This window comes from Phyllobates terribilis, unplaced genomic scaffold (assembly GCF_046119375.1).
Source record: "Phyllobates terribilis strain yellow unplaced genomic scaffold, ASM4611937v1 Scaffold_5__5_contigs__length_657084704, whole genome shotgun sequence".
NCBI lineage: Eukaryota > Metazoa > Chordata > Amphibia > Anura > Dendrobatidae > Phyllobates > Phyllobates terribilis.
Genome location: NW_027362765.1, coordinates 40,110,539 through 40,182,627, shown reverse-complemented (window position 1 = coordinate 40,182,627; position 72,089 = coordinate 40,110,539). Strand labels below are relative to the sequence as shown.

Genomic DNA, 72,089 nt, shown 5'->3' with positions numbered 1-72,089 from the left:
AGGAAAAGCGACTTTCTCCAATACGCGTACCATATATTGCCAACTAATTCTGTCAAATGCCTTTTCGGCATCAGTAGACAGAAGGGCAAGACTGGTATTGGAGCGTCTCGCGAATGAGATAGCTTGTAGAATTTGTGTTGAGTTCTGTTTGCCCTCTCTGCCTCTCACAAAACCCACTTGGTCCGGGTGAATTAGCCCCCCCAGAACCTTCCCAATTCTGGTTGCCAGAATTTTGGCCCAGAGCTTCATATCTACATTGAGTAATGAAATGGGTCTATAGTTGCTACATAGGTTGCTGTCCTTTCCCTCCTTCGGGATGATAGCTATATGGGCCTCTAGAGCTTGATATGGTGGTGTCTCTCCTGCCAGGAATGCGTTGTATAGTTTCGTCATCTGTGGAAGGAGGAGGTCTAAAAATTTTTTATAGTATCCAATGGAAAAACCATCTGGACCTGGTGTTTTCCCTGTGGGTGAAGTTTGTATGGCCTCTATAATTTCTGCTGGGGAGATCTTAGAAAGAAGCATATTAGCCTCAGATGGGGACAATGTTGGAAGGGAGAGCTGATTGAGAAAACCTTGGATTAAGATAGTGGCTTCTATTGGGTTCTTTATGTTCTCTGGCGTGGGAAGATTGTAAAGAGATTCGTAGTATTGACGAAATGCCTCAGCTATCCCCTCGGTCCCCACGACCTCTCCACCAGCCTCTGTAGTAATTTGTTTTATAAAAGTTTTTTCTTTTTGTTTTTTTAAGTAAGGAAGAGGTTAGTTTCCCAGCCTTATTTCCATGCATATAGATGCGTTGCCTGCATCGCATGAACTGTTTAGCCGATTGTGCATTTAGTAAATTTTTAAGGCTGTTTCGTAGAGTCGTGAGTTCCAGGTGGGACCCCGAGGCCCCGACACTTTTGCTTAATCTCTCCATCACATAAATTTGATGGAGTATCGAAGATATCTCTTTTTCTTTCTGTTTTTTGATGTAAGAGCTCAAAGCAATGATTTCCCCTCTAAGAACTGCCTTATGTGTTTCCCATATCAGTGGCTCAGGCATTCCGGGCGTAGAGTTTTCCGTAAAATAATGTGATATAATATCACGTAATTTATCTACATTTTGTGAATGATCTAATAGGGTTTCGTTTAGTCACCAGGTCATGGCGGATTTTGGTAACGAGGTGATGAGTATGTCTATGAACACTGGGGCGTGGTCGGAGATTGTGATTAAATCTATGCTGGCAGATGTAACCAATGGGAGAGCTCTGGCTGATAGTAAAAAGAGATCTATCCGATGGTACGAGTCATGTGGTAGGGAGTAGTATGAGAAATCTTTTGTTGTGGGGTGTAAGGAACGCCAGGCGTCTGTTAATGATAGTGAGTGGAGTTTGTCTAATAAGCGTTTCCTCAGTTTTTGAGAAATTGGGGATTGGCCGCTGGTCGAGTCTAGTAAGGGGTTCAATGTCATATTGAAGTCTCCCTCTAGCACTAGTAGGCCGTGTTTAAATAAATTCAAAGTGTCTAGCATTGTGAGTAACCACTGGACCTGGCGTGTATTTGGTGCGTATATATTGGCAAAAGTTACTGCCATGTTTGCTATATGGCCTTTCACAAAGATATATCTACCTACGGTATCACTCAAACTATCTTGGAAGGAGAAAGGGAGGCCTTTTTTGAAGGCTATACTTACTCCCTTTGATGCCGAAGTGCTACAACTGTGGTACCAAGTGGGGAAGGATGTGTATGATAGGTTGGGGGGTTCTATCCTGTTTAAAATGGGTTTCCTGTAAGAAAGCTACCTTAGTCTTGTGTTTCTTAAGACTATTAAGGGTCTGGTGTTTCTTCGCTGGGGAGTTTAATCCCTTGACATTGAAGGATGCCACGGTGATCGTGGAGGGGTTCAGGCTATCTGTCATGGTCGGTTCGTCCCGTTGCGCTCGCCTTCACACTGTTAGGGTCAGGGAGGGGATAGGAGATAGACAGCAATACAAACATGTTAAACCAAGTATAACAATAACTTTGTACAAATAAGACTTCGCCTATAGCAGGGGGGGGGGTTATGTCCCCACATAGGCGAGGAGGTTCAGGTAGTGTCTTTGTGACTTAAGCTCAAACTCAAAGCAGACAGTTTTAACTCTAGTAACTTCATATTCCTTGCGTTATGTCAGTATGGAATATATTAGTTTGTACATTCTGGAGTGTCATCACAGAGTCTCAAACCTGTTTGGGATCTAAGGAGGGAGGACAGGATTATCAATGTAACAAGGTAGAAGTCGAGAATGTCTTTCTCTTCTTCAGGTTAGATGACTTCTGGATCCATGTTTCTTTTGTTTAATTGAGGCGTGATTCCTCTTGACTGGGGTCCAGTCTGGTGGTTTGGATGGCAGGGGGAAGTTCCAGCCCGTGTCTACTGGTGTTCAGGAGGGGATGGAGATTGGTGCTATGTCTAGCGTCTCCCAGATCTTGCTCAGGTCGTCTGGAAGCGAATAACGATGTGTTGGTCCTTTGCAGTGACCGCCAAGCCAAAAGGGAAGAGCCATTTGTAGCTATATCCTTTGTCTTTAAGAGCCAGTAGAAGCGGTCTAAGGGTTCTCCTCTTCGCAAGGGTAGAAGGAGCAAGGTCTTGAAATAGTTGAAGCGGTGCTTCTCTGTAGGTGATATCTTTCAACTCTCTGGCCCTTGAGAGGACGGCAGAGGTATCCACATAGCTGAGTAATCCGCATACTACGTCCCTAGGGGGCTCATTCTGCTTCGGCCTTGGCTTTAGGGCGCGGTGTACTCTCTCAATAACTATAGATTCCGCCCTCTCCTCTCCCAAGAGATTCGCGAAATTTCTTTAGTGACCTTCTCTAGTGTCTCATTAGCAAATGATTCAGGGATTCCTCGTAGGCGGATATTTTTCCTCCTACTTCTGTTTTCCTGATCTTCAGTTGCGAGGAGGGCCATGTTCATTAAATGTTGTTGCTGTATAACTTGCGTCCGTAAGCATCTGGCCGACTCAATTAGCTTCTCATCAGTGGATTCTAGGGCTTCAACTCTTTGGCCTATTTGTTGTAGATCGGACCGTAGTCCCGAGATTTCCTCCATTAGTGGTTTCATTGTGTCCGCCATTAACTGTTTCATAAAGTCCTTAGTTATCGGAGTGTAGTCTTCCCTTGCCGAATCTCCCTCTGACTCCTTTCCGCTAGTATCTGAGACCGGCAGTTGCTCTGACAAGATGTTCTGTTTTGGTGGGCGTATCTTAGGGGTACGCGTAGTGTCCTGTTATGTCTTCAAGTATCTGCCGATGTCTCCTTGTGACAGAGGTTGTTGACCTCCGGAAGGGGTCTTTTGTCGGCTTTTTGCACATTCTTTATTTGTTTTCACCATTTTAGAGTTCCTAATAACATGCAGCTTTTTTACACTACCTGAACGTGTTGCTTTATTTAGATGTTCATTGCGATTTCAGTTCTAATAATGTCTTATTTTTGAGAATTTTGCGCTCAATTGTATGGCCTAGGGTCAGGAGCTCATCCAACAAGTGCAATTTTCAGAAAGGACAGTAGGTGGCAGTAGCACAATGCAGCATCCAGATCCTATGCCTGGCCCACGTCTCCGAGACTTCTTCTTTTTAATGTTGTGAATAGAGATGAGCGGTGTTCGACTAGAACTGTTCGCCAATCTCAAATTCGAGCTGTTTTGGGCGGTGTTCGAGTTGTTCGACGAACCCGAACGATTTGCAAAAAATTCGGCTGTTCGAGGTTATGTTCGATAACTGTTCGTGCACCAAAAGCGTGTCCTGCATGTCTGGCGCTATTTAGAGCACCAATCATGCAGGGATTGTCTGCCACTCACTGTAATGCCACAGCCATGGTGGTTGTGGCATTACAGTGATTGCCCAAATCGATGGGAACAGTGCCAACAGTGAAACATGAAAAGCCGGCAATTCAGCAGCGGCATACACCTGTACCCGACAATTTAGAACCGAAAGAATAGAGCTTCACACATAGATTAGATAGATATAAACATGTCAGCCACATATATACGAAGTACAGTGAAAGTGTTGCTTACTGTACTTGTCATTTAGCGTAAAGGATTTATCAAAAAAAATAATAGTGTTTTCATGCACCGTCTCTTTAAAAAAGCCGGCCGGCAATTCAGCAGCGGTACCCGACAATTTATAACAGACAGAATAGAGCTTCACACATAGATTAGATAGATAGAAACATGTCAGCCACATATATACGAAGTACAGTGACAGTGTTGCTTACTGTACTTGTCATTTAGCGTAAAGGATTTATCAAAAAAAATAATAGTGTTTTCATGCACCGTCTCTTTAAAAAAGCCGGCCGGCAATTCAGCAGCGGTACCCGACAATTTATAACAGACAGAATAGAGCTTCACACATAGATTAGATAGATAGAAACATGTCAGTCACATATATATGAAGTACAGTGACAGTGTTGGTTACTGTACTTGTCATTTAGTATTAAAATAAAGGATTTATTATTAAAAAAATTGGCGTGGGGTTCCCCTTAATTTTAGGCTCTAGCGGAGGTTAAGCAGACGGCTGGGGCAGATGTTTGAAGCCTGGGAAGGGGGTAATACCCACAGAGCTTCCCAAGCTACTAATATCAGCCCCCAGCTGAATACATAGCCTTTACTAGCTATTAAAATGGGGGACACCCCAAAAAAAATGACGTGGGGTCCCCCCTAATTTAATAGCTAGCAAAGGCTAGGCAGACAGCTGGGGGCTGATATTAAGAGCCCAGGAAGGGAGCCATGAATATTGGCCCCCTCCCAGGCTAGAAACACCAGCCGTCAGCCGCCCCAGAAATGGCGCATTCATAGGATGCGCCAATTCTGGCACTTAGCCTCGCTCTTCCACGCTGCCCTGGTGCGGTGGCAGGGGGTAATAGGGTTGGGGTTGATGTCAGCTTATAATGCCAGCTGACATCAAGCCCAGGTTAGTAATGGAGAGGCGTCTATAAGACACCCCCATTACTAACCCCATAGTCAAAGTTAAAAAAAACACAAACACCCAGAATAAAGTCCTTTAATTGAAATAAAGACACAATCCTTTATTGTTCTAAATTAAACCATACTTACCGTCACGCCCATTCCAGCTGAAGCCAACGATCTCCTGCAATAAAAGAAAAATAATAAAGCAACCTCATCCTTACCTTTCCATGGTTCCCACGACAGCTTCAGCTCTGCTACATCGAGATGACAGGCTGGACCGCAGCAGAACGCTGCCATCCAGCCTCTCATCCCGCAGACACTGAGAAGCGCAGGCTTGCTTGCGCTGCTCAGCGTCTCTCTGTGACGACATCCAGATGAGCCGAGTTCATGTCCAATGAACTCGGCTCACCTCATGCACGTCACTGACAGCGTGGGAAAATTCTCACGCTGAAGCGGTGAGTGCAGGAGAATTCTCCCACGCTGTCAGTGACGTGCATAAGGTGAGCTCATGTCCAATGAACTCAGCTCACCTCCTGCACGTCACTGACAGCGTGGGAGAATTCTCCTGCACTCAGCGCTTCAGGGGGAGAATTCTCCCACGCTGAAGCGCTGAGTGCAGGAGAATTTTCCCACGCTGTCAGTGACGTGCATAAGGTGAGCTCATGTCCAATGAACTCAGCTCACCTCCTGCACGTCACTGACAGCGTGGGAGAATTCTCCTGCACTCAGCGCTTCAGTGTGAGAATTCTCCCACGCTGAAGCGCTGAGTGCAGGAGAATTTTCCCACGCTGTCAGTGACGTGCATGAGGTGAGCCGAGTTCATTGGACATTAACTCGGCTCATCTGGATGCCCTCACAGAGAGACACTGTGGAGCGCAAGCAAGCCTGCGCTTCTCAGTGTCTGCGGGATGAGAGGCTGGATGGCAGCGTTCTGCTGCGGTCCAGCCTGTCATCTCGATGTAGCAGAGCTGAAGCTGTCATGGGAACCATGGAAAGGTAAGGATGATGTTGCTTTATTATTTTTCTTTTATTTCAGGAGATCGTTGGCTTCAGCTGGAATGGGCGTGATGGTAAGTATGGTTTAATTTAGAACAATAAAGAATTGTGTGTTTATTTCAATTAAAGGACTTTTTTCTGGGTGTTGTGTTTTTTTTAAATACTTTACTAGAAATTCATGGTGGTCATGTCTAATATTGGCGTGACCCCATGAATTTCGGGCTTAGGGCCAGCTGATAATGCCAAGCTGGCCCTAACCCCTTTATTACCCAGTGAGCCACCGCATCAGGGCCCTGGATGAGTTGGGTACAGCGCCAGAAGATGGCGCTTCTATGAACGCGCCATTTTCCGGGGTGGCTGCGGACTGCAATTTGCAGCGGGGGTGGCCCAGAAAGCTTGGGCCTCCCTGCGCTGCGGATTCCAGCCCCCAGCTGCCTAGTTGTACCTGGCTGGACACAAAAACAGGGCGAAGCCCCACGTCAATTTTCTTTAAATTATTTCATGAAATAATTAAGAAAAAAAGGGCTTCCCTATATTGTTGTGTCCGGCCAGGTACAAATAGGCAGCTGGTGGTTGGGGGCAGCCCGTTCCTGCCTGCTGTACCTGGCTGGACACAAATATAGTGCGAAGCCCCACGTCAATTTTTTTTAAATTATTTCATGAATTTCCTGAAATAATTTAAAAAAATTGAAGTGGGGCTTCGCACTATATTTGTGTCCAGCCAGGTACAGCAGGCAGGAACGGGCTGCCCCCATCCACCAGCTGCCTATTTGTACCTGGCCGGACACAACAATATAGGGAAGCCCTTTTTTTCTTAATTATTTCATGAATTTCATGAAATAATTAAAAAAAATTGAAGTGGGGCTTCGCACTATATTTGTGTCCAGCCAGGTACAGCAGGCAGGAACGGGCTGCCCCCAACCACCAGCTGCCTATTTGTACCTGGCCGGACACAACAATATAGGGAAGGCCTTTTTTTCTTAATTATTTCATGAATTTCATGAAATAATTAAAAAAAAAGTACGTGGGGCTTCGCCCTATTTTTGTGTCCAGCCAGGTACAACTAGGCAGCTGGGGGCTGGAATCTGCAGCGCAGGGAGGCCCAAGCTTTCTGGGCCCCCCCCGCTACAAATTGCAGTCCGCAGCCACCCCGGAAAATGGCGCGTTCATAGAAGCGCCATCTTCTGGCGCTGTACCCAACTCATCCAGGGCCCTGGTGCGGTGGCTCACTGGGTAATAAAGGGGTTAGGGCCAGCTTGGTATTATCAGCTGGCCCCAAGCCCAAAATTCATGGGGTCACGCCAGTATTAGACATGACCGCCATGAATTTCTAGTAAAGTATTTAAAAAAAACACAACACCCAGAATAAAGTCCTTTAATTGAAATAAAGACACAATTCTTTATTGTTCTAAATTAAACCATACTTACCATCACACCCATTCCAGCTGAAGCCAACGATCTCCTGCAATAAAAGAAAAATAATAAACCAACCTCATCCTTACCTTTCCATGGTTCCCACGACAGCTTCAGCTCTGCTACATCGAGATGACTGGCTGGACCGCAGCAGAACGCTGCCATCCAGTCTGTCATCCCGCAGACACTGAGAAGCGCAGGCATGCTTGCGCTCCTCACTGTCTCGCTGTGACGGCATCCAGATGAGCCGAGGTCATGTACAATGAACTCGGCTCACCTCATGCACGTCACTGACAGCGTGGGAAAATTCTCACGCTGAAGTGCTGAGTGCAGGAGAATTCTCCCACGCTGTCAGTGATGTGCATGAGGTGAGCTCATGTCCAATGAACTCAGCTCACCTCCTGCACGTCACTGACAGCGTGGGAAAATTCTCCTGCAATCAGCGCTTCAGCGTGAGAATTTTCCCACGCTGTCAGTGACGTGCATGAGGTGAGCCGAGTTCATTGGACATGAACTCGGCTCATCTGGATGTCGTCACAGAGAGACGCTGAGCAGCGCAAGCAAGCCTGCGCTTCTCAGTGTCTGCGGGATGACAGGCTGGATGGCAGCGTTCTGCTGCGGTCCAGCCTGTCATCTCGATGTAGCAGAGCTGAAGCTGTCGTGGGAACCATGGAAAGGTAAGGATGAGGTTGCTTTATTATTTTTCTTTTATTGCAGGAGATCGTTGGCTTCAGCTGGAATGGGCGTGATGGTAAGTATGGTTTAATTTAGAACAATAAAGGATTGTGTCTTTATTTCAATTAAAGGACTTTATTCTGGGTGTTTGTGTTTTTTTTAACTTTGACTATGGGGTTAGTAATGGGGGTGTCTTATAGACGCCTCTCCATTACTAACCTGGGCTTGATGTCAGCTGGCATTATAAGCTGACATCAACCCCAACCCTATTACCCCCTGCCACCGCACCAGGGCAGCGTGGAAGAGCGAGGCAAAGTGCCAGAATTGGCGCATCCTATGAATGCGCCATTTCTGGGGCGGCTGACGGCTGGTGTTTCTAGCCTGGGAGGGGGCCAATATTCATGGCTCCCTTCCTGGGCTATTAATATCAGCCCCCAGCTGTCTGCCTAGCCTTTGCTAGCTATTAAATTAGGGGGGACCCCACGTCATTTTTTTTGGGGGGTCCCCCATTTTAATAGCTAGTAAAGGCTAGGTATTCAGCTGGGGGCTGATATTAGTAGCCTGGGAAGCTCCGTGGGTATTACCCCCTTCCCAGGCTTCAAACATCTGCCCCAGCCGTCTGCTTAACCTCCGCTAGAGCCTAAAATTAAGGGGAACCCCACGCCAATTTTTTTAATAATAAATCCTTTATTTTAATACTAAATGACAAGTACAGTAACCAACACTATCACTGTACTTCATATATATGTGACTGACATGTTTCTATCTATCTAATCTATGTGTGATGCTCTATCTTTCTGTTCTAAATTGTCGGGTACCGCTGCTGAATTGCCGGCCGGCTTTTTTAAAGAGACAGTGCATGAAAACACTATTATTTTTTTAAATAAATCCTTTACACTAAATGACAAGTACAGTAAGCAACACTATCACTGTACTTATTATATATGTGACTGACATGTTTCTATCTATCTAATCTATGTGTGAAGCTCTATTCTTTCTGTTCTAAATTGTCGGGTACAGATGCTGAATTGCCGGCCGGCTTTTTTAAAGAGACGGTGCATGAAAACACTAATATTTTTTTTAATAAATCCTTTACACTAAATGACAAGTGCAGTAACCAACACGGTCACTGTGCTTCTTATATGTGTGACTGACATGTTTCTATCTATCTAATCTATGTGTGATGCTCTATTCCTTCTTGTCTAAATTGTCGGGTACCGGTGTATGCCGCTGCTGAATTTGCCGGCCGGCTTTTTTAAAGAGAGTGTCTTCTGAGCAGTTTGTCAGCTTTTGGACACCTTTGCAGGTGTTTTCTATGTGTTTCTATGTGTTTTTGTTTGCCTGCCATTGGTTTTAACGGTGTTCGACGGTGTTCTAAGGTGTTCGACGAACAGTTCGACGAACAGTTCCTCGAACATCCCGGTGTTCGACGAACCGAACCCGAACACTACGGGGGTGGCTCAACACTAGTTGTGAATATACACCAAGAAAATAGTCCCAGGGAATTTCTTATATGTGCCTGGGGAGTATGTCCAGCTTCTTCTATAGGATATAGGGCGGAAGATATATATTGCCTGGGATGAGGGAGGGGGGTGTGAGGCGAGGGAGAACTATGAGACAAATGTTTTCAAGTTGTGCCTCTGAAGAAATTGCTTCCTATTCTCTCCCTTCTATGCTGCGCACCTTTGTGAGAATGGCTGCAGATGCAAGGTCCGTATCCCTCCGCCTACCAGTCTCCAGTCTTCCCCCGTCCACCGGCTACAGCAGTGCATCCGTCACCTTCCTCTCCCATGCCTGTCAAGACAGGACCCCGCACCGGCTCCGCTGCGGCCAGCCGTCACCGACGTCCGTAAGATAAGAGAGGTGAGTTATGGAGGGAGGCTGCTAGTCAAAATGGCGCCTTCTCTCTGGGCTCACCTACGCCCTCACTTCTTGCTCTCAATCCTGGACCTCTGATCGTTACACAGGGGGTCACAAAGTGGGCGTCTGGGGTCTAGGAATCCACAGGGACTAGCCAGTATCAAGGATCTCTCCTGTAGCACCGTACAACAGTCTTAAAAGGATAGGATCCGGAGAGCTCCTCTGAAGTACGTCCGTCCAGCAGAACGTTCAGGCCACGCCCCACGCATATGCCTTTTGAAAATTTTATAACATATTGTTTTTTCAAAATTGGCACCAAATTTTGAATTTGACTCCTCGAAAACAAAATATCAATAAACATAATCTTGTGACATATCAAATTAAAGCCTGTACCGTTCTAAACAAAACGGTGCCTCTCCCATCTCTTTATCTTATTTCCAATCTGGGATATGCTAAAAAAATATAACATCATAAAATCATCATCCCAAAATTCAGAAGATACGAAATCTATAAAAAATTAACTAATGAAGATAAAAATGCAAACCTTTTTTGAAATTCACTTAAGTAGCACTTCAAAAACAATCAAAGAAAAAAAAATCTGAAGACATCAGGTAAAAAAAATATTCAGATTTGGATCACTTGACATGGAATGGCCCGAACGTTGAAATATCCCATATGTGGCCCAAAATGGCTGTTTGGGTGCATGGCCAGGCTCAGAAGGGAAGAAGTCCTATTTGGAGTGAAAATTTGGCTGAAATAGATTGCAGACACCATCTCATTTGTAGAGCCCGTGAGGTACCAAAACAGCAGAAACCCTCCCAAGTGACCACTTTTTGGATACTAGACCCATCATGGAATTCATCTACGGGATTGCTGAGCATTTTGAACTCATAGTTGCTTCACAAAATTTTTTAAAATGTGGATGTGAAAACGAAAAAAAAAATTTTTCTGCTAAAATGTTTTTGCCCGGGATCAAAATGGAAGAAAGTTTTGCTGAAAAACAACATAGTAAAAGGGGGTAAATTGTAATTTGTAATGTTACACACATGGTCGGGCAGAAGTGAAGCCCAGGGGAAAGTTTTTTCCTAGCAAGCAGATACAAAGTGTCTACGCTCTTGCTAGGTCAGTTTTCTAAAATTTTGGTTTATTGTTACTTAAATTTGTTACACATGTTCGAGCATTGTTCCTTATTATACAATCCAGTTACATGTCATCATTGTCTTGTATGTATTTCACCAGTCATGTTTATTCTTACAGTAGCTGAATATGTTTATCGTGTCATGGAATGTTAAAGGTTTGAGGTCTCCCCAAAAACGAATGAAAGTTCTTAGACGTTTAAAACGTTTAAAGCCCGACATAGCCCTCCTACAGGAAACACATTTACCGGAGGCAGATTTCCCCCGGATGAAAAAACTATGGGTGGGTGGTGTCTATGGCTCATCGTCCATGGATAGAAAAGCTGGGGTCCTAATCCTTATCAATAAACAATTTATACACCAGATCATAAGCCAACAACAGGATGGAGAGAGAAGATTGGTACAATTAACATTATCCACATCTTGTGGAACCTTCTCTATCTATAATGTATATGCCCCTAATATAGGAAACAAATCCTTTTTTAAACAATTGGATACTAGCCTTTTGCTTGACTCCAATCCCAACAAAATAGTAGGTGGAGATTTTAATTTGGTGGTTTCAGTGCACGAGGATAGGAAAAACACTGCTGGTACTCCGCAATCAATAACCTCGCATGACAAAGCGCTAGCATCTCTTATGTCTACCTGCCAATTAATCGACTCGTGGAGGTTCCTGAACCCTAGCAATAGAGAATTCACGCATTTCTCACACGCCAACGACTCTTGGTCTCAAATCGACTATATTCTTGTCTCTCCTTCTCTGTTGGCTAAATTGATAACTGTACACATTGATAATATTGTTATTTCAGACCATGCTCCAGTAAATTTGGAACTATCAAAGAAATTCCCTAGAGGCTCTGATTTCTTATGGAGATTTCCAAATTATTTTTGCAAAGACGATTCATTTATTTCCTCTCTCAAATGGTGGCAGGAATTCTTGTCGGACAACTCGGCACACCAAAACGATCCCACATTACTATGGGAATCGGCCAAGGCGGTACATAGAGGGAAAATTTTGGTGTATACGTTTACTCAGAAAAAAAAAGTTATGAGAAGATATAGTGAACTGTCCTCTGAACTGAAACAAGTCTACACTACATTTCTTCCTGGCCATTCCCCTTTAAATAAAACACTTTGGTCTCAAAAACAGACTGAATTCAACCAATACGCAGATATGAGAGAAAAGTTCCACTTATCCCAAACAGAAGCATATTTTTATAGGTTTGCCAACAAATCAGGGAGGATGATAGCCAATTTAGCAAGAGGTCTGAAAAAGCCTCAGGGAATTTTCCAACTAAGAAATACCAACGGGGTAATTCACATGAATCCTAAATCAATTAATGAGATCCTAGGCTCATTTTATAAGGACTTATATAAAAATCCAAAACAAGCCTTGCCTCTCTCCAATACACTCTTGAATAGGGTCAAATTACCTTTATTTTCAGAAGAACACAAATCGATATTAAATAAACCTATCTCATTGGAAGAGATTACTAATACAATTTAAAATTTGAAACCAAACAAAGCCCCTGGACCTGATGGATACACTTCTGATTTCCTTAAATCCTTAACCACTTTACAGCCTGTGCCGTATATGTACGCACAAGGCTGTAACCCCCGGTTCAGTGAGGGCTCCGGCGCTGAACCGGGCACATGTCAGCTGATTCTTACAGCTGACGTGCCCGCAACAGCCGCGGGTGGATCGCGATGGCTCTTAACATGTTAAATGCCGCTGTCAATCTCTGACAGCGGCATTTAACATCGCCGCACCGGAAGCACATCACTTACCCCGCCCATCGGTGACCCTGCCCATCGTGACCCTGTCACGTGATCGCGGGTCACTGATGGGTGGGCATGACAACCCTAGGTCTGCAGCAGACTCCAGTGGTTGTCATGAGCTGATCGCTATGAGCGCCACCTAGTGGTCGGCGCTCATAGCACAGGACCATTTCTGCTACACAGAGGTGATCTGCTGATCACCTCTATGTAGCGGAGGCGATCAGACAAGTGATGCTTCTAGTCTCCTGTAGAGACTATAGAAGCAAGCAAAAAGTGAACAAAAAAATGTTTTTAAAAATATTAAAAAAATATAAAAGTTGAAATCACCCCCTTTCGCCCCATTCAAAATAAAATAATAATAAAAAAAAACACATACACATATTTGGTATCGCCGCGTTCAGAATCGCCCGATCTATCAATATAAAAAAATAATTAACTCGATTGGTAAACGGTGTAACGAGAAAAAGTTTCTAAACGCCAGAATTACGTTTTTTGGTCGCCGCAACATTGCAATAAAATGCAATAACGGGCGATCAAAACATCGGATCTACCCCAAAATGGTATCAATAAAAACTTCAGCTCGGCGCGCAAAAAATAAGCCCTCACCCAGCCCCAGATCCCAAAAAATGGAGACGCTAAGGGTCTTGGAAAATGGCGCCATTTTTTTTTTTTTAGCAACCTTTGGAATTTTTTTTCACCACTTAAATAAAAAAGAACCTATACATGTTTGGTGTCTACAAACTCGTAATGACCTGGAGAATAATAATGGCAGGTCAGTTTTAGCATTCAGTGAACGTGGTAAAAAAAAAATGAAAAAAAAACATCTGTGGTATTGCAATTTTTTTGCAATTTCACGGCACTTGGAATTTTTTCCCCGTTTTCCCATACACGATATGGTAAAACTAGTAATGGCGTTGAAAATACAACTCGTCCAGCAAAAATAAGCCCTCACACAGCCATATTGACCAAAAAATAAAAACGCTATGGCTCTGGGAACAAGGGGAGCAAAAAACGAAAATGCAAAAACGGAAAATACCAGGGTTGCGTAGGGGTTAAGGGAAGAGGTTTCCCCGTTATTAGCATTGATCTTTAACAAAATAACTAATGGCGATCCCATTTTCCCTTCCGCAAATATGGCTTACGTCAAATTATTACTAAAACCAGACAAGAACCCATTATCCTCCAATTCATACAGACCAATTTCCCTCATAAATATCAACATTAAGCTATTGTCTAAAATAATGACTGACAGTCTGGCCTCTATTTTACCTCATCTTATATCTCCTGTACAAGCAGGTTTTATTAAAGGTCGCTCAGCCACGCTAAATATTAGGAAAGTACTGTTGGCGCTAGATAAAATCCACTCTACACCTAATTTAAAAGGTTCCCCAGCGATTGTTTCCCTAGACGCCGAAAAGGCCTTTGATAACATTAGTTGGGATTGGTTGTATAAGGTCTTAACTAAGATCTCGTTGTCAGGCCCCTTCTTTAATTATATACGCAATTTATATACACTACCGTTCAAAAGTTTGGGGTCATTTAGAAATGTCATTATTTTTGAAAGAAAAGCACATTTTTTTCAATGAAGCTAACATTAAATGAATCAGAAATATACTCTATACATTGATAATGTGGTAAATGACTATTCTAGCTGCAAACGTCTTGTTTTTATTGCAATATCTACATAGGTATATAGCATCCCATTTCCAACAACCACCACTCCAGTGTTTTAATGGTACATTGTGTTTGCTAACTGTGTAAGAAGGCTAATGGATGTTTAGAAAACCCTTGCACAAGTATGTTAGCCCAGCTGAAAATGGTTTGGCTGATTTGAGAAGCTATAAAATTGACCTTCCTTTGAGTTAGTTGAGTATCTGGAGCATTACATTTGTTTGTTCTATGAATCTCTCAAAATGGCCAGAAAAAGAGAACTTTCATGTGAAACTCGACAGTCTATTCTTGTTCTTAGAAATGAAGGCTATTCCAATGCGAGAAATTTCCAAGAAACTGAAGATTTCCTACAACGGTGTGTACTACTCCCTTCAGAGGAGAGCACAAACAGGCTCTAACCAGAGTAGAAAGAGAAGTGGGAGGCCCCGCTGCACAACTGAGCAACAAGACAAGTACATTAGAGTCTCTAGTTTGAGAAATCTATGCCTCACAGCTCCTCAACTGGCAGCTTCATTAAATAGTACACGCAAAAAGCCAGTGTCAACGTCTACAGTGAGGAGGCGACTCCGGGATGCTGGCCTTCAGGGCAAAGTGGCAAAGAAAAAAGCCATATCTGAGACTGGCTGATAAAAGGAAAAGATTAATATGGGCAAAAGAACACAGACATTGGACAGAGGAAGATTGGAAAAAAGTTTTATGGACAGACGAATCAAAGTTTGAGGTGTTTGAATCACACAGAAGAACATTTGTGAGACGCAGAACAACTGAAAAGATGCTGAAAGAGTGCCTGACTCCATCTGTCAAGCATGGTGGAGGTAATGTGATGGTCTGGGGTTGCTTTGGTGCTGGTAAAGTGGGAGATTTGTACAAGATAAATGGGATTTTGAATAAGGAAGGCTATCACTCCATTTTGCAATTCCATGCCATACCCTGTGGACAGCGCTTGATTGGAACCAATTTCATCCTACAACAGGACAATGACCCAAAGCACACCTCCAAATTATGCATGTACTATTTAGGGAAGAAGCAGGCAGCTGGTATTCTATCTGTAATGGAGTGGCCAGCGCAGTCACCAGATCTCAACCTCATTGAGCTGTTGTGGGAGCAGCTTGAACGTATGGTACGCAAAAAGTACCCATCAAGCCAATCCATCTTGTGGGAGGGGCTTCAGGAAGCATGGGGTGAAATTTCTCAAGATTACCTCAGCAAATTAACAGCTAGAATGCCAAAGGTCTCCAATGCTGTAATTGCTGCAAAGGGAACATTCTTTGACGAAAGCAAAGTTTGAAGGAGAAAATTATTCTTTCCAATAAAAATCATTATTTCTAACCTTGTCAATGTCTGGACTATATTTTCTATTGATTTTGCAACTCATTTGATAAATAAAAGTATGAGTTTTCATGGAAAACACAAAATTGTCTGGGTGACCCCAAACTTTTGAACGGTAGTGTATGTCTCCAAAAGCTCAGGTGTATACCCCGGGTTTTCTATCCACTCCCTTCCCTCTTAAAAAGGGAACGGGACAAGGGTGTCCTTTGTCCCCCCTACTTTTTAACCTAGCACTAAAACCCTTAGTTCGTATTCTATCGGACCCTAAAACTTTTTCAGGCATCCAATTTAATAAGAAATCAATTCAGGCGGCATTTTTTGCAGACGATATCATTCTGTTTTTGTCTGATCCCATCCTGCATTTACCTCTAGTATTGGATCTACTTAAAAACGTTGGTACTTTGGGTTTAAAATGAATGCTAAAAAATGTGAATTACTACCGTTAACTGAAAAAGGAATAAAACTTTACCCAAAAGGATCTTTTAATGATATTACTATAGCTTCCTCTCATATCACCTATTTGGGCATCAAAATAGGTCGCTTGCCATCCACTTTGTACACGTTAAATTATCCCATCAAAAAAAATCACTAATCAATTGAAGTCATGGCAGGATTTGCCCTTGTCTTTTTTAGGTAGGGCACATTTGGTCAAGATGATCAGTACTTCTAAAATTATGTATCAACTCCAAACTCTACCATTGCTACTGAAACACTCTGACGTAACTACACTCAATAGGGCCTTCAGTCATTTTATCTGGAAGGGAAAACGTCCTAGGATTAATCTAGACAAACTTATGTCATCTAAAGACGATGGTGGCATCAATTTTCCAAGCATCAGGAACTATAATCTTGCCTGTCTCTTTCGGTACATAATAGACTGGTTCCACAAAAGACATACATATTCTGATTACTCTTTGGAATCAGAGTATGCTTACCCCTTCAATTTAACTGCACTTCTACACTCTCGCTATACTTCCCTACCCCTGGCAATCAAAAAATCAGTAACTCTTAAAGACACCATTTCCGCTTGGAAAGCGGTTAGGAAGAAATATGGACTTTCTTTCAGAATTTCTAAGCACCTGCCACTTTGGCGGAATCCAGAATTTCCAAAGGGCATTGAAAACAAATTATTTTTCAAATGGCAGCAAGCGGGTATAGATAACATATCTCATCTCCTCCACCCAACCAATCTGAGATGGTTGACATACCCAGAGTGTATGGATAAGTATGGTCTACCTCTCCAACATAGCTTTCAATATGAACAAATCAGACTTTCCGTTATGTCAAACTTAAGTGATGTTACTTTCGAGACCCCCAAAATGAATTGGACGTCATTCTACTATCCCCAATGAGCACCCCCTTAATATCTAGTCTTTATTCGGTTATGAAACCTAATTTGTTAAAGATACACCCTGACATTTTCTTTAAATATTGGAAGCAACAATTGGAAGACGTTGAAATTCCCACTAAAATCAGATTAGGCTGGAAGGTATTTAGAAAATACATTATAAATGAAACATGGAGAGAAACTCAATATAAAATAACACATGGGGCCATATATGCCTTTAATATACCGAAAAAAGATCCATTATCAAGTAGACTAATTGCATGCCCTAAGTGTCATCATCCATACTCTGACCTTATGCATGACCTATGGTCCTGCACCGATTCAACAGTATATTGGGATCAGGCTTCAGATTTGATGAATACTATACGGGGTCCAGAGTACACCCTCTCTCCATACTTAGCCCTACTACATTATTGGAGTAACCCAGAGAATCCCTACTAAAAAACAAAAAGTCCCCCAAAACTGCTCCACACTCTACTCTCCCTGGCAAAAAAACATAAACTCAAACATTGGCTAGACCCTAACATTCCCCCCATAGCAGAGCTGATAATCCAATTGAAACACTTTATGGGAGTAGAGCAACTAGATGCCCTCAGTAACAAGGAACAACAGGCTGGCAAATTTTTATCAAAATGGAAACAGTTTATTATAACATGTTGCTCTCTGAGAAAAACGAAATTGTCGAACCATTTACTTCTACAGAATGGTATATTCTAGAGCAGGGTTACCCAACTCCAGTCCTCAAGGCCCACCAACAGGTCATGTTTTCAGGATTTCCTTAGTATTGCACAGGTGATAATTCCATCATCAGCACAGGCAATAGTTACATCACCTGTGCAATACTAAGGAAATCCTGAAAACATGACCTGTTGGTGGGCCTTGAGGACTGGAGTTGGGGAACCCTGTTCTAGAGGATTTAACTAACAATTTAGGACTATTACACGTAAACTAAAACATGGGAGATAATCAGTACAAATTATTTATATTTACTTAATTCCTTTTGTTGACAATGATGACTGTACAGTCATGGCCAAAAGTATTGAGAATGAGACAAATAGTAATTTTTCCAAAGTTTACTGCTTCATTTTTTGTAATGGCAATTTGCATATACTCCTGAATGTCAAAGAGTGATCAGCTTAACAGCAATTACTGTACTTGCAAAGTCAATATTTGCCCAGAAAATGAACTTTAACCCCCAAAACACATTTCAACATCATTGCAGTCCTGCCTTAAAAGGAGCAGCTAACATCGTTTTAGTGATTGATCCATTAACACAGGTGTGGGTGTTGATGAGGACAGGGCTGGCGATCAATCAGTCATGATTAAGTAAGAATGACATCACTGGACACTTTAAAAGGAGGCTGGTTCTTGGTATCATTGTTTCTCTTCAGTTAACCATGGTTATCTCTAAAGAAACACGTGCAGCCATCATTGCATTGCACAAAAATGGCCTAACAGGGAAGAGTATCGCAGCTACAAAGATTGCACCTCAGTCAACAATCTATCGCATCATCAAGAACTTCAAGGAGAGAGCTTCCATTGTTGTCAAAAAGGCTCCAGGGCGCCCAAGAAAGACCAGCAAGCGCCAGGACCGTATCTTAAAACTGTTTCAGCTGCGGGATCGGACTACCAGCAGTGCCGAGCTTGCTCAGAAATGGCAGCAGGCTGGTATGAGTGTTTCTGCATGCACTGTGAGGCGGAGACTCTTTGAGCAAGGGCTGGTTTCAAGGAGGGCAGCAAAGAAGCCACTTCTCTCCAGAAAAAACATCAGGGACCGACTGATATTCTGCAAAAGGTACAGGGAGTGGACTGCTGAGGACTGGGGCAAAGTCATTTTCTCTGATGAATCCCCTTTTCGATTGTTTGGGACATCTGGAAAACAGCTTATTCGGAGAAGAAGAGGTGAGCGCTACCACCAGTCTTGTCTCATGCCAACTGTAAAGCATCCTGAAACCATTCATGTGTGGGGTTGCTTCTCAGCCAAGGGAATCGGCTCACTCACAGTCTTGCCTAAAAACACAGCAATGAATAAAGAATGGTACCAGAATGTCCTCCAAGAGCAACTTCTCCCAACCGTCCAAGAGCAGTTTGGCGCCCAACAATGCCTTTTCCAGCATGATGGAGCACCTTGCCATAAAGCAAAGGTGATAACTAAATGGCTCATGGAACAAAACATAGAGATGTTGGGTCCATTGCCTGGAAACTCCCCAGATCTTAATCCCATTGAGAACTTGTGGTCAATCATCAAGAGACGGGTGGACAAACAAAAACCAACAAATTCTGGCAAAATGCAAGCATTGATTATGCAAGAATGGACTGCTATCAGTCAGGATTTGGTCCAAAAGTTGATTGAGAGCATGCCAGGGAGAATTACAGAGGTCTTGAAGAAGAAGGGGCAACACTGCAAATATTGACTTGCTGCATTAACTCATTCTAACTGTCAATATAACCTATTGGTACTCATAATATGATTGCAATTAGATTTCTGTATGTGATATAAACATCAGACAAACACTAATAAAAACCAGAGGCCAGCAGATCATGTGAAAATATAATTTTGGTGTCATTCTCAAAACTTTTGGCCATGACTGTAAGTTGTTAATGCATAATCTTTGTTTATTTGTTGTGCCAGCTAATCACAATTTATTGATTATACATTGTGCCTGATCTGCGTACGGGCTCCTGATTAATGTTCATTTTGGCATTGTTCATATGTTTTTCTTTTCTGAAAATCCTAATAAAAATGATGTTTGAAAAAAAAAAAAAAATGTTTTTGACCCAAATTTGTAATTTTCACAATGGATAACAGGAGAAAACACGCGCGGCTCCGCTCCGTACCCGTCGTACGCGTGCGGCTCCGCTCCGCACGCCTCGTACGCGCGCGGCTCCGCTCCGCACGCCTCGTACGCGCGCGGCTCCGCTCCGCACGCCTCGTACGCGCGCGGCTCCGCTCCGCACGCCTCGTACGCGCGCGGCTCCGCTCCGTACGCCTCGTACGCACGCGCGGCTCCGCTCCGTACGCCTCGTACGCACGCGCGGCTCCGCTCCGTACGCCTCGTACGCACGCGCGGCTCCGCTCCGTACGCCTCGTACACGCGCGGCTCAGCTCCGTACACCTCGTACACGCGCGGCTCAGCTCCGTACACCTCGTACACGCGCGGCTCAGCTCCGTACACCTCGTACACGCGCGGCTCAGCTCCGTACACCTCGTACACGCGCGGCTCAGCTCCGTACACCTCGTACACGCGCGGCTCAGCTCCGTACACCTCGTACACGCGCGGCTCCGCTCCGTACACCTCGTACACGCGCGGCTCAGCTCCGTACACCTCGTACACGCGCGGCTCAGCTCCGTACACCTCGTACACGCGCGGCTCAGCTCCGTACACCTCGTACACGCGCGGCTCAGCTCCGTACACCTCGTACACGCGCGGCTCAGCTCCGTACACCTCGTACACGCGCGGCTCCGCTCCGTACACCTCGTACACGCGCGGCTCCGCTCCGTACACCTCGTACACGCGGCTCCGCTCCGTACACCTCGTACACGCGCGGCTCCGCTCCGTACACCTCGTACACGCGCGGCTCCGCTCCGTACACCTCGTACACGCGCGGCTCCGCTCCGTACACCTCGTACACGCGCGGCTCCGCTCCGTACACCTCGTACACGCGCGGCTCCGCTCCGTACACCTCGTACACGCGCGGCTCCGCTCCGTACACCTCGTACACGCGCGGCTCCGCTCCGTACACCTCGTACACGCGCGGCTCTGCTCCGTACACCTCGTACACGCGCGGCTCCGCTCCGTACACCTCGTACACGCGGCTCCGCTCCGTACACCTCGTACACACCCGGCTCTGCTACATCCACACTGTAAACCCCTCCTGACCCCACACATAACCTTCCCCTCATCCAGCACCATGACAACCAGCACAGCAGAGTCCTGCATCCACTGAGGCCCCTGATCATGTGACCCCTGACTCCTCCCCTCCTGTGACCTCATCACAGGTCCTGTGCGCACAGAACATCCATATATGTGGTGGCGGCTCTGCAGGTGGAGGTATGTGGAGAGACCCCATTACTGGGCGCAGGGGGCATTAACCCCTTCACTACTGATAGTGATGTTTTTCTGCAGACACTTTATAAGAATCCTGCCGCTTTGTTCCTCTTCCTCTGATAGATACGACCCAATTATGGAAGACAGGAAGTAATGAAACACGTATTACAAAGTACAGGGCCCCTTTCTTTCCCCCCACACAGTATAATGTTACCCCAGTATCTCCATCCCCCCACACACTATGACACTAGAAGTTGCCCCCCACAATATGGCACCACCCACCTCCTAATATATAAACCCTCCCTTCCTCCATTCCTGATGCAGATACAGATGACCCCGGGACACAGCACCGACCTCCTGGATCAGGTTCCCAGGTCTGGAGATGTGGATCCAGGCCGGGGGGCTGGTGCTATAGATGTATGAGGGGCTGTTATCTGCGGTAGGAGCGGTACATTGTAATGGAGACATTCTGGGGACGGATTATTCCAGAAGTAGAACGTCTTATCTCTTTAGTGAATGTCGCTGTATTTTATCTTCTTTCTTTTCGCTTTATAATTTAATGACATCGTTCTAGGACTCCATTGTTAGGCCCCGGCTGTCCTGGCGATTATATTGGGATGTGTCGATGGGGAACACAGGACTCCCCCTCTCTGTGCCCTAAATATAATGGAGGAGGCTTTCTACATCCGTCTTTCTGCCTCAAATAAAATACTGGATGTTGTCTTTCAGTTACCTCAGATATATAGAAGATGTCTTCTCTATGTCTTCATCAAGAATGGAGAATGTTCTTTTTCTCTCTTGCTGGTTGGTGCCAATTGTATTTTGAAACATTTTAACACCTGTTTTTTTGGATGTTTTACATGTCGTAAGAAAACCTAAGGAGAAAAACACATGATATCCAGAATAAAAAAACAAAAACCTAGAACTCTACATGCAGAATAACTCCTATCCGTTGTATTCTTCCAAACAGCTTTTATAAATGTCTCAAAATATTATGTGTGTATTAGATAAGAGATCTGAGGTGATAAACGATTACAGTCCAGGGAAGATGGAAAACATTCATATAGACGGCTGGTGGTGATGTAGTTAGTGATCGACTCTGGAGAAAATGAAGATCTCGTCCTTATCATGAAGTAAAAATTAAAAAGAATAATGAAGGCTGCACTCACCATTCCTTAAAAGCATTCAGTCTTTATTTCATGTCATGAATAAAAAGCAGGGAGTGCGGGGAAAAGAGATGGACGACAGCCATTTCGCACTGTGAGTAGCGCTTCTGCAGGTCCAGATAGTCTGTGCTGCAACCTCACTTCCTTTAACAGGTGTATAATTAAGGACGCATTAGAAAAAAATTAAAACATTCATAAAAACAGAGAAAAGTCGGATAGGTCATTTAGTCCCAAAGGGCCAGTAGCAGTGGTGCAAGAAATCCCAATAGCTTCTCTTTGTAGAAGTAATTTATTATAGTTGCCCCCTCTGTCAGGGAAAGAAACTTGCTCAATGCCTTCAAATCTAAGTAGGTTAGAATCAGCATTATGGAAACGAGTCACCTGAGAAATCAGTCTTTGTGATCCTTTCTTGGTAATGATGGAATGAAAATGTTCTCTAACACGTATAAACAAGGGGCGAATTGTCAATATAATAGTATCCATAAGGAGAAAAAAATTACATATACTACGAATTTCGATCTGCAAGAAATAAAATGTTTAACCCTGTGAGTTACAGAGCCCATTCTCAAAGGATTGCCTGTCAGGTGTCAGTCACTGAAAGAACAAGTGAAACATTTGAAGTTGCCAACAGGTGTAAAAAAATTTAAGCCAATTACTAGATTCCAATGGCAATCAGTATTTGCCTATAAGATCTCCAATATTATGACTCCTTTTATAGGATACGATAGGCTCTTTTATAGGATACGATAGGCTTTCTAATGGCAGCCAAATCACTTTCAATTATATGCCAGTTGTTATGAATAGCTTTCAGTATAATGTCACCTAAAGCAGGGTTCCCCAACTCCAGTCCTCAAGGCCCACCAAACAGGTCATGTTTTCAGGATTTCCTTAGTATTGCACAGGTGATGGGATTATTGCCTGTGCAGGTCATGCAATTATCACCTGTGCAATACTAAGGAAATCCTGAAAACATGACCTGTTGGTGGGCCTTGAGGACTGAAGCTGGGTAACCCTGATCTAAAGGACCATGTTTAAAATCAAACACAAATCTGTTTTCACTGTGCATTTTCTGTCTATTATTCAGTCTGAGTAATAAGTCTCACCGAGAGACCTTTGCAGCTTTGTCCAGAGCCGCATTAAGCGCTCTCAAAGGGTAACCTCTATCAGTGAAATGAGCCCTCAATTCATGTGCCTGCTGGAAAAATGTGTCATCAGAGCTATTGATTTTTCAGAGCCTTAAACATTGGCTATAGGGCAAACCCACCTTAGTGTGAGCAGGGTGCGCGCTACAATACTGTAGAAATGAATTGGTTGACATCTGTTTTTTATAGGCTGTTGTTTTTATCCCACCTTCTTGTATTGAAATGGATACATCTAAAAAATTAAGCGTATTGCCTCCGAATTCTGACTCCAAATGCATAATAAATGTATTTGTGGTATTGAGATAACAAACAAAGTCAGAAAAATCTTTTTCAGTTCCCACCCATATGATGAAAATATCGATATATCTTAAAAATAATTTAATGTATTTAATATGAGGGTTTTCAACTGTGCTGGTGTACTTGCTCTCAAAATAGGCCAAAAAAGATTTGCATAAACACAAGCAACAGGTGTCCCCATCGCTGTCCTAGTACATTGCTTATACCATTTTTGTAGAAACTGGAAACTATTATGAGTAAGAATAAATTCCAAACTCCCACTTTTCACCACTTTTGTTAGACTGTGATAGAATGTGTTTAATGGCTTCAATTCCAAGATGGTGGGGAATTCTGGTGTATAAGCTGACAACATCTATGGACACCAAAGAGAAATCTGGCCGCCATACAAAATCTCTCAATGCCAAAAGAAAATGCCCCGTATCCTTAATAAATGATGAAACCTGCTTTAACAATGGTTTTAACATCCAATCTAAATACTGGGAAAGTGGCTTTGCAAGGGAGCCTGTTGCTGCAATAATAGGACGTCCAGGGAGATTTGATGGAGATTTATGAAGTTTTGGTATGGTATACCAATATGGTTTCAACGGAAATTCTGGGAACAATTTCTCAGCCCATTTTTTAGACAAAAAACCTCTTTCTACATATTTCCTAAGCAAAGACCACAGGACATTTTTAGATTTACTCGTAGGACCACTAGGTAATGTCATGTAGGTGTCAGTATCAGATAATTGTGTAAGGGATTCTGCAGTATAATCCTCCCTACGTAGAACGTAAAACATCCTGCGGAGGGATTTACAGTGTGGATGTAGCAGAGCCGTGTGTGTACGAGGTGTACGGAGCCGTGTGTATCACGTTTACGGAGCGGAGCCGTGTGTATATTATTGTGTTTCCCCCTTTCTCTGCCCTGAGCTCAGTCCCGGGGGTTCGGCGCTCTGTCTCTTACAGATTTGGAGCATCTTGGTAGAAGTCTCTCTTGGTCTCTTACTTATTCTGACTCTTGGTCACGGTTACAGCATTATTTGCTCCTCACTACGGGCTCAATTACCCCGCGCCACCTTCTCTACACAGTTTTATGTGTGGAATGTAACGTGTGATTTCTCTTCTTGGAGACAAATAGACCCCACACATGAGGTCATTATCACCAGTCACCGGACGTCTATTATATGGCGGCATTCGATTTTTGAATTTTTTTAGAAGGATTATAAGTTTTGCAGGAAATTGCCATAATGGATCTGTCTTTTCTGTTATCAGTTTATTTCTAATGTGGATTTGAGAGACCCAAATATTATCTTGTATTAAATGCTTCATCATCGCATTAAGGGCTCGCTCACACTGTGTAACGCAGGTGCCTGAATGCAACAGCTGAGACAACAGGCTTGATCACCAATCTGCTTCTACTTTATTCAGATAACAGGGTTAAATGTGGGAAGGATTATTATCACAGATAAATGGCACAAGAGCAATATGCACAGTATCATTTTCAGGCAATTATATGCAGAGATATATATTGGTTAGTACATTACAAGAGAGATGTCCTCGAGATCAGTTCAGGATCTACAGTCTAACCAGGAAGGGACAAATGGCGTATTTGGCGGGAACAGCCTTCATTATTCTTTTTAATTTTTATGTATTACACTATTAAAGGTTGGCATCTATAGGTTCCTGTTTTTCGGTCAGTAAGCTCTCTCAATCAGGTGGGGTCTATTAGTTGCCTATACAAGCGGTTCAGGCATTCTATTTTGTATGGTGACTCATCATGAAGTAGTTATTTCTCATGTCACGTGTAATGAATATCTCCTGCAGTATTGCTAATGCTGATTCCAGTGTCGGTAAATGAGATGAGAATTAGTATTATGGAAGATGAGTCTATGAGAGACGTATCCAGCTGCAGACTCCAAGGAAGAAACTGCTTGTTGTCTGTGGACTAAAATATATAGGTTTTATTAGTAGAGGTAAAGAAAAAAAACAATGAATACTGTATAATAATCTCATATAATTTCCTTTATTATCTCCACTAATTGTATTATTACACAGGATTCTTTATGATGTCACATCGGCTCAGTTTCTTCCCATTCAGATTCCTACAATATCAGATCTTCTATACAAGAGGATTTTTCAGATTTACCCATCAAGGATGAATATGGACAGAGACAAGATACTGGCGAGGATTTTACACCTGATCCTAGAGATCCTCTTTCGTCTCACTGGAGAGGTGAGAGATTCTGATGACGTCACATTACATCATTCTTATCTATGGGAATAACAGACGGACAGAACTGGAGAGGTGAGGACTCTGGAAATGTCTGTAGTGAGATTTATTAATGTGTCTCTCCATAACCAGGATTACACAGTAGTGAAGAAGACCTCTAGTGAGCGCTGTCAGGACCCTCTGTTTGAGGGATGGGCAAGAACCCTGAGCCCAATCACGGGGCCTCCACCTCACCCCCTGATACATGAGGACATCAATGACCAGAAGATCCTAGAACTCGCCTACAAGATTATTGAGCTGCTGACTGGAGAGGTGACACTGCTGGGAATACTGGGACATTATAAAGTAACGCTATGAAGGGATGAGGGGATGATGGTATCATTGTATGTATCAGGTTCATCTTAGGTGTCAGGATGTCGCCATCTTTTTCTCCATGGAGGAGTGGGAGTATTTAGAAGGACACAAAGATCTGTACATGGACTTCATGATGAAGGTTCCCCAGCCCCTCATATCACCAGGTAATAGATAGGACTAAATACACACAGTCTATAATTATCTGTATGTAAAGAATGAATTCAGCCCCTGTATGTGTTTCCTCCAGTTCTGTCCAGTAAGAGAACAACACCAGAGAGATGTCCCCATCCTCTTCTTCCACAGGACTGTAAACAAGAAGATCCCAGTGTTCCTCAGGATCATCAGGTAGATGGAGAGAAGGTTTCATGAGATCTCCTATATAATGTGTGGACTTCTGTAAAGGTCTTGTGCTACGTCTTGTTTTATCCACCAGTATTACATGTTTTATACTTGTGTAATGAGAACTGTGGAAATGGCAGGATAAGAGCTGATCATAGATTATGACACCTGTTTGTGGGAGCACTGTGCCTAAAAAACACTTTTTTTTACTGTGGTCCTGAGTCTGTGGGAATACTGTGCCAAAAACCCTGTGTACACTCTGCACCAATGTCTGTGGGAGTACTGTCCCATAAGCCTGTCTATGTACTCTGCCCCTGTCTCTGCCATAAAAGCCTTGTGCAGAGTGCCATAACAGCTTGTTAGTCGGGGGAGTGGACCTCATCTTCCAATCTTTTTCCTATCCAATCCAATTCACAATCTTTTTAAAATCAGCCTCCAAATTTTTTTTCAGTCAAGTCAGTTGTTGTTTTTTTGCCATCTTGTTCTGTTTCATGTTTTTTCATATGAGTATAACCTGATGGAAATGAGTTTTCCTTCTGGTCACATACATCTCTTCCATAGTCCACAACATGCTAGCTTCTTTCCATGCATTCATTGACAGATTCAGACTGTTTATGGTCATCTGTAGACATAAGTTCCCAAAGGAAGGCAAAATTAACTTATTTAATGACCATTCGCAGTTTCACTGTACCATCCGTGTGTACACTGTGTTCCAAATTATTATGCAAAAAGTGTTTAGGAGTGATAAGGTAAGAATTTTTTTGTTTGTGAGTTAAACCCATTGATGGTGATGTGTGTCAGGGCTTTTTATATCACTGTAAGCAATTGCAGACACCTGTGCTAGATAGTTTGGCAGGTGTGTCCAATGAAAGGCAAGACTACTTAAGAAGGCTGTCCCACATTATTAAGCAGCCTACATTTTCTGCCAAAATGGGAAACAAAAAGGATGTGTCGGCTGCTGAGAAGCAACAAATTGTGGAGTGTTTAGGTCAAGGCATGACTACAATCAACATTGTCAAGACACTTCATCGTGATCATCGCACAATCAAGAAGTATGTAGCTGATTCACAGTACACACGTGTGAGTGCTGATAAGGGAAAATTGAGGACTCTTTCCTCCAGGCAATTACGTCAGGTTAAAAGAGCAGCAGCAAAAAAGCCTTGTCATAGCAGCATACAAGTTTTTGAAGCTGCTGGTGCCTCCAATGTCCCCCGAACAACAAGATGCAGGGTCCTTCAGAGGTTTGCAGCTGTGCGTAAGCCATCCTGTCGACCTCCTCTATCCACTGCTCACAAGCAGAAACGGCTCCAGTGGGCCAAACAATACATGAAGACTGACTTCAAAACTGTTTTGTTCACCGATGAGTGCCGTGCAACGCTCGATGGTCCAGATGGATGGAGTGGAGGATGGCTGGTTGATGGACACCCCATGCAAACACGGCTACGGCACCAACAAGGAGGAGGTGGAGTAATGTTTTGGGCTGGAATCATGGGGAAAGAGATTGTTGGCCCCTTTAGGATCCCTGAAGGGGTAAAGATGAACTCCATAATGTATGTTGAGTTTCTCAAACAGCACTTCCTGCCATGGTTCAAGAAGAAGAACCGTGCATTCCTCAGCAAGATAATTTTCATGCATGATAATGCACCGTCTCATGCTGCACATAACACATCTGCATCTCTGGCTGCTATGGGCATAAAAGGGGACAAACTTATGGTGTGGCCCCCATGCTCCCCTGACCTCAACCCCATTGAGAACCTCTGGAGCATCATCAGAAGGAGTGTCTATGATGGCGGGAGGCATTTCACATCTAAGCAACAGCTCTGGGAGGGTATTATGTACTCATGCAAAACAATTGTAGCAGAAACCATCCAAAACCTGACAAATTCAATGGACGAGAGATTTCAGAAGCTCCTTTTGGACAAGCGGTCCTATGTGCAAATGTAACATCACCTAGAATAAAGTTTTGAGTTGAAAACTGTTTGATTTCAGTTTGTAATAACCTGCTAATGCTTATAATTTCAAAAATGACCATTTTTTTGTTCTTTATTAAAATGAAAAGGTTGAAAACTCTGCTGTGCATAATAATTTGGAACATGCATTTTGAGTGCAGTTTGAGTGTTTTATTTTTTTAAAAATATACTGTTATCATAGGCATTTTGTACAAAAACCTTTCAATTGTACTCTAATAGTTATTTGACTGGAAAATTACAATGACTGCAATTCATATAGGTAATTTGGCACTGCCATTCTGCTCTGATTAGCATAGAGTCAGGACGCAGCTTGAGTGAGGGAAAGTGTTAGGTTCTGCGTGTCAAAAAGTCTGTGTGTGTGTGTACTCTGCACCAGTATTTGTGAAAGTACTATACCAAAAAGCCTGTGTGGATGTACTCTTCAAAACAGACTCTGTCGGGTACTCTGCAAAACATGCTCTTGTTGTGATTTTTTCTTTGTTTCAATTTACTGAGGCCCCAAAACATTGGGAATAGCAAATGTAACGATCAAACTGCAGTGGAGTATAACACTGGGTGGGTGCGGTCTCTATTCAGCAAAAGTCCTGTGGAATCCACGCCTGGTTAATTTTAATATACTTGTACTTGCCCACGTTGCCTGGGGGCTGGCGGATGTGCCTGTGGACAGGCGGATACGCCCGTCTGTGATCACACCCCCTCCTGAATACACGTTCCAGCAGTACACTTGCCGCAGCGCAGCCCAGCATCTCTAAGGCGTAAAGGACAAGCTTAGGCCATGTGTCCAATTTAGAGACCCAAAAGTTAAATAAGGCAGACCCATCATTCAGTATGTGGATGCTGAAGAGGGAGCAGGAGGAGGCACAGATCTTTCCTGGTTTCTCAGGTGTATACTCTATTACATCTCATGCTTTGCGTTCAGATGCCTCGTCATGCAGGTTGTGCTCGGGTTAAGAACATTTATGCCCCGCTTCAGTTTCTGATGGCACAGCGTGGAAACAACCCATGTCTTGTCAGGGAACTCCTTTGAGCTGACTTTCGTGTGCTTAGTTCATCGGCGCGGTGGGCAGTTGCAGCCGACGTACTGGTTGGGGGGCCGACCACTGTGCTTTTGCACCCTGCTCCCTCTTTTGCTGTGCAGCTGGGGCAGCGTGACTACCACCTCTTCCTCCCAACTGCCCACGTCACTCGAATGATTTTGACCCCATGTACTGTCTAGGACCTCATCATCCCCCATCACATCATCACACCTCTCCAGTCTGTCCTTAACTCTGCTGCCTGACTATTCCACCTCTCTCCACGCTACTCCTCCGCTTCTCCCCTCTGCAAATCCCTTCATTGCCTCCCAATTCCACACCATATCCACTTCAATCTACTAACAGTGACCTGCAAAGCCATACATAATCTGTCTCCCGATATATCTCTGATCTAATCTCCCAATATTTCCCACCACGTAAACTCCAGTCCTGCCAAGACCTCCTTCTCTCCTCCACAATCGTACGTTCCTCATCCAATTGCCTGCAAGACTTCTCCCGAGTATCCCCATCCTCTGTAATTCTGTACCCCAACACATCCGATTATCCCCCTTCATTCCGAACTTTCAAGTGGAGCTTGAAAACCCATATCTTCAGAACAGCATATGCCTGCAAAGACCCCGGTGCTACCTCAACATTACCAGAGCTGCCAACTCATCAACATCAGAGCTTCCGCAACCTCTAACCTACTGTCTCCTGCCCCATTAAGCTGTAGAATGTAAGGTCACAAGGGTAAGGTCCTCTCCCCTCCTGTACCTGTCTGTCACTGTTTGTTTGTTCATTATAATTTCTCTGTGTTTTGTATGTAGCCTCTCCTCATGTACAGCATCATGGAATGTCATTGGTGTATCAGGTTTGACAGACAGTCGTTCTGGTTCCCGCTGTAGAAGGTCGCTGTGCTTGGCTTTGCAGTCACCTTCTTGATCCTTTCATCTCTGTAGTGTAGTGGTATCCTTCTCTCGCTAGGACCCACCTTCTGCTGATAATTGACACACCCTTGCTGGATATTTAAAAACCCTCAGTGTCTCTAGAGAGTCGTCGGTGATGCAACTACTTCCCTCTGCCCAGGTCTGGAATTCTAGCAGTTGGCTAGTTTCTTCTTGGAGTTCCTTGGTGGATAGTTATCGTGATCTCTCTGGTGTCTTCTCAAAGCTAAGTGTATCCCCTTGTCTGTTTTCCTTGTTGTCTTTAGTTGCAGTGGGGGCTGACTAGTGCTCACCCCTTCCCCTCCCTACCTAGGGCCTAGCTCCAGGGTCAGACAGGGATTAGGTTCCTACTTGGCGATAGGTGCGGAACCTATTTAGGGACGATAGGGGAGCAATGGTGGTGTTAGAGCTGCCTAGGGGTCTCCACTCCCCCTTTCCCTAGTGTTGTGGCTTGCCCCCCCCCTTTTTCCATCATCACTCATTTGGTCCTTCCCTTACCTAGCATGACATGGAATCAACGGTGCTCTAAAAATAAATGATAGTAATCCCCCACACGATTTTCCATACAGTCCTCACCCCTTCCCTCCTTGCCGGTCTGCATACAGCAGAAAGCCGCAGCAGTTGTCGCCAGTGTTTTGTCATCATTATCATCATCTGAGATGTGCTGCGGTGGTCCGTTGACCATTTGCACTACACCTCTCACGTACTCCTCCTCAAACAGAACAAGTGGTTGTGCATCAATACACTCAATCTTTTCTACTTCTGGGGCAAGGCCAGGTGGATGAACCACATCCAACGGCGTCATCAAAAAGCAGAAGTGACTGCTGCATGACTTGGGGGCTCAGATTGCTTGCCTGATTTGCAAGGGGGTGAGGTGGAAGACAGATGCTCATGAGCCGCAGGTGCAAACTCTGTGCTTTCAGCCAGGGACTGGGTGGAAGACAAAGCTAAGGAACTGAAGGCCCTCTCAGCCATCCAATCTAAAACTGCTTCTACCTGTTGTAGACTCACTATTCGTCCAACTGTACTCGGGCCTACAAAATTACGCAGAACGCACTGTTGCCTGTGCACCAGAGGAAGGTGTTTTATTTGGGCACATAGCAGGCACAAATTTACCATGTCCTCTATCTCCCAACAGCAGATAGACCACCACCAGCAGCAACACTGTCACATCCCGTATTAGATGCTCTCCTCATTCTTTGCACTCCAAAAATGTGCTGAGTATTACACAGCCTATATGCTGAGAGTGCCCAGTAGATTATCACACTGCCTGTATGTAGAATGTCACCACAGAGCCTGTAGTACCTCCCCCCCCCCCCCCCCCCCAAAAAAAAGGCAAAACACAAAAACAATGTTGGCTTCCACCTACTCGGCCTCTTCCACCTCCTTTTCCACTTGGATCTCCGTCTCCTGGTTCAAGATTATTATTTTTATTATTCTGTTCTTTTAAGTAATTTTCCTATCCACATTTGTTTGCAGGGCAATTGTCCTGCTCTTACCTCCATTTTACTTCCTTTTGCAGCCCACTACCCCTTACTATGACCGTTTTACAGCCATTTTAAAGTACCGAAGTTTCGGTCCCCAGTTCTGCCGTACCCAATGATCCACAGCTCCGCTCATCTCTAATAGAGATACATTGTATATAACAGTGTATTTCTATCCTAAGCGCAAGAATGTATTTTTGTCTTTGTATTCTAGAGGGAGAATAAAAGAAAGATTTTTTTTCTTCCTATAAAATTACAAAAAAAAATAATGAAAAACACAATGTAATTTTTAATGTGCTTTATTAAAAAATAATAAATATCACAAATCAGCAAATAACTTGTTCATATTTGGTGTCCCTGTAATCGTAACGACCCGCACAAAACAGTGATCAGATTATTTACAGGGCTCGCTAAATGGCGCAAAAAAATGGTTTGATATTTTTTTCTCTACTAAAACCAATAAAAAAAATAATAAAAATGTAACGTTGAGGCCGTGTTCACTCATAGCGTATATGCCATGTTTTTTCTACTGCGTTTTTTTCTGCACATTTTCTGCAGGTGTCTGCACCACGTGACGCAATAACAATCTTCTCTGATTATTGCTGCATTTTTTAGACATTTTCCCCTTTATTTGATGCGTTTTTAATTTTTTTTTTATAGTGCAGAAAAGCTTTGATTCTGCATTTAACCCCTTCGCAACCTTGGGTTTTGTCGTTTTTGCTTTTTCGTTTTTTGCTCCCCTTGTTCCCAGAGCCATAGCGTTTTTATTTTTTGGACAATATGGCCGTGTGAGGGCTTATTTTTTGTGGGACAAGTTGTACTTTTCAACGCCATTACTAGTTTTACCATATCGTGTACGGAAAAACAGGAAAAAAATTCCAAGTGTGGTAAAATTGCAAAAAAAGTGCAATACCACAGTTGTTTTTTATTTTTTTTTTTTACCACGTTCACTGAATGCTAAAACTGACCTGCCATTCTTATTCTCCAGGTCATTACGAGTTCGTAGACACCTAACATGTATAGGTTATTTTATATTTAAGTGGTGAAAAAAAATTCCAAAATTTGGTAAAAAAAAAACAAAAAAAAAATAGTGCCATTTTCCGAGACCTGTAGCGTCTCCATTTTTCGTGATCCGGGGCTAATTGAGGGCTTATTTTTTGCGCGCCGGGCTGATGTTTTTATTGATACCATTTTGGGGTAGATCCGATGTTTTGATCGCCCGTTATTGCATTTTATTGCAATTTTGCAGCGACCAAAAAATGTAATTCTGGCGTTTAGAATTTTTTTCTCGTTACACCGTTTACCGATCGGATTAATTCTTTTTTTATATTGATAGATTGGGCGATTCTGAACGCGGCGATACCAAATATGTGTATATGGTTTTTTTTTTTTATATTTTATTTTGAATGGGGCGAAAGGGGGGTGATTTAAACTTTTATATATTTTTTTTATTTTTTCTATATTTTTAAAAACATTTTTTTTTCACTTACTGCATGCTTCAATAGTCTCCATAGGAGACTAGAAGCAGCAGTTGTCCGATCGTCTCTGCTACATACAGGGAACCAGCAGATCCCCTGCATATAGCAGAATTGGTCCTGTGCTATGAGCGCCGACCACTAGGTGGCGCTCATAGCGACCAGATCATGACAACCACAGGCGTCTGCTGCAGACCCTGGGTTGTCATGCACGGCCATCGGCGACCCGCGATCACGTGACGGGGTCGCCGGTGGGCGGGGCTTATGACGCGCAACCCGGAAGCGCGCGTTAAATGCCGCTGTCGGAGATTGACAGCGGTATTTAACATGTTAACAGCCGCAGGTGGATCGCGATTCCACCCGCGGCTGTTGCGGGCACATGTCCGCTGTAAGAATCAGCTGACATGTGCTCGGTTCAGTGAGGGCTCAGCGCAGCAGCCCTCACTGAACGGGGGGTACGCAAATGTGCGTACTAATACGGCAAGGGTTGGAAAGGGGTTAAAGTATCTGCAGTTTTTTACATGCATTTTTTCAGGTTCCACATAGAAGACAAGAGAGAAAATAAAGCACCAAAACCGCACAGTTCAGCAGAGTCTTTGGACGTACAGAGGGTGCAGTTTTCATAAAATCACATCCACTTTGTATAAATATTTAGGCCGTATTCACACGTAGGGTAAGCGCTACGTTTTTTCTGCTGCCTTTTTTGCACCGAAATTCTGCTGTATTTAACTGTCCAAGCAAAGTGGATGTGATTTCATGAAAATTTCGCCCCCCCCCCCCCGTGTGTCTAAACACGCTGCTGAACTCTGTGGTTTTGGTGCTTATTTTTCTCTCTTGCCTTCTTTGTGGAGCCTGAAAAAATGCATGTAAAAAACTGCAGATACTTTTTTAAGTGCAGAATCAAAGCTTTTCTTCACCATAAAAATGATAATTACTTACCGGTAATTGTGATTTTCCTGAAACCCATGACAGCACCATGGTGGGAGTGGGCTCTGTCCCTATTACTGGACAGGAAGCCAGGAGCACAAAATAAAAAGGCAACTCCCACTTCCTCCTTCAATGTGGTTTAAAGGAAATTAAGTAGGAGTCACCCAAATTTTAATCATTATTCTTGTTATTATTTATACATTCACTCATGCCCATTCTTCATTGTGAGAAGAGAAGATTGAGAACCACCACCAGCCATAAGCCAGAGGAAGGGAAAATTAGGGTGCTGTCATGGGTTTCAGGAAAATCAAATTACTGGTAAGTAATTCTCATTTTTCCCCTCACCCTTGACAGCACCATGGAGAGACAATGATAAAGGAATCCTCTGTGAGTTGGGTATCTTCATCTTGTCTGTGGTCATTATAAATTGGCAGGTTTTACATTTTTTCTGGTTGCAGGCTAAGGTTCTTGTAGCTGGTGGAGATGACGGGGAGCTTCTGACAATGATGCTTCTTAGATTTGGGGGCTGCCTGAAACACAGAAGTGTTGGGGGTCTGGAAATATGGATTGTAATTGGTCATCTTTTTGTAGTAATGGTTTCCGTTCAGCTTCCCTTAGCACCTCCAGATTTGGATTGTAGGTGACTACTAGAGGCACCCAGTTGCTTTCTTGTTTGGTTTTGTAATGTAGGAGGTGATTCCTTGATATTGTGGTGGCTCTTGTAATCTGGTTCTAAATTGTTCTTGGATGGTAGCTCTGATTCAAAAGGGTCTTTCCGGCCACAGACAAGATGAAGATACCCAACTCACAAAAGGATTACAAGATCCCAGGTACTTTCAGCTTCATCACATCTAATGCGGTGTACTTAATTATATGTACCAAATGTCCAGCTGGGGGTCTGTATGTAGGGAAGACAGGGCAAAAACTTAGAACAAAGATGAATTCTCATTGCCACATAATAAAAGAAAAAAGAATAAATCTACCTGTGGCCAAACATTTTTATTTCCCTGATCACAGCATCGCGGACATGAAATTACTGGTATTAACCACTTCGCGCCAGAGCCTGTTTTTGCCTTCGTGACCAGGCCAATTTTTTCAATTCTGACCACTGTCACTTTATGAAGTAATTACTCTGGAACGCTTCAATGGATTCCCCTGATTCTGAGATTGTTTTTTCGTGACATATTGTACTTCATGACAGTGGTAAAATTTCTTCAATATCACTTGCGTTTATTTGTGAAAAAATCAGAAATTTGGCGAAAATGTTGAAAATTTAGCAATTTTCAAACTTTGAATTTTTATGCCCTTAAATCAGAGAGATATGTCACACAAAATAGTTAATAAATAACATTTCCCATATGTCTACTTTACATCAGCACAATTTTGGAACCAAAATTTTTTTTTTTCTCATTTTTGCAACAAAATTTACAAAAACATTTTTTTAGGGACCACATCTTATTTGAAGTGACTTTGAGGGGCCTTTATGACAGAAAATACCCAAAAGTGACACCATTCTAAAAACTGCACCCCTCAAGGTGCTCAAAACAACATTCAAGAAGTTTATTAACCCTTCAGGTGTTTCACGGGAATTTTTGGAATGTGGAAGAAATCAATGCACATTTAACTTTTTTTCCCAAAAATGTTACTTTAGACCCAATTTTTTTATTTTTACAAGGGTAACAGGAAAAAATGGACTACACAATTTGTAGTGCAATTTCTCATGAGCGCACTGATAACCCATATGTGAGGGAAAACCACTGTTTGGGCGCACTGCAGGGTTCGGAAGGGAAGGAGCGCCATTAGACTTTTTGAATGCCACATTTGTTTGAATAATTAGCAGACGCCATGTTGCGTTTGGAGAGCTCCTGATGTGCCTAAACAGTGGAAACCCCCCACAAGTGACACCATTTTGGAAACTAGACCCCTTAGGGAACTTATCTAGATGTGTGGTGAGCACCTAGAACCCTAAGGTGCTTCACAGATGTTTATAATTTTGAGCTGTAAAAATGAAATTTTCACATTTTTCCCACAAAAACTTTTTTCATCCCTTAATTTTGCATTATCATAAGAGTAATAGGAGAAATTGCACCATGAAATTTGTTGTGCAATTTCTCCTGAACACGCTGATACCCCATATGTGGAGGAAAACCACTGTTTGGGCGCACGGCAGGGTTTGGAAGGGGAGGAGCGCCATTTGACTTTTTGAATGTAAAATTTGCTTGAATAATTAGCGGACGCCATGTTGCATTTGGGGAGCCCCTGATGTGCCTAAACAGTGGAAACCCCCACACAAATGACACCATTTTGGAAACTAGACCCCTTAGGGAACTTATCTAGATGTGTGGTGAGCACCTTGCACCCCCAGGTGCTTCACAGAAGTTTATGATATTGAGCTGTAAAAATAAAATTTTCACATTTTTCCCACAAAAAATGTTTTTCATCCCCTAATTTTGCATTATCATAAGGATAACAGGAGAAATTGCACCATGAAATTTGTTGTGCAATTTCTCCTGAGTACACCGATTACCCCATATGTGGGGGAAAACCACTGCTTTGGTGTACGGCTGGGTTCGGAAGAGAAAGGAGCGCTATGTTGGCTGGTATAGGTTGCAGACACCATGTCACATTTGAAGAGTCGCTGACCTGCCGAAACAGCAGAAACCCCCACAAGTGACCCCATTTTGTAAACTACACCTCTCAAGTAATTCATCTAGGGAAGTAGTGAGTATTTTTTAATTTTTAAATTTATACCATTGGGCAGTGAAGAAAACATAATTATATTTTTACCACCAAAAAATGTTTTACCCTCAGATTTTACATTTTCACACAGGGCAATGGGTAAAAATAGTGCCAAATTGTGTCACACAATTTCTTCTAAAAGTGGCAATACCCCATATGTGGCTGTATCGTACCGCTTAGCCATACGGCGAGATCTGGAAGGGACGGAGCGCTATTTGACAATTGGAGAACAAATTATTGTAGAATAGGCATTTGGATTTGGGAGCACAACATTTTCTGAATTTCTTTTGGGGGGCAAGGGTCATTTCGCTTTTCCAGAGCCTTTCTGCTACCAGTAACTTGGAAGTCCCTTATATTTTTAACAAATGACGTACCTGAGTGGGGACTAGCTTTTTTTGAGGATTGAGTTGAAGCTTTTATTGGGAACATTTTACGTAACATTTATCCAGCACTCTAGGCTGAGCACTTACATCGAGGTTTCCATCTAAATGTCCAAGTGATGTAATTCAGATGAAACCCCTGCGGGATCCATTCACTGTAATGAGGCAGCAGAGTTACTCTGGACTCCGTCTGGCCTCTGTTTAGCAGTGTCCTTTTTTTCAGAAGTGCACAAAACTGTGGCCAACCGCACTTTTATGCACGCCTAAAAAAACTGACACCATGGGATCACAGGCCAGACAGCATCCACAGTGGCCTATATCTGCCTCATTACAGGGAATCTTCTGTCATGGGTTCCATCTGAATCACGTATTTCAGAGATTTACACGGAAACTCTGGTGTAAGTGCTCAGCGCAGAGCACAGGATAAATGTGAGCAGAGCCTTACTGCGATCTTTGGGAGACATAATAAACAAATCAGTAGCAGTTGAAGAATTGGTTTTATTTTTTACGCCGTTCCTCGTGCGGTATAAGTGATGAGATTACTTTATTCTTCGGGTCGGTGCGATTATAGAGATACCAGATTTATATTGGGTTTTTATGACTGACAGCTGTCACACACTAAAAGACGTTTTTTTTGCAAAATCTAGTTTTTGCATCACCACATTTTGAGAGCTATAATTTTTCCATATTTCGGCTGACAGAGTCATGTGACGACTTGTTTTTTGCGGGACGAGTTGACATTTTTATTGGTACCATTTTTGGGTACGTGACATTTTTTGATCGCTTTCTATTCCGTTTTTTGGGAGATAAAATTTACAAAAACCAACAATTCCGGAATTGTTTTTTGAGGTTTTTTTTTATGCCGTTCTGCATGTGGTAAAAGTGATAAGGCAGCATTATTCTTCGGGTCAGTATGTTTACAACGATACTACACTTACTGTATATTTATTTTATGTTTTGGCGCTTTTACGCAATAAAACAATTTTATAGAAAAAATATTATTTTTGCATCGCTTTATTCTGAGAGCTATAACTTTTTTATTTTTCGGCTGATGGAGCTGTATGGCGGCTTTTTTTTTGCTGAACAAGATGACGTTTTCAGCTGTACCATTTTTATTTCCATTTTGCTTTTTGATCGCATTTTTTTCCACTTTTTGTTTGGCGATATGATGAAAAAGCATAGTTTTTTGCTCTGTTTTTTATTTATTTTTATTATGGTGTGCACAGAAGGAGTTAATTAGTGTGAGTTTTATAGATCGGGTTGTTTCGCACGCGGTGATACCAAATATGTGAACTTTTTTTGTTTTTGCATAAATATACTTATTTATTGGTTTAATATTTTATTTATTTATTTTGTGATTTTTTTTTTAACAGTTTGAAAACATTTTTTAGACTTTTTTTTTACATTTTTGCTTAGTCCCTGTATGGGACATTAATTTTTATTTTTCTAATCACTGTTCTCATGCAATGCAATAGACATGTATTGCATTGCATGAGAGCTTTGCTGACAGTTTCACACTGTCTGTCTCCTGCTAGACTTCAGCTGTGACCTCCAGCTGCCATGACAACGGCAGGTCCTGTAAGACATCAGGGGGCCGTCGAAGAGGTAAATGGACGACCCCCTCTCCTCTCATTATCTTCTAAATGCCGCGATCACTATAGATCGCGGCATATAGAAGATAGCAAAGGGTTAATGTGACACCCAGGGGGATATAGGGGACTCAGTACCCGTGTCTTTTACCTTGCTTAGGATGTCACCGCAGTCGGCTCCCGGGCCCGTACTCTGGGGTCTCTCTTGAAAAAGGGATTTTTAGCGTATGGTTTGTTTCGTGACGCCACCTGTGGTTTCCAGTAATGGTTACAGCGCTGCTGCAGACCTCCGGGGGTGATGAAATGGCAGCTGGGATGTTTCTGCTCCCCACTGGCGGAGCGGACCCCCGGGGTAGAGTTGATGGAAGGGATGCAGGTGAGAGATGGCCAGGTCAAGGGGAATGACAGACACGTACACAGGGGGTTCGCTTCAGTACCTTTACTGGTGTAACGGCAGGTATGGTCCAGGGTACTTGCTAGGAAGGGTGCACTTCTCCCCAGTGAGCGGGTATAAGGCCTCCTGATCCGTGTCTCCCTCTCTCTAAGCTCCTGGCCAGCCTGCAACTGGGCCTAGCTTCTGTGTTGTGTTGCTCTCTCACCTAACCGCTTGGTAGTAGGACCTTTCTTTGGCAACCACTATCCCTGGACGCCGGGGCCTTCGTGGTTCCTAGTCCTGTTATTTCTGGTAGCTTCAGGATGACCAGGGGTCTGGAAGCCTCCTGGTATGCCGGTTGTCCCTACTGGGTTTAGAGGACTCTGTAGGCGCGGACCCGGTGTCCGGATTATGTATTCTGGGGTGAGCCTGTGATGTTCCTCTGCCCCCTTAACTCATTTCTCCTCTCCTCTTTGCCTCCGGCCACACTCGGGGCCCTCAGAACACAGCAGCAGACGTGCTGCTCCTTCACTGGTCTCAGCGCCAGCATGCTCTCAGACTTCCTCTCTGTCTGAACTGAACTCTCTAACTGCCTGCCTAACTCCACCCTCCATATATATATCCCTAACAGGGCTCCCTCTGGTGGTCTGAGGTGGAAGGGTGGAGGTGTCTGCATGTAATGAGGGCCTCTTGTGGAGAAGTCCGTCCATGCACCCTTTTGGGTCCTGTGGTACCTGTGGTAGCAGGGTGCCACATTAAAATCATTGGACCTGATCCAATCAGGTCCCGATGATGTCTCCTGTCAGAGCTGTCGCTCTGCATCGCACCCGCAGCGCTTGCTGGACCCTGGGGGTCCTGAGGGCTGCGGGACCACCAACCGTTCATAAACGTCGGTGCTGCACAGAGCCCAGGCAGCGCCGACGTTTATGTACAGTGGGCGGTCTGGAAGCGGTTAAAAGGTAATTTCAAATCTCAGAAAGACAGAAAAGTTTGGGAATACTGATGACGACCTTTGACACCTTCAGAGCAGGAATAAATGTGTCGCATGGATTTATTTAATTCTACATCAACTAAGGAATGTGCTTCTCAGACCCGTGGGGGTCATCACAACCCTTGACCTGACCTCAATCACAAGATAATAAAACTTTCACACTCCTGATCTATGAACTATTCCAATATTTAAGCCCACAACTGTTTGTTTATCTCTCTCCCATAGTAATACTTCTGCTTTATGTCTCTTGTCTCATCTATTACATTATTTTTGTGTCTTGCTGTGTATGAATATGTGACTCTTCAGATTGTGTGTTATACTAGCCTGATGAAGAAACCTGAGTAGTTTCAAAAGCTTGCAATTTGTTACCATATTTTCAGTTAGCAATTAAAAGGTATCAATCACTGAGGACTCTCAAATCTAAATATTTTTCTAGGTTTTAGATCTCATTCAATCAAAATCATGACTATCAATTTGGAGTTCCAGCAAAAAAGCACCAAAAAATGAATTATTTTACAGTTTACAACAACTTTTCCCTCCTTTTTTCTTTTTAATAGAGAGGGTCTATATTTATGGACTTCAGTTATATGTATGGTTGGTTATCTTCCCCTGATTTTAATTTGATATTCTATACCCATTAAAACATCTAATCAACAACTGAAGTATATAGAACCTGGTACTAAGACTTGGCAAAAAATGGAAGCTGGCACTTTTAGGCGGGCTGGGCTGCGGGAATCACGAGGCTTGGGATTCCAAGACGGTTTTTATTAATACCAACGCGTTTATGCGCCGGACCGGTGCCTTTCTCAAGATATAAAAACCAAATGAACAGGACACAACAACTTGGTACTAAGACTTGGCATATTAATGGGAGCCCAAGTTTAAGTAATTCAAAGACCCTGATAACCTTAACAAGGCCTTGACTGGGGTTTCTACCCCAATATTGTTTACCTTTTCTATTGAAGGTCCCCCCTAAGGCCAGATCTGGACCATAAGACACCTTTTTAGTATCAATGATCAGCTGAAGGCTTAATATCGACCTAACTTTATGCTATCAAGTATAGATTGAGCGTCCCAGAATGGGTTCTAGAAACCAGCAGGAATATTTATTATTTTATTATAATCCGAATTTTATACTTTTTCTTCCAGTGTTTTTTTAGGGTGTAACATTAAGTTCTCCTAAGAAATGTATTTAAGCTGATACGGACCCCTATAATTCGAGATCCCTATCTTCGTGAATGTATGGTTACTGCATCCTAGCCATGTACTAAGAGCTGATATCACCAGAACAGGCAACAAAAAGATCTGAGCGATTCTATATAAAGAAAAGCCACTATCCACTGTTCTTATAGGGATGATAGGATTTATCCTAGTCTTTATCCTATTCTCTATAATGGTATCAATTCTACAACTTAAATGGATGCTAATGCAGTTGAACCGTGAAGATCAGCTGAAAACAATTCAAATACAAAATAGGTTAGTTTTTTTTTAGCACAAAACCTAAGAAAGCCAAGTGATAACCATCACATCTGATACCTTTTTTTTTTTAAATTTCTTCCCTGGGGAAGCGACTCAGTCAGAAAGATATGGACCTCCTATGGTATTGGTCAAATCTCAGATGGTTTTAAACCATGTTATCAGAACCCCATCCCGTCAACCATGTACCTTATGGAGGTATCATCCTGTGCTTGAATAATAGTCAGAATGGTCTTAACTAGCGAGTATGTTCTTCCTTTGCCACAGAAGTCTCACGGGTAAGGAGACATATTAACTCATCTATCGATTCCTCCCCTTATAGGTTTATTACAGAGTTGCCGTTTTGACACTCCAAAGAGCATAATGACGGGATATTTCACCAACTCAGAGCTTAGTTAAATCTATCAGTTTTATGATTTAAATCCCAAAATACTTATTGGGTATAAAGGCTCCATCAACTTAATTTCTAATGAGTCCATTTTTCAAGTTCAACTGGGAGGATAAACTGGTTTTGAGACATTTTACCAGATCCGGCATAACAATGTCTGTCATGCAATGCCATTTATTAAAAGGATAGACTGGGATATTGATGGTTTATCAGACCTATGCCAGTCAGTCCAACTCACACCTCCATTAGGAGGGTAGACTGGTATAGTGCAGCTCCACTTGGCACAATCAAGTTTATTTTACCACTCCATACCAGGTGGGTAAATTTGGAGCAATTGGTGGTTTATCCGTTTTTATCTTCCTGTTACGGGATACACTGCTTTATGCCAGGCTGTTTTCCCCCTCCAGAATGCCCTTAGGAATATTTCTACCCTGGGGATACACTGCACCATAGTTGGCCGTGTTTCTCCTTCGGAATGTCCTCAGGGATATTTCTATCCCAGGGATACAATGCGCCATAGTTGGCCGTGCCCCCTGTCCGGAGATACTGTAACGGCTTTGGTCCCTGGGGATACACCGCTCCATACCAGGTCGTGTTCCCCTTGCCAGAAGTGACGCCTGCTGTTCCGTTGCTCCTAATCCAATTTTAGCACAGGCATGTCCATCTTGCACCTCCAACCAGAAGGGTGGACTGAACTGTCTTAGCAGTCTATCTTATGACCTCAGACTGGGAGGATCGACTGGACTTCTACTGATCTTATTCAGCTTAGCCATGCCCAAGCTACAAATTCCCTAGTAGGATAACCTGGAACCAACTTGGATGCCATCCAGCCCAAGTTTTGACTCCAGCCCCGAAACCTGGATTTACAATGATTTCATTTGACTTATCACAACCGTGATCAATTTCAACAAGAAAATAACTGGGATCTAGATGTGAAATGCAGACCAGTTAAAAAGCTTATCCAAGTATAAGGATTTGACTGGCCAGCTTCTCCAGGGCTGTATTTTATTAAGGTCCCTCACAGACTGACTACATCATTCAGAAGCCATCCTTACCCATATCAGCAGTATTGCTAGTAAAGGGTAGTGAAGCTTTGAGACAGTAGTGAAAACAGACCTACAAGCCCCAGTTTTGCTTGCTAGCCACTTAAAAGCCACAGCCAACAGAGTTGTACATTCCACTGAAAGTCATTCTTCACTGCACAAGACATGAAGCCAGATCAGTGGCAGCAGGTTCACTGCACACGCCATGAAGCCAGATCAGAGGCAAAGCCACTCCAGGACCTTAAAATGCTTCTTACGGAGCCACTCCTTAGTTGCCCTGGCTGTGTGTTTCGGGTCATTGTCGCACTGGAGGACCCGGCCACAACCCATTTTCAATGGTCTTACTGACAGAAGGAAGTTGTTGGCCAAAATCACGTGATACGTGACCCCATCCATCCTCCTCCAATACGGTGCAGTCGTCTTGTCCCCTTTGCAGAAAAGCACCCGCAAAGTATAATGTTTCTCCCACCATGCTTCCAAAAAGTTATATATTGGTCTCATCTGGCCACATGACGTTCTCCCATGCCTCATCTGGACCTTCCAGATAGTCATTGGCAACCTTCAATAGGCCCTGGACATGTGTTGGCGTGAGCAGCGGGACCTTGTGTGCCCTGCATGATGGTGTAGTGTGTTACTAAAAGTAATGTTTGAGACTGTGGTCTCAGCTCTCTTCAGGTCATTAACCAGGTCCTCCTGTGTAGTTCTGGGCTGATTCCTGACCTTTCTAAGAATCATTCTTACCCCACGAGTTGAGATCTTGCATGGAGCCCCAGACCAAGGAAGATTTACACTCCTCTTGTGTTTCTTCTTTCTTTTCAATACATTTTTAGTTATTTTTCTTCAAAAAAGAAAAAAAAAGCAAAGACAATTATTATTATTTTTTTAACAAAAATAACAAACTGTTTATTCAATTTTCTAATAATTGTGCCAATAGTTGTTGCCTTTTCACCAAGCTGCTTGCCTATTGACCTGAAGCCCATCCCAGCCTTGGTCTACAATTTTGTCCTTGATGTCCTTAGACAGATCTTTGGTCTTGGCCATGGTGGAGAGGTTGGAGTGTGGTTGATTGAATGTGTGGACAGGTGTCTTTTATACAAGTAACAAGTTCAGATTGGTGCAATTAATACAGGTAATGCGTGCAGAGTAGGAGGGCTTCTTAAAGAAAAACTAATAGGTCTGTGAGAGCCAGAATTCTTGCTTGTTGGTAGGTGATCAAATACTTATTTCATGTAATAAAATGAAATTGAATCCCTTTACGACCTTGGACGTATCCATACGTCCATTTCGCCTGGTACTTACCGACCTTGAACGTATGGATATGTCATGGCGATTTTGCTATCACCGCTGGATGTCAGCTGATTCTGCCAGCTGACAACCAGCTCTCAGTGCCAGAAATGGTGCTCCCGTCACTTTAACCCACTAAATGCTGTGATCACAGCATTTATCAAGCAGGCCGAGGCAGAGAAATCCCTCTGCTCTTGGATCGGCGCCATCGCAGGGGCCCGATCGTTGCCATGGTTACCCGATGTCAACATCTGGGTCACCAGGCACTCACAAGGTAGTTAGATCATCACAGTACATGATCTAACTAACATGTGTCTACAGGGCTGACAGTTATAAGGCACAGCAGTGCTCCTGAATTGATACGCCTTATAACCGCAATCAGCCTGCAGAAAGTGAAAGTCCCATAGTGGGACAAAGTAGAAAAGTTGTAAAAAATGTTTGGTAAAAATCATAAAATTATATATATATATATATATATATATATATATATATATAATACATATATTGCACCCATAAATAAATATTATTATGAAGAAGACCTATAAAACTGTCACTAGTTAACTCCTTTAGTGAACACCATAAAAAAATAAATAAAAAGCGAGGAATAAAACTATGCTTCATCATCATGCTGCACCACAAAAATTAGAATAAAACGCGATAAAAAAGATGAATGTAAATAACAATTGTATACCTGAAAACGTCATCTTGTCCCGCAAAAAAACAAGCTGCCATACAGCTCCATCAGCCGAAAAGTAAAAAAAAGTTATAGCTGTAAAAATAAAGTGATGCAAAAATAATTATTTTTTCTCCAAAATAGTTTTTATTGTGTAAAAGCATCAAAACATAAAAAACTAAATACCGTATTTTTCGGACTATAAGACGCACCGGACCAGACGCATCTAGGTTTTATAGGAGGGAAATAGAGAAAAAAATATAAGCAAAAAATGTGGTCTGATGCTGACACTGTTATAGGGGTAATGTCCCCCAATTCTGTTAATATCCCCCATCCTGGTATGCAAGGCACCCTTGATCCCTATCGTTGTATGCATGGCACCCTTGATCTCCATCCTGGTATGCATGGCACGACTCCATCCTGATATGAATGGCTCCACTCCATCCTGCTATGCATGGCACCCTTCATCCTTATATGCATATTATGCATGGCACCCCTCCATTCTTGTATGCATGGCACCCCTCCAGCCTTGTAGGCATGGCACCCCTCCAGCCTTGTATGCATGGCACCCCTCCATCCTTGTATGCATGGCACCCCTCCATCCTGGTATGCATGGCACCCCTGATCTCCATCCTGGTATGCATGGCACCCCTCATCCTTATTCTGGTATGCATGGCTTCACTCATCCTTATCCTGGTATGCATGGCATCCCTGATCTCCCCATCCTGGTATGCATGGCACCCCCGATCCGCATCCTGGTATTCATAGAACCCCTCCATCCTGGTATGCATGGCAACTCTCATCCTTATCCTGGTATGCATGGCACCCCTCATCCTTATCCTGGTATGCATGTCAACCCTCATCCTTATCCTGGTATGCATGGCCCCCCTCATCCTTATCCTGGTATGCATGGCACCCCTCATCCTTATCCTGGTATACATGGCAGCACTAATCCCCATCACGCTGCACATAAAAAAAAAAAAAAAAAACACTTCTACTCACCTTTCTTCCCTGTGCTCCAGCACTGTGTCCTGCTCTGCTGCCAGCACTGATCTCACCATGTGAGCCGCGCATGGCTTTACTGCTATGCGCCCTCACAGGGTGAGATCAGCTGCGGGAATAGTCACTGCTCCCCACGCCTTGATTGTGTGCGTGGGGAGCAGCGACTTCATTCTCCTTAATAGCCAGTGCACAGTGTAGCCGCAGCGAGGCTCCTGCTGTGGCCGGGCGATCGCATGTGCCCGCTATTAAAGATCATGAATATTCACCCCTCTCCACTCCCATGGGCACTTCGGCTACACTGTGTGCCGGCTATTAAGGAGAATGAATATTCAGTGCTCCCCATGCCCATGGGCGTGAGGAGCAGTGAATATTAATTTTCTTTAGCAGCGGGCACAGTATAGGCTGCAAATAGCACTCCTTCCCTTCTGAGCCCTGCCGTGCGCTTAAACAGAGGTTTTCCCCCACATATGGGGCATCGGCATACTCATGAGAAATTGCACAACAAATTTAGGGGTCCATTTTTTCCTGGTACCCTTGCGAAAATAAAAAAATTAGGTCTAAACTAGTAATTTTTTTGTGAAACAAAGTTAAATGTTCATTTTTTTTCTTTCACATTCAAAAAATTAATGTGAAACACCTAATGGGTTAATTAACTTTTTGAATGAAGTTTTGAGCACCTTTTAAGTGGTGCAGTTTTTAGAATGATGTCACTTTTGGGTATTTTCTGTCATATAGACCCCTCAAAGCCACTTCAAATGTGATGTGGTCCCTAAAAAATGGTTTTGTAAATTTTGTTGTAAAAATGAGAAATCACTGGTCAAGTTTTAACCCTTATAGCTCCCCAATAAAAAAAAAATTATGTTTCAAAAATTGTGCTGATGTAAAGTAGACATGTGGGAAATGTTATTTAATTTAATTAACTTAATTTAAAGTTTGAAAATTGCCAAATTTTTGCCAATATTCCGTGTGTTTTTTTTTCACATATAAACGCAAAAAATATCGAAGAAATTTTACCACTATCATGAAGTACAATATGTCATGAAAGCATTCCAGAGTTATTTCCTCATAAAGTGACACTGGTCAGAATTGTAAAAATTGGCCTGGTCATGAAGGAGCTAACAGCCTTGGGGTGTAAAAGGGTTAATTATTTAAAAATCATACAATGTGATTTTCTGTTTTTTCTTTTTAGCTTCTGTTTCTCACAGGTGAAGTGCACCTACGATAAAAATTGCAAACCTCTTCATTCTTTGAAGATGTGAAAACTTGCTAAATCGACAGGGTATCAAATACTCCTTTTCCCCACTGTATAGAAGATGTCTTCTCTCTGTCTTCACCAAGAATGGAGAATCTTCTCTTGCTAAAACTGTGATATTTAGTTTTCACTTAGAAACTTTTTTAGACTTTTTCCACAACCCTCATTAGTGCGATCATACAACATACAAGCCTCTGATTGCTCCGGTGATGCACTGTACTACTGTAGTGCGGTGTATTATCCCTCCTGTCAGTGTAATACTAATAGCCCCATACACATTAGATAACTGTTGGCCGGACAATCGTTTGATATCTATTTCTCCCAACTTCCCCTACACAAAAAACTGTTCTACTCAGCCGATGCATTTATCATATAAGGTCCACCATGTGTCTCATGCTGCTTGTATGGTGTTTTAGAAGCGATGCTGGTGACAACTGTATTTTGGAACATTTTAACACCTGTTTATCTCCGGTGTTTTTCATGCAATGCCATTCCATTCACACTGAACATTCCTTTAACACTCGTAAAAAAAACGTAAAAAAATAATTATGAAATAATAATAAATATCTAATATTATAGCATGGGCTTTTAATTACAACCAGTAAAAAAAAAAAATTATGTCCAGTTCACAGAGGTTGGAGCTTTCCTTACTCTGTACAGGACTCTACGTCTACTTTAGCTAACACTCGTAACACAGTTTCAAAATGTTTTCACTGCTTGAAACTGCAATTTCAACACACAATTTGAAAATATATATTAAGCCATACCTGTTTCTACCATAAAAACAAATGTGGTATATTGCTTTATTAATATATATTATATATATTTTTACATTTTAAGCTTGTGACTGTATTACCCGTAAATATGGAATGGCCCTTAAGGAAATCTAAGATGAAAATCCCAGAAAAACACATATCCATAATACAAAACTATAAAACTCTACATCTAGATTTTGACATCAAATAACTCCTGTCCACTGTGTTCTTGCAGACAGCTCTTATAAATGTCTCTAACTTTTATGTAAGTATTAGATATGAGACAAAACACGATAAAAAATTACAGTCAGGGAAGATGGGAAACATTCATACAGGCGGCCGACGGGAGTGTAGTCAGTGACAGACTCTGAATAAATATTTTTAGAGCCACAGTAGAAAATTAAGATATCATCCTCATCATGAAGTAGCGTATTTTTTGGAGTATAAGATGCACTTTTTTCCTCCAAAATTTTGGAGGAAAGTAGGGCTGTGTTTTATAGTACGAATGTGGCTGTGGATGGTGGGGAGTGGCGGCAGCGTCGGAGGAGCCAGGCACCTTCTACTAAAAGAAAATGAATATTCACTGCTCCCCACCCCATGGGCGTGGAGAGTAGTGAATATTCATGTTCTTTAATAGCGGGCACACATTTCAGCCGGCCGCTGCCGGAGGCGTGGCTGCGGCTCACACTGTGCGCGCTGTTAAGGAGAACAAATAGTCACTGATCCCCACGTCCATAGTCCGGGCATGGGGAGCTGTGACTATTCCACGTCTGAGAGCTCATGGCAGTGTTGTCACATGCTGAGATCAGCTGCTGGCAGCAGAATAGGATGTAGAGGGAAGAATCCTTTTACTTTTTTTTGTGTGCACGGGAATGGGAATGCCATCAGGGCTGTGGAATCGGTAAGCCAAACCTCTGACTCCAACTCCGACTCTTCAGTTTCCATGACGACGACTACAACTCCGACTCCCTCATACATGGCTCATGTTTAAGTGATAAATTTACTGTAGCACAGATTCATCTCAGCTAAAAGTCTAGACCCTTAGATCAGGAATAGAACAGACTTTTATGCAACATTTCAAAACTTTCCCAAATTCTTATGAAAAAATATTCCCCACAAGCTGCATTGAATTACTGTATCCAATTTATTATATATTTTAGGAGTTGGAGTCGTTCTATATTATACCGACTCCAACTCCACCAAAATGGACTCTGACTCCACGACTCAGACTCCACAGCCCTGGATGCCATGCATACCAGGCTGGTGGTGCCATGCATACCATGATGGGGATGCAATGCATACCAGAAGGAGGGTGCCATGCATACTAGGATGGGGATGGGGGCATATATATACCAGGATGGGGGATATAGATACAGAATTGGGGGACATTACCCCTATAACAGTGTCAGCAGCAGACCACCTCCCCCATAACCATGCATCATGACCACATTTTTTGCTTTCATTTTTTTTCTATTTTCCTCCTCTAAAATCCAGGTGCGTCTTATAGTCCGAAAAATACGGTAGATATTTCTCATGTCACATGTAATGAATATCTCCTGCAGTATTGCTAGTGCCAATTCTAGTGTCGGTAAATGAGACGAGAATTAGTGTTATGGAAGATGAGTATATGAGAAACGTATTCAGCTGAAGTGTCCGAGGAAGAAACTGCTTGTTATCCTAAAATATATAGGATTTATTAGTAGATGAAAAGAAGAAAACTAAATGCTGTAAAATAATAAATCCCCTCATATGTTTCCATTATTATCTACAGTAATTGTATTATTACTTTGGATCCTTTATGATGTTACATCATCATCTTCTTCCCATTCAGGTCCCTACAATATCGGATCCTCACAGTGGAAATCTCTACAAGAGGATTTTTCAGATTTACCCGTCAAGGATGGATAGGAACAGGGACAAGCTGGCTGGGAGGATATTACATCTCACCCTAGAGATCCTCTTCCGCCTTACTGGAGAGGTGAGAGATTCTGATGACGTCTCATTACATCATTCTTATCTATGGGAATAACAGATGGACAGAACTGGAGAGGTGAGGACTCTGGAAATGTCTGTAGTGAGATTTATTAATGTGTCTCTCCATAACCAGGATTACACAGTAGTGAAGAAGACCTCTAGCGAGCGCTGTCAGGACCCTGTGTCTGAGGGATGGAAAAGACTCCTGATCCCAATCACGGGGCCTCCACCTCACCTCCTGATACATGAGGACATCAATGACCAGAAGATCCTAGAACTCACCTACAAGATGATTGAGCTGCTGACTGGAGAGGTGACACTGCTGGAAATGCTAGGACATTATACAGTACCGCAATGAAGAGATCGGGGGAATGACTGTATCATTGTATGTGACAGGTTCCTATAAAGCGTCAAGACGTCACCGTCTATTTCTCCATGGAGGAGTGGAAGTATTTAGAAGGACACAAGGATGAGTACAGAGATGTGATGATGGAGGATTCGCAGCCTTTCACATCACCAGGTAATAGACAGGACTAAATACACACGGCTGATAATTATCTGTATGTAAAGAATGAATTCAGTCCATGTATGTGTTTCCTCCAGTTCTATCCAGTAAGAGGACAAAACCAGAGAGATGTCCCCGTCCTCTTCTTCCTCAGGATTGTGAACAAGAAGATCCCGATGTTTCCCAGGATCATCAGGTAGATGGAGAGAAGGTGTCATGAGATCTCCCCTATGATGTGTAGACGGTTGTGAAGGTCTTGTGTTCAGTCTTGTTTTATCCACCAGTATTCTATGTTTTATACTTGTGTAATGAGAACGGTGGAGATGGCAGGATTAGATCTAATCATAGATGTGACTTCTCCATCTGTTTGTGACTTTTACAATATTTTTTTCAGGATAAAGATCTGACCCATATTAATACTACAGAGACATATGTGAGGGGTGATGAGCGGTGTGAAGAGGAGATTCCTACATATGACTACCCAGGTGAGTAGTAACCACTAAATGAAGAGAAGTCATTTAGATTCTTCTCAGTCATTGGCTGTTATGATAATAGTGGATCACGGCTGCAATCCAATGGCCAGAGGAGCACGAGTGGGGATCAGCAAGCGGCAGTTCCAGTTCTTGGAATCAGCTCTAGGAATCATAGGGACAAGTGAAGAGGGGAGTGGGAACAGTCTGGGTAAGGCCACAATCACACTTTCAGTATTTCAGTATTTGTAAGACAAAACCAGGAGTAGATAAAAAAATGCATAAGTGGTACACGTGTTTATATTCTTTTTCCTCTGATTGTTCCATTTCTGGTTTTGGCTTAAAAATACTGATGTAAAATACTGAGCAAATACTGAACATGTGAATATGGACTAAGACAGTTCTCAGGAGCTGGAGACTGGAACTAGACTATAGGCTAGATACAATACTCAACCATTGAGTGAGTTCCATGTGGCTATAAGTAGGTCCAAAAACGAAATAAGATGGCTTCCACAGGTTCAACAACTGCCATGCTAGTAAAGGGCAATTGCAGACACACAATAGAAGCCTCTAGTGGTAAGGAGTGGAAATGCAGCACATTAATGATAGTGAATAATAGCAGCCACTAGTGGTCAAGCTGTAGAAAGACTACAAAATTCTGACACCGGCTTTTTTCCTTTATCGGTGGTGTAGTCCGGCCATATTGCAATCATGTGTTCACTATTTTACCGCTAAACCACCACATTCTTCTTCACCCGAAACTGTTCAAGTTACTTCGGACATTGAACGCCTTTCCTCTATAGAGCTTAAAACCTGGAGGATCCACCTACCTCCTTTAATTAGAAGATGCTGACCCTTACCTGCCAGATCTGTAAACTATAGTTGCCCTTGATAAAGACCGGCGAACGGTCCGAAACGTCGTAATCTGGCAGAATAAACTACAAATTTGTACACCCATCAATTTTTACCCTAAAATTCCACTTCATCATTTGCTAACTGGACCCTTGTAGACGCCGTAGAAATGATGATGCTTTGGGGCCTTGTTCTTCACATGGGGATAGTGAAGAAGCCAGAAATTTGTGTTGTATAACACTCCACTGTTCCACATGGCTATACCCCAGACATACTTTGAGGCCATCCACAAATTTTTGCCTTACTACGATAATGCACAACATCCTCCCCGAGATGACCCCAACTTTCCAAAGTTAAGCCGGTCATTGATCACTTCAGCAACAAGTTTGCTGAGGTGTACGTTCCCCAAAGGAACATCTGCGTAGATGAGTCCCTAATATGTTTCAAGGGGAGGCTCAAATTCTGACAATACCTGCCCAGTAAGAGGCCTAGGTACGAAATTAAGGTATACAAGCTGTGTGAGAGTACCTTAGTGTACACCCACAAGTTTAGGCTTTATGAAGGGAAGGACACCCGGATTGAACCCCCTGAATGCCCCCCTGTCCTGAGAGTGAGTTGAAAAATTGTGTGGAATTTTGTGAACCAACTAATGGATCAAGATTATCATGAAGAAGAGGGAAGCTTGGACTACTCCACCCATCTGCTGCACATAATGGGCTAGGAGCGGACATTGTGTCTGCTGTGCTGATTAGCTCCTTTCTCAGACTGCAGTTTACCTTCAGTGAGCGCAGCTAATTATCAGCATCTACATCTCCCTGAGTCTTCTCCTGGCAGCTGAGGCTGATACCAGATAACACTAGCATTCCTGTTGAATGACTCCCAACAGTGAAGTGCCCCCTCACCTGGGATATTCTATGTGCTCCCCAAACTGCCCCACCACATACTCTGCTGCCTCTCCACCTTTGTGTGAGGGTTAACCCTTGCCTCACCCTTTGCATTGAGCTTTTGAGTTATTGCACTGTATTGTATGTCCTGTGCAGGAGAGGTAAGGATTAAGCCCCTCACAGTGCTCCCTGCTGTGATCTGTGACTTATCACAGCCATAGACTGCAATAAAGATCCCCCCCTTTCCTGCCTGTCACCTCCTGCACCATGTGTGATGTGGAACAGGAGTGGGCAAACAACTTTTTTCCAACGCTCCCAATTTATGTATGGCTTGATCAATTGCTAATGCTTGCTGCAATAAAGTTTATTGCAGCAAGCATTATCGGGCTGTATTCACATGACTGTAATTTCGTTCCTAGTGCTTTTCGTGAAAAAAATAAATAAACCTGACTTCACTAGCAGCAATGCTATACAATTAAGCTATTCAGATTACAGTTTTAAAGCCACAGCCCCACTATCAGTATTTGGCCACAGCCCCACTATCAGTATTTGGTCAGCATTCGTTCAGTATTTTTTCTCAGGAGTGGGAGCCAAAACCAGGTGAGGAACAATCAGAGAAAAGGTATAATAGAAACAAGTCACCAATTCTGCATTTATCACCCACTCCGGTTTTGTCTCCCACTCCTGAGAAATAAGATTGACCGAATACTGACCAAATACTGATAGTGGGGCTGTGGCTTAACACAGACCAAATATCTGTGTGAAAAAGATTAAAGCATGCATCGTTCTCTTCTATGTGTCGGATAACACTCACCTATTGAAATCTACGAGTGTGCAAAAAAAAAAAAAATTGTATCACATATGAATCATCCGTATGGCATCTGATTTTTACAGAGACATTTCCATTACAAACATAGGAAACTGTATTCGTTCTTGTAAATTTTATTCTTTTCTGGTATATAAAAATGGATGACAATACAGATGATAAAAATAGTCTGTTTTTCTGGATGACAATCATATGATTTTTTTTATACTCTCGTATAAACGTAATCATATAATTACCTGCTTTTTATAAAGCGATAAAATTAATATTGTGCCCAATTCAAGGGGCGGTCCAAAACCTAGGAGGAGAACCAGGAGAGAGCGGTGTCTTGAGGCCCTTTAGAGCGGAGCATAGAGAGGAGGAGCTGGTGATCCACAGTGTCAAAAGCGGCAGTGAGATCCAGGTGAAACAGCATGGAGTAGTGACCATTTGATTTAGCTGTTAGTAGATCATTAGAGACTTTAGTGAGGGTAGTTTCAGTAGAGTGTGAGGAGCAGAAACCGGATTGTAAAGGGGACCAAGCGTTCCAGGAGTTTAGAGATGAAGGGAAGATGAGAGACCTGTCTGTAGTTAGTAGTTAGGCTTTTTAAATAAAGGGGTTATGATGGCATGTTTGAATGAAGAGGGAAAGATACCCGAAGAAAGAAAGAGGTTAAATATTTTAGTTAGGTGGGTAGTAACAGCTGGGGAAAGGAATTGAAGGAGATGTGAGGGAATAGGGTCACTTGCAGGTAGTAGGGCGAGAAGAAGCGAGGAGTTTGGTCACTTCTTCTGTGACCAGCTCAAAGATGGAAAGTGAACTTGAAGTACAGGAGGGAAGGGGATCCAGACTTTGAGGGGATTGTGCAAAAATGTCTTGATAGATATGACTGATTTTTTGTAGGAACCAATACCTCCACCTTGTCTGCTCTCAGGTCTGGGGGTATGTGAAAATTGTAGCCCCTTCACAGAGCTGTGGAGTCGGAGTCGGTGTCCATTTTGGTGAAGTCGGTTTAAAATGAACCGACTCAGACTCCTAAAATATATAATAAATTGGGTACAGTTGTGCAATGCAGTTTGTGGGGAATATTTTTTAATAAGAATTTAGGAAAGTTATGAAATGTTCTATAAATGTCTGTCCTATTCCTGATTTAAGGGTCTAGACTTTTAGCTGAGATTAATCTGTGCTACAGTAAATTCATCACTTAAACATGAGCCATGTATGAGGGAGTCGTTGTCATGGAAATTGAGGAGTCGAAGGTATGAGAGAGCAGCTGCGGCAGTTGTGTCACACTGCTGGATCCATGTCTCAGTGATAGCCAGAAGGTTAAGGGAATTTGAAAGGAAGAAATCTTGGATGTAGAAGAGTTTATTGCGGGCTGAGTGCGAGTTCCAAAGAGCACAGTTAAAAGAGACAGGAGAAGGCAAGCAATGAATGTTTATAAGATTGGCAGGGCTTCTGTGTGCAGCAGGATGAGAGTTATGTATACTAGTGTGTGGAGGCCCAGGGTTGGGAGAGATGTCGCCAGCAACTAAGAGGAGGAGATAGAAGAGAAAGAATAGGTGCTTCAATGATTTATGTGAGCTTTTTGTGTGCTGTATGGTGGTAGTGGATGGTTTGGAGTGATTGAGAAAAGTCAGTAAGGCCTCAGTGTTGTACAACAAAGAGGGACTGATGTAAAGAGACTGTGTTGAATATGTCAAAGGGCGGTAGAGATGAAAGGAAACAGCAGTTAGGACATACAGTGGGTATGGAAAGTATTCAGACCCCTTTAAACTTTTCACTTTTTGTTTCATTGCAGCCATTTGATAAATTCTAAAAAGTTTATTTTTTTCTCATTAAAGTACACTCTGCACCCCACCTTGACTGAAAAAAAACAAAAATGTAGAAATTTTTGCAAATTTATTAAAAAAGAAAAACTGAAATATCACATGGTCATAAGTATTCAGACCCTTTGCTCAGTATTGAGTAGAAGCACCCTTTTGAGCTAGTACAGCCATGAGTCTTTTTGGGAATGATGCAACAAGTTTTTCACACCTGTATTTAGGGATCCTCTGCCTTTCTTCCTTGCAGATCCTCTACAGTTCCGTCAGGTTGGATGGTGAACGTTGGTGGACAGCCATTTCCAGGTCTCTCCAGAGATGCTTAATTGGGTTTAGGTCAGGGCTCTGGCTGGGCCTGTCAAGAATGGTCACAGAGTTGTTCTGAAGCCACTCCTTTGTTATTTTAGCTGTGTGCTTAGGGACATTGTCTTGTTGTAAGGTGAACCTTCGGCCAAGTCTGAGGTCCAGAGCATTCTGGAAGAGGTTTTCATCCAGTATATCTCTGTACTTGGCCGCATTCATGTTTCCTTCAATTGCAACCAGTCGTCCTGTCCCTGCAGCTGAAAAATACCCCATAGCATGATGCTGCCTCCACCATGTTTCACTGTTGGGGTTGTATTGGGCAGGTGATGAGCAGTGCCTGGTTTTCTCCACACATACCGCTTAGAATTATCACCAAAAAGTTCTATCTTCGTCTCATCAGACCAGAGAATCTTATTTCTCATAGTCTGGGGGTCCTTCATGTGTTTTTGAGCAAACTCTATGTGGGCTTTCATATGTCTTGCACTGAGGAGAGGCTTCCGTCGGGCCACTCTGCCATAAAGGTCCGACTGGTGGAGGGCTGCAGTGATTGTTGACTTTGTGGAACTTTCTCCTATCTCCATACTGCATCTCTAGAGCTCAGCCACAGTGATCTTGGGGTTTTTCTTTACCTTTCTCACCAAGGCTCTTCTCCCACAATTGCTCAGTTTGACTGGATGGCCAGGTCTAGGAAGACTTCTGGTGGTCCCTAATGTCTTCCATTTAAGGATTATGGAGGCCACTGTGCTCTTAGGAACCTTGAGTAATGCAGAAATTCTTTTGTAACCTTGGCCAGATCTGTGCCTTGCCACAATTCTGTCTCTGAGCTCCTTGGGCAGTTCCTTTGAGCTCATGATTCTCATTTGGTCTGATATGCATTGTGAGCTGTGAGGGCTTATATAGACAGGTGTGTGCCTTTCCAAATCAAGTCCTATCAGTTTAATTAAACAAAGCTGGACTCCAATGAAGGAGTAGAACCATCTCAAGGAGGATTACAAGGAAATGGATAGCATGTGATTTAAATATGAGTGTCTGAGTTAAGGGTCTGAATACTTATGACCATGTGATATTTCTTTTTTAATAAATTTGCAAAAATTTCTACATTTCTGGTTTTTTTTCAGTCAAGATGGGGTGCAGAGTGTACTTTAATGAGAAAAAAAATGAACTTTTTAGAATTTACCAAATGGCTGTAATGAAACAAAGAGTGAAAAATTTAAAGGGGAGTGAATACTTTCTGTACCCACTGTAAATGAAGCAAAGAGAAATGGAAATTAGATGTTGCAGTGCAACTGAACAAGTAGCATGTTTGTTTGAATATCTGGCATAGCTGACCCGTCTCCTGCTCTGTCCTCTTGCCATGTTTATCTGACGAGACACCTTGAATATTTTGGACATAAAATCAATTTCACAAGTGTCACAGCGCACGTATTCTCTTTAAGCCAGATCTGGATATATTGGAAGTGTATGCTGGGATGTAGTACCAGTTTGCCTTCTTGAATAAGCAATTAGCAAGAGACCGCAGCAGGCATTACTATGCAAGACATTCAAACATCCACGCTGGGCAGATAGACCACAAATTATCAAGTGAAATAAAACAGAAAAGAAGTAAAGCAAGCACCTTAGTGAATAATCTTTCCTGTCACTTCTGGGACATTTCCGGGATATTTCCATTATCTACTTTGGAAACTGCTACTTAGGATAACTGCTCAGAGATCATGCCCTCTGACTTTATACCTCTTAACTAATTACACATAAAAGAAGCCAGGTGTGAATAGAAGGGAGGAGGCACAGGGAGACAGGTAAGAATTAAACAAATGGGGTAACTTAGAGAAGTTTTCTACCAACACAGCAGGGAATTTAATAGGATGAAAACATACCAGCAATACAGACACACAGTTTTGAATGGGATGTTCAATGAATATGCAGGGTATTGCAGGATGAAAACATACCTGTGAATGAAACAGATAGACTGTTAGATCAGAAGTGATGGCAACACTGAAGAATTTATAACATGAGACTACATTTCTGGATTTCCATGGATATTTCCGTTAGCTACTTTGGAAACTGCTACTTAGGATAACTGCTCAGGGACTCCCTGTGTGAGTATTCCAAACAAAATGCCATTGGAGGTTAAAAAAAAGACAGGAAGTCAGACAGGAGAGGGTACAATAGGGAATTGTCAAGTGAATTATATTAGAAAAGGAGATTAGAAAATTACATTAATTAGATAGACGTTTAGTATGAAATTCACCTTTTGGTTTCGGACTGCCCCTTTAAGTTCAGCCGACTGGTTCGGCCCTTCACAGCAGTGCCAGTTTCTCATATGGCCCCTTGGAAAAATTAATTGCCCACCCCTGCTCTACACAGATCCACAAACCACACTGTATACTGGGGTACAACAAGTACATGGGGGGAATTGAGCTCTCTGATCAAGTCCTCCAGCCATACAGTGCCTTGAGAAAGGCCAAGGTGTTGCACAAAAAGTGCACAACACTTTCGTGCAAGCCACACTGGTACGTACCTTCAGTTCCAGGAGATAGTGATCAAGGCCCTAATATTTGAAAGTCGGGAAGAAGCAGGCCCCAGTACTTCCGAAACTGAACGTACCCGTGTTGTACCAGGGCAACATTTTCCCATTGAGGTCCCTCAAACTGCAAAGAAAGAAAGGTCGCAAAAAAGGGACAAACTGTGTTACAGAAAGTTGATACGAAAGGACACCATTATTCAGTGTGACACCTGCCGTGATAAACCTGGTCTGTGTATGAAAGACTGTTTCAGAGTCAACCACTCATCCATGGACTACTAAATTTATTTCTGACTTGCACAATTCACATATGCCAACCTGATGCACACTACACAACTCGCGTATGCCAACCTGATGCACGCTACACAACTCGCGTATGCCAACCTGATGCACGCTACACAACTCGCGTATGCCAACGTGATGCATGCTACACAACTCGCGTATGCCAACTGACGCACTTTACACAACTCGCGTATGCCAACCTAATGCACTCTACACAACTTACGTATGCCATCTCAATTCATGCCAGTAAAACACTAGATCAATTCCAATATAGGGTCAATTGTGGGGGGTTTCCACTGTTTAGGCACATCAGGGGCTCTACAAACGCGAGATGACGCTCGCAGACCATTCCATCAAAGTTTGCATTCCAAACGTCACTCCTTCATTTCTTACCCGTTTTACGCCCAAACAATAGTTTTCCCCCACATATGGGATATCGGCATACTCTGGAGAAATTGCACAACAATTTTGGGGGGCCATTTTCTCCTATTACCTGTGGAAAAATAAAACATTTGGGGCTAAAAGAACATTTTTGTGGAAAAATTCGATATTTTTTTTTTCACTGCTCAATGCTATAAATTTCTGTAAAGCACCTGTGGATTCAAGGTGCTCACCACACATCTGGATAAACTCCTTAAGAGGGGTCTAGTTTGCAAAATGTGGGCACTTATGGGGGTTTTCCACTGTTTAGGCACATTAGGGGCTCTTCAAACACAACATGGCGTCCACTCTCTCGATTCCAGCCAATTTTGCATTCAAAATGTCAAACGGTGCTCCTTTTCCTCCTGAGCCCTGCTGTGCGCCCAAACAGTAGTTTTCCACCACATATGGGGTATTGATGTACTCAGGAGAAATTGCACAACAATTTTTGTGGTTCATTTTCTCTTGTTATCCTACTGAAATTAAAAAATATAAGGCTAAAACAACATTTTTGTGGAAAAAAGTAAAATGGTAATTTTCACCTTCCACATTGCTTTAATTCCGGTGAAGCACAGGAAGGGTCAATAAACTTCTTGAATGTGGTTTTGAGCACTTTGAGGGGTGCAGTTTTTAGAATGGTGTCACTTTTGGATATTTTCTCTCACATAGGCCCTTCAAAGTCACTTCAAATGTGATGTTGTCCCTAAAAAATGGATTTGTAAATTTTGTTGGAAAAATGAGAAATCCCAGGTCAACTTTTAACCCTTCTAACTTATTTACAAAAAAAATATGTTTCAAAAATTGTGCTGTTGTAAAGTAGACATGTGAAAAATGTTATTTATAACTATTTTGTATGACATAACTCTCTGGTTTAAGGGCAAAAAAAAAATATTTGAAAATTGTGAAATTTTTGCCAAATTTCCTATATTTTCACAAATAAATGCAAGTCATATCGAACAAATTTTACCACTTTCATGAAGCACAATATGTCACTAAAAAACATTCTCAGAATCAGTGGGATCCGTTGAAGCATTCCAGAGTTATTACCACATAAATTTACACTGGTCAGAATTGTAAAATTTGATCTGGTACTCTGGGTGAAGCGGTTAATATTTTTTGCATTTATTTTTGAAAATACCTGAAAATTGCCAAATAATTTGGAAAGATTTGTCATTTTTGAACTTTAAATTTGTATGCGCCTACACCACACAAAATAGTTAATAAATATCATTTACTGTATTTGTACTTCAGGTCGGTAAGCATTTTTCCAACATCACGTTTTATATTTTTCAACATTTTTATTTTTTTCAGATGATAAAAGACTTAAAAGTTTTTATATGTTCACTTAAATTTACAAAAGCTTGCGGGTAACAAATCACTTTTGAAATTACCGTATTTTTCGGACTATAAGACGCATCGGACCATAAGACGCACCTAGGTTTTAGAGGAGGAAAATAGAAAAAAAAATGTAAGCAAAAAGTGTTGTCACGATGTACTGTTAAGGGGGAGCGGGTCTGCTGCTGACACTGGAATAGGGGTAATGTCCCCCAATTCTGGTAATATCCCCCATCCTGGTAGATATGCCCCCTCTTCCTATTATACGTTGCTCCCATCCCCATACTGATATGCATGGCACCCCGCATCCTTAGCCTGGTATGCATGGCACCCCTCATCCCTATCCTGGTATGCATGGCACCCCTCATCCCTATCCTGTTATGCATGGCACCCCTCATCCCTATCCTGGTATGTATGGCACCCCTCATCCCTATCCTGGTATGTATGGCACCCCTCATCCCTATCCTGGTATGCATGGCACCCCTCATCCCTATCCTGGTATGCATGGCACCCCTCATCACTATCCTGGTATGCATGGCACCCCTCATCCCTATCCTGGTATGCATGGCACCCCTCATCCCTATCCTGGTATGCATGGCACCCCTCATCCTTATCCTGGTATGCATGGCACCCTTCATCCTTATCCTGGTATGCATGGCATCCCTCATCCTTACCCTGGTATGTATGGCCCCGTCATACTTATCCTGGTATGTATGGCCCCTCATCTTTATCCTGTTATGTATGGCACCCTTCATCTTTATCCTGGTATGTATGGCCCCCTCATCTTTATCCTGTTATATATAGCCCCCTCATCCTTATCCTGGTATGTATGGCCCCCTCATCCTTACCCTGGTATATATGACCCCCTCATCCTTATCTAGTATGCATGGTCTCCCTAATCCCCATCAGGCTGCACATAATAAATAAACACTCCTACTCACCTTTCTTCTCTCTCCTCCAGGGCCGCGTCCTGTCTGCCCGCACTGATCTCTACATGTGAGCCGCGCATGACGTCACTGCCATGCGCAGCTCACATGGAGAGATCAGCTGCCGGAAGTCACTGCTCCCCATGCCGGGACTGTGTGCGCGGGGAGCAGTGACTTCATTTTCCTTAATAGCCGGCACACAGCGTAGCCGCAGTGCGGCTCTTGCTGCTGCCGGGTGATCGCGTGTGCCCGCTGTTAAAGGGCATGAATATTCACCCCCTCCCCACGCCCATGGGCTTGGAGAGGGGGTGAATATTCATGGCCTTTAACAGCGGGCACACGCAATCGCCCGGCAGCAGCAGGAGCCGCGCTGCTGATACACTGCTTTCCGCTATTAAGGAGCATGAATATTCACTGCTCCCCACACCTATGCAGGGATTGCCTGTTTGTTAGTGAATCCTCACGTATTCAGGCTTTCTTACGGCTGTAAATCATGCAGATGCAGGGACTAGAACATAATATACCAGCACGTCGAAGATACTTGGCAAGCACCCGAGTATGCTCGGTGAAAGGGTTAAACGAACACGCTCGCTCATCACTAGTAGTCCGTAAACGAGCCAGGATCACAACAGGATCAAATACACAAGTCGGGAGCTGAGCACACAGAGCTGAACCAGAGGAGAACAAGGTTGTATCTGGCACCTTCCGGCAATATGCTTTGAGCTTTAGTAGGGTGTATAATTGGCTGAAGCTGGGAGTTGATTACTCCAGCTGAACTGCACATACACCCATTCTGCCAGAGTGGATGGCAGTACTGGTCTGAGCCACCCTATTCTTAGTGGCTTAACAGAACCGGTGCTGCCCAGAGCTTCAGGTTCCATTGTCTCCTCCACCACAAGTGCCACCCGCAGAATGAATGATGGTGGCGACTGGTGATAGAAGCAGACATTGCAGGAGCAGATCTCAGAGGAGATGTGATACACCATTTGCAGAAGCCCTAATGTTACAGAATGGCAGGAAACCAGAATAGTAGAAAACCCCATAAAGTGACTCCATTTTGTAAATTATAACTATCAGTTAATCTATAGGAGTAGTGACTATTTTGACACCTGAGTGGAGCTTGTTTTTTGCAGAATGAGTAAAAGGTTTAATTAGTATAATTTTCGCCTACATAACATTTTTTCGGGACTTTTTATTCCAATATTTGGGAGGCAGAATGAACAAACGGTTGAACACTGGTTCATGCTTTGAGGTCTTCTATTAGATAGTGAACTGTCATTGTCTTAGTGAATAATTCAGTTTTACTACATAACTCATTTCTATGAACATTTTGAGTAGAAATGTTCAAAAATATGAATTTCAAGGATATTTTATTCAAAAACAATAACTGGTCTTATTCTTGGCAGATGACTGTACCAGAAGATCAGAGGGACAAATTAAATCTTCAGTTTTTAAATCGGATGACTTTGCTATCACACAAGATATAATTGAAGTGAATGCCATTACTCCAGATATAACATCATCCCTTCACAGCAAAGATCTATCATCTGATCCTTTGAAAAAGGTCCTATCTTCTGATTCAATACAGACTACTAATACAAATAAAAGTCAGAAAAGATGCATTAAAAGAAAAACTGCTCTTAAAACAAAGAAGGCAATGTCAAGTTCAAAATATGAAAATAGTTTTCCTCTCGAAACATCTTTTGTTAAACATCAAAAAAATCACACAGAGAAGAAAATATTTTCTTGTTCCAAATGTGGGAGAAATTTTAATCAGGAATTAGATCTTGATAGGCATGAGAGAATTCATACTGGGAAGGGGCCATATTCATGTTCAGAATGTGATAAATGTTTTAAAGTGAAATCAAAGCTTACCAGACATCAGAGAATTCACACAGGGGAGAAGCCGCATCTATGTTCAGAATGTGGGAAATGTTTTAACCAGAAATCTTATCTTGTTATTCACCAGAGAAATCACACAGGGGAGAAGCCATATTCATGTTCAGAATGTGGAAAATGTTATGGACTCAAATCACATCTTGTTACACACCAGAGAACTCACACGGGGGAGAAACCTTTTTCATGTTCAGAATGTGGTGAATATTTTAGCCGGAAATGTGATCTTGTTATTCACCAGAGATCTCACACAGGGAAGAAGGCACATTCGTGTTCAGAATGTGGAAAATGTTATGGCTATCGATCAGATCTTGTTAGACACCAGAGAACTCACACAGGGGAGAAGCCTTTTTCATGTTCAGAATGTGGGAAATGTTTTACCAGTAAGTCAATTCTTGTTGCACATCAAAGAATTCACACAGGGGAAAAACCATATTCATGTTCAGAATGTGGGAAATGTTTTAGCCGAAAATCTAATTTTGTTATTCATCAGAGAACTCACATGGCGGAGAAGCCTTTTCCCTGTTCAGAATGTGGGAAATGTTTTAGCCTAAAATGTTATCTTGTTAGTCACCAGAAAACTCACACAGGGGAGAAGCCTTTTTCCTGTTCAGAATGTGGAAAATGTTTTATACTTAAATTACATCTTGTTAGTCACCTGAGAACTCACACAGGGGAGAAGCCTTTTTCATGTTCAGAATGTGGGAAATGTTTTACTAGTAAATCACTTCTTGTTGCACATCAAAGAATTCACACAGGGGAGAAACCATATTCATGTTCAGAATGTGGGAAATGTTTTAGCCGGAAATCTAATCTTGCTATTCACCAGAGAACTCACATGGGGGAGAAGCCTTTTTCATGTTCAGAATGTGGGAAATGTTTTAGCCTAAAATCTAATCTTGTTAGTCACCAGAAAACTCACACAGGGGAGAAACCTTTTTCCTGTTCAGAATGTGGCAAATGTTTTGTACTTAAATTACATCTTGTTAGTCACCTGAGAACTCACACTGGAGAGAAGCCTTTTTCATGTTCAGAATGTTGGAAATGTTTTACTAGTAAATCACTGCTTGTTGCACATCAAATAATTCACACAGGGGAGAAACCATATTCATGTTCAGAATGTGGGAAATGTTTTAGCCGGAAATCTTATCTATTTATTCACCAGAAAACTCACACGGGGGAGAAGCCTTTTTCATGTTCAGAATGTGGGAAATGTTTTAGCCGGAAATCTTATCTATTTATTCACCAGAAAACACACACAGGGGAGAAGCCTTTTTCCTGTTCAGAATGTGGAAAATGTTTTGTACTTAAATTACATCTTGTTAGACACCTGAGAAGTCACACTGGGCAGAAGCCTTTTTCTGTTCAGAATGTGGGAAATGTTTTACCCAAATATGGCAACTTCTTGAACATATAAAATCCCAAACGGGGGAATCCATTATCATACCTAGCATGTGAAAAATGAATTGCTTGAAATTGTATTTTGTTTACCATCAAAAATAATACACACAGGGGGAAACTATATATCTTATTGATAAATTGTACAATTCCAATGTAACAATACTACTCACTTGGGAGCGATCTGAGGTATAACAGGAACCACTTCTATTTAAAGTCTGGCTGGTTTATTTCAGACCTCATGAACCACATTACAGGAAACTCAAATACAGCCATTGTCCGACATAAAATAAAACATAAAGCAACAAGTCCATACAACAGTACTGGTTAGCCCTCCTGGCTTAGAGTCCAGCTTCTTAGTCGTTTTGCAAAGGCACTCAATCCAGGAGATCTACACACCTCCATATACACAGCCCATCTATGAGACAAAACAGTTCTCATTTTACCCACTGAAGCACACCCAGGGGTGGAGATATGATGAGCACACATTCAGCTGCTCATAATCAACATGTCATGGCCGATTAACCCCTTTTAATCCTATATATTGTATGGTATACCTTTATATTTATTTGTAATCATTATATCGCACTTATATATGAATCTGTCTTGGAAATTTGTATCATGCTGCCTATTTTCTTATGATTGTCTTGATGATACATGTTTTTTTAATATATTTTTTATGAATGTTAAACATAAAATTTCATTTTATTCATATTTTCTTGTGCCTTGTACTTTTTTCCATCTGCTTTATTCTATGCTCATGTGCATCCTGGCCTACTTACTCTATGCTCCTCATACATATATGTAGGTTTACCCTTTTAGTCTTATATGCACTAAATCATTACTTTAGGTTGATCGCCCATCCACTATGTGTCTAACTGCCACCTTACATATCTCTCCCTCTAACTAAAGCCGTGGGCTTGGCATCTTCTACCTCTAGAAATTGGATTCTTGAGAGGGCATCTTCATAAAAATTTAACTCCCGACTTTATGTTCTGCATGGAAGCAAAAATCCTGCCGGGCTAGAAACCAACGGGTAATATGAGCAGTTTTCCCCCTTTTCTTCCTCATCCACCTGAGTGGGCCAGGGTCTGACACTAATTTAAATTCTCTCCCTAAGAGATGGTATCGCAATGTGTCCACCAACCACTTTATGGCCAGGCATTCCTTTTGTACAATAGAATAATTTTTCTCACATGCCGACAGTTTCCTACTCGGGTAAAGTACAAGATGCTCCTCTCAGTGTATCTCTTGAAAGAGGACCGCTCCTAATCCGACTTTTGAGGCATCCATTTGGAGTACAAATTCCTTAAAGTTGGGGGTTATCAGGACTGGCTGCTAACACAGATCCACTTTAAGTTCTTGAAAGGCTGGCTCTGCCTTCGAAATCCATTTGGCCATGCCTGATTTGATCCCCTTAAGCAGCTCAATCAGGAGTGCGGCGACTATTGCAAAATTTTAAATTAACCTCCTGTAGTACCCCACGATTCCCAGAAAGGCCCTAACTTGCATTTTTGACAGTGGTTTTGGCCAGTTCTGGACTGCGTCCACTTTACTGATCTTGAGCTTGACTTTGCCTCTACCTACCACATATCCCCAAAACCCGCCTTCCTGAGAGCATTATACACAGCCTGTACCTTTCCCTGATGACTTCCCAATCTTGGCTGAAAATTACAATATCGTCCAGGTATGCCGCAGTATAATTCTTAAGGGGTGCGAGGATCTGATCCATGGCCCTCTGGTGGCCGAAGTTCTCTGCTGTCCGAATGGCATCCGGACATTTTGGAAGCAACCATTGGGCATAGAGAAAGCCGTCTTCTCCTTGGCTTTTTGTGACATGGGAATTTGTCAATATCCCTTTGTTAGATCCAGGTGGTTGTGTTCCTTGCCGACCCAAGACTATCAGCTCAGCAACATGCTTCATCGGATAAGCGTTGAACTTGGAGACTTTGTTCAGCTTCCGATAATCATTACAGAATCTCCATTCTCCATCGGGTTTTGGATCAAGGACAATCAGGTTAGACCACCCTCTCTTAAATTCCTCAATAACTCCAAGATTCAGCATATGCTTCACTTTCTTGGAGATCAGTTCTAGGCGAGCCTTTGGAATTCAGTAAGGCTTCAAATTCACCCACACATGGGGTTCTGTTAGAACCTTGTGCTCTATGACATCTTAGCTTACAAAATTCCCACAGTGGTATCCCATATGTAGTGATAATATATAACAACGACTCATATAGGATGTTATTCCAAAAAAGCAAAAAAAATGAGTATATTAGATCCCGACATGGGCAATGTGACCACTGACATTTGTGTTGCCACGCAACCCAGCGCTTGCGGGTCACGGACCATGAACGGAAGTCCACACTTCATAGGAAGTCGTCATCTGACATGTGCGCCGAATACTATCTGACTTCCAGTCGGCGGCAATTGATTGAACTGCTTCAGGTGCTGTTCGGGTAGTGGGTAACCCCTACATATAGCTTACTGTAACATACCTGGCGGCGTCCTTGCATAGTGGTCCATCTCCCACTGTGCAAGAGAGCGCACTTGATCTCCAATTCAGAATGTCTCTCTGGCTTCCCTCCATGCTGTTTGTTTGTCTCTGTTTCTGCTGCTTAAGGGCGGCGCCCGATCACTTTCTGCTTTTTGTACCTGCTGCAGGCACACCCCTTGTGTGTCCTCAGCCTATTGCTGTCTGTCACCTGGTATTTAAACCAGCTGCTCCAATTAACCCATGCCTGAGCATCTTGCCCTGTCAGTTGGCTTTTTGTCTCTGACATGCCAGGTCCTGTGTATGTTACCTGTCTTGCAGTATTTGTTCCTGTGTCTGTACTGTGTCCTACCTGTGTACTCTAACCTGCAGTCTGTACACGCTCTCTAGCCTGTTGTCTTCTGCCTATCCTGGAGGCTGTATTTCCAGGCCAGTGTGAACACGCTCCTAGCCTGTTCTTTCCGCCTTCTAGGGGCCGCATACCTAGACCCGTTCCTGTATCTTGCCTGCTCTTGTTTGTATACTCTTCTAGCCTGTTATCTGTTTTTCTCTATATCCGTACCTTCCCTTTTCTTGCAGAATCTGATCCCGTACCTATCTCCTACTCGTTGTCTTTGTACTCCCGTTTGTGAGTTTGGAGTCCACTCTCTACTTCATTGCAAGTATCCTGTGTGTATCTGGTTCCGCCTTTCCCTTCCAGTCTGTTCCGTGTGAACAGAGCCCTGTCCCCTCCGCGTCTGCGGTTTCACTTTGCTCAGCCCTGTCCACCGCGTCTGCGGTTTTAGCTTTGCTCAGCCCTGTCCACCGCGTCTGCGGTTTCGCTTTGCTCAGCCCTGTCCACCGCGTCTGCGGTTTCGCTTTGCTCTGCCCTGTCCACCGCGTCTGCGGTTTCGCTTTGCTCTGCCCTGTCCACCGCGTCTGCGGTTTCGCTTTGCTCAGCCCTGTCCACCGCGTCTGCGGTTTCGCTTTGCTCAGCCCTGTCCACCGCGTCTGCGGTTTCGCTTTGCTCAGCCCTGTCCACCGCGTCTGCGGTTTCGCTTTGCTCAGCCCTGTCCACCGCGTCTGCGGTTTCGCTTTGCTCAGCCCTGTCCACCGCGTCTGCGGTTTCGCTTTGCTCAGCCCTGTCCACCGCGTCTGCGGTTTCGCTTTGCTCAGCCCTGTCCACCGCGTCTGCGGTTTCGCTTTGCTCAGCCCTGTCCACCGCGTCTGCGGTTTCGCTTTGCTCAGCCCTGTCCACCGCGTCTGCGGTTTCGCTTTGCTCTGCCCTGTCCACCGCGTCTGCGGTTTCGCTTTGCTCTGCCCTGTCCACCGCGTCTGCGGTTTCGCTTTGCTCAGCCCTGTCCACCGCGTCTGCGGTTTCGCTTTGCTCAGCCCTGTCCACCGCGTCTGCGGTTTCGCTTTGCTCAGCCCTGTCCACCGCGTCTGCGGTTTCGCTTTGCTCAGCCCTGTCCACCGCGTCTGCGGTTTCGCTTTGCTCAGCCCTGTCCACCGCGTCTGCGGTTTCGCTTTGCTCAGCCCTGTCCACCGCGTCTGCGGTTTCGCTTTGCTCAGCCCTGTCCACCGCGTCTGCGGTTTCGCTTTGCTCAGCCCTGTCCACCGCGTCTGCGGTTTCGCTTTGCTCAGCCCTGTCCACCGCGTCTGCGGTTTCGCTTTGCTCAGCCCTGTCCACCGCGTCTGCGGTTTCGCTTTGCTCAGCCCTGTCCACCGCGTCTGCGGTTTCGCTTTGCTCAGCCCTGTCCACCGCGTCTGCGGTTTCGCTTTGCTCAGCCCTGTCCACCGCGTCTGCGGTTTCGCTTTGCTCAGCCCTGTCCACCGCGTCTGCGGTTTCGCTTTGCTCAGCCCTGTCCACCGCGTCTGCGGTTTCGCTTTGCTCAGCCCTGTCCACCGCGTCTGCGGTTTCGCTTTGCTCAGCCCTGTCCACCGCGTCTGCGGTTTCGCTTTGCTCAGCCCTGTCCACCGCGTCTGCGGTTTCGTTTTGCTCAGCCTTGTCCACCGCGTCTGCGGTTTCTCTTTGCTCTGCCCTGTCCACCGCATCTGCGGTTTCGAATTTGTCTCCCAGTCTGTACTGGACCCTACCCAGCCTGCGCTCTAGTCTGCCTGTTCCTGTATTCCCCGGTGTGGGTCAACAGCCGTGTCCGGAGTCTGACCTGGAGTAGACCCTGGTCCCTCTGCTCGGTTCCTCCCTGGTGCACTGGCATCGTATGCCGTCGTGCGACCTTGGTCGGATCGGGCAGATACTTAGTTACGCCCCTCCAGGCACTCTCCGGTTCATGGCACAGTGGAATCACTACATACACACGCACACGCCACTCAGCCCAGGCGTGTGCATTACACTTACAATACATATCTAACATTGCGCTCCCTGAAGAAGGATGACGAAACGTGCATTGGCGTGGCGGGTCGTCCGGTTGGTTTACCTTCCCATTCCACCAGGTAATGGACATTATGGCAAACACTTCTCATGTGATTACATGTGGGTAGATTTCATCCTAACCTATTTATGTGAGCTATTAATACCAACCTTATTCTTAAATACACGCTTTGTGCAACTTTATTTTTTGGTCCGATATAGCCACTGGGCTTAATATATATACCCCAGCCATACACTCTTGTTCCATGGTTTTGTGATCCATTTGCATGATATATGTGATTCACTTGTATTCTGACGATACCCACCTTTTGTATATGAAGCTACTGGTGTTTTTATCAAGTTTTTTTTATTGTGTCATGACTTTATTCAATAAAGGTTAAATTTTATGATCTATTATACTCATTTTTTTGCTTTTTTGGGATAACATCCTATATGAAAGTCGTTGTTTTATGACATCTGTACACCCCGGCAAATCTGAGAACAAGTCCTGGTTTTCCTGCAGCAATTCCTGAAATTGCTGTTTTTGAGCCTTTAACAGCGTCTCGGCTATTGTGACATTTTCAATGTCCCCTTCTGGCTTAACCAGCAAACATGGAGTTTCAACAGGGTCCTTTTCTTGCCATGCCTTCATGGGTTGCGGCAGGAGGGGATTACGGAAGTGAGAGGTGGGAGCGGTTAACTGGCAGGTGTGAAAGGACTTGCAATACCTTAGGATTTCCCGGTGACAGCCAGGCCAATAGAACCTTCGCCTGACCCGTTCTTGGGTTTTGTCGACACCCAGATGACCAGTGACCCCCAAGACATGTGCATGGGCCCAATCCAACACCCTCCGTCTATAGGGTCCCTGGTACCAACTATTGTTCCACTATATCCGCTCTGACCTTAGTATCCTGATACAAAAAGTTCCCACTCATAAAATAAGAAAATCTGGTATCTGCCCCCAGCTCCTATGTTATGCTTTTTCTAACAGTTACATTATTAAACACTTCTTTTAGAGTTGGGTTCCTATGTTGGGAGGACCAAAATTTTTCTTTGGTCACCCCTATCTCAGGAATGTCAGCTTCTGGGGATACTACCTCCTCATTTCCCACCATTACACAGAAGGGAATCTTGTCAGGATCTGGGGTAGGTGAGACTTCTTTAGGGCCAAGCTCCCAAAACAATACAAAGTCCCGGCCTATGATAATTGGATGCAATAAATCCTGGTCCACGCCAACCTCATGGGACTCAGTACCTTGGGCCGTCTCAGCGACCACTCTGGTCATGGGATAGTCTTTAGCATCCCCGTGAATGCAGCGGACGGCCACCTTCTTCCCATGGATCAATTGGAGGAGTGTAGCCCTCACAAGGGTCACCAAAGTCCCTGAGTCTAGTAGTCCAGTTATTTGCAAACCATTCACTTTTACAGGACAAGCTTGGGGCCGGGTGGACAGTCCACACTGCAAATCGCATATGCGTAGAATGAACCGGCGTCCCATGCTACAGTCCATTTGCTCGGTGGTCAGGGGACAATGGGCAGCTATATGACCTGGGCCATGACATCTCTGCCCCCTTGGACTTTGGATGCCCCACCCCCTTTTAACCTCTGCCCCCCAGTATGGAGTGGGTTGCCTCCTCAAGGAACCATTGACCCCCTGATACATTTCGACCAGTCCGAACAAGTCATCAGCATTCCGGGGATCTCCCTGGGCAACCCAATTACATCGGGCTTGGAAGGGAGTGCGTGAACCGGTCCATTACCACCCACTATACCATCTGTGCTGGGATAGAGGACTCCGGCTGCAACCACTTTTGGATGAGGTGCAGCAGATCAAACATTTGGGAGCTAGGGGGTTTGTCACAGTGATATGCCCAGCAGTGGACCTGTTGTGCCCTGTGCCCTTAATTTCACATATTCGTTGGTGTTCTGTAAGGCTAGATCATAGTAGGCCTATTGTGGCTCCCCCTGTTAAATATGGCGCCAGGACTTCCGCCCACTGCTCTGGCAAGAGTTTATCCCTATCTGTGAACGTTTCAAAAACTGTTAAAAGGCCTCCCTGTCGTCTCTGCAAAGCTCTCCTCACTGCCTTCCAGATAGAAAAATCATCAGCTAACCTTAGAGTCAGAACCACTGCTGTGAGTAAATTCAATCTGCTGCTGCAGCTGTTGTCAGATCTGTTGCTGCTGTTACTGGAGCTATTCCATCAGCAGCTTACTTGCCCATGTTGTGCCAGCTGTTGCTGCTGCAGACGTTGCTCTCTGGTTCATAGCTGCCTCCACCCATGACATGCAGTACTTCTGTAGCAATCATGCATGTTTCCTGGGAATGCTGCCCGCACCTCTAACACCAAATGTAACAATGCTAATCACTTGGGATCGATGTGAGGTATAAAAGGAACCATG

General features: G+C 43.3%; 1 pseudogene; it reads left to right on the top strand.

The window, feature by feature from the left end:
• Positions 1-21,127: 21,127 nt before the first annotated feature.
• Positions 21,128-65,556, top strand: LOC141270693 (uncharacterized; annotated as a pseudogene).
• The last annotated feature ends 6,533 nt before the right edge of the window (positions 65,557-72,089 follow it).